General features: G+C 40.9%; 1 protein-coding gene across 3 annotated transcripts; it reads right to left on the bottom strand.

Moving 5' to 3' along the window:
* Positions 1-731: 731 nt before the first annotated feature.
* Positions 732-23,407, bottom strand: YBX3 (Y-box binding protein 3). 3 transcript variants are annotated; one of them, XM_037164799.2, is made up of 10 exons: positions 22,928-23,407; positions 19,111-19,174; positions 18,133-18,166; positions 15,591-15,680; positions 13,854-13,976; positions 10,361-10,576; positions 5,125-5,213; positions 3,335-3,506; positions 2,584-2,683; positions 732-1,299 (listed from the first exon to the last, which is right to left on the bottom strand). In XM_037164799.2, the coding sequence occupies exons 1-9, from the start codon at positions 23,175-23,177 to the stop codon at positions 2,618-2,620; spliced, it is 1,104 nt and encodes a 367-aa protein (XP_037020694.2). In that variant the 5' UTR covers positions 23,178-23,407; the 3' UTR covers positions 732-1,299; positions 2,584-2,617. The 3 variants fall into 3 exon arrangements, with proteins under 3 accessions (XP_037020694.2, XP_037020693.2, XP_037020696.2); XM_037164798.2 differs by having other exon boundaries at positions 5,116-5,213; positions 22,928-23,406; XM_037164801.2 differs by lacking the exon at positions 10,361-10,576 and having other exon boundaries at positions 5,116-5,213; positions 22,928-23,405.
* Between the last annotated feature and the right edge of the window lie 48,682 nt (positions 23,408-72,089).

Here is a 72,089-nt window from a genome sequence, read left to right on the forward strand (position 1 = left end):
AAATAAACATGCCACCCCAAATTACGCCTATTTCTATCCCTTTACCATGCTTATTTTCCTTTATATCATGTATTGCCATCTGAAATTCAATGCCACACTTGTTTACGTATTTGTTTGTTCTCTACATTCACGTACTGAAATAGCTCATTGGGACTAGAGTCTTTGGTTCCGTTGTTCCTCCTAGCCATTAGCAGGGTGCCTGGCACGGACCTAGGCTTATACGTACTTGAGTCAAGTATAAGTCATTTGAAAGGTGCGGTGGGTCTGAGAAGTTACCTACACAGCACTGACGTAGGCCGTGGTTTCTCGACTTGGGGAACCGTCTGCTTTCTGGGGGAAGAAACCTGTAATATTGTTTCAAAGAGCCTCCCTTCCTCTTTCTGAAAGATAAACATACAATGTGACCTCTGGCTGGAAGTTCAAGGAAGTTAGAACTATGGACTCTTTCATTAATCAAAAGGGAGCTGTTTAGCGTAAATGCCAGCCAGTCACCTCAATGGAGATTACTCAAAAGGTACAGAGGACGGAGCAGGCCCACTGCTGGGCTCAGACACAAACTTGTTCATCCCGATGTGCACCTCCCCGGAGGAATCCCATCTTCTACCATCTCAGACTCACACGTCTACATTTATTAAATAGCACTAATGCACCTTGACATTTGGCTTTCAGTTTACTAGTAAGTCAAGTGAATAAAGTGGGGGAAAAGACAAAGACAGAAAAACACACTCCAGTTATACATTTTCCTTTCAAGGGTAAAAATTTTATTTTCGATGAACTTCATGCTGCACATTTTCAAAGAGAGTCACATAAGAAAGCAAAAAATGTTATCCTCCCCTCATCCTAGAAATAAATAAGCAGGGCATAAAATTCCTTTTTTAATCACGAGACTTGAAAGTTTAGCACCAGCATCCAAAATGAACAGAAAAGGGAAAAAAAGCATTTACTATATATATTTCAGATTTCTTTGGGGGTTTTCCCCATGTGGTATTAATATTTCTTCTTTCAATTCATATCACCAAAACAGTAAAACCAGGAAAAAAATATAAACCTAGTGGGTGCTGAAACTGGGGAGGTGCTCGCTTATCCTCTGTGCAGGCATTCCCAGAAAAACCACTGGAAACACGGCTGACATTCTCCTTTTGTGCTTATTTGGTTTGTCAAGAATAATTGTAAACATTCCAATGTCCACATTCGGGGTATTAGTCTTCCACTTTATTGCTTGGATGTTTCTTTGGTGTTGGTAAGGTCGTGGTCTGCTTTTGTTTTAACTTTTGAATGATCATTAATTCTTTAGGTCACCTGGAAAAAATTAAAATCAAACTTAGAAAGAGTGACGGAATAACCAGGGGTTAAAGAATACAAAGGCAAAAATGCTATTTTTCATGTATTTCAAAATACACTATTTTAAAAACTCTAAACAAAATCTGCACGTGCATCATTCTCATTATGCACTGACTTTTTTCATTTTTAAAAAACGTATTTTGATTATGCCATTACTTTTGTTCTATTCCCCCTTCATTCCTTTCCACCCTGCCCCCCTCCCCCACCATTCCCCCTTTAGTTTATGACCACATGTCTCAAGTTCTTTAGATTCTATATTTCCCATACTATTCTTACCCTCCCCCTATCTATTTTCTACCTACCGTCTATGCTACTTATTTTCTGTACCTTCTCCCCCCTTTTCCTTCTCCCACTCCCCTGTTGCTAACCCTCCATGTGATTTTCATTTCTATGGTTCTGCTCCTGATCTAGCTGTTCTTTTGTTTTGGGTGTGGTTCTTAATAACTGTGAGTATGCACTGACTTAACAGAAGCTGTTTTGCATGAACCAGAACAGTCAGAACATAAAAGTGAAACCACAATGAAGGTAACAAGCTAACCTGTATAAAGAGGTTATTCTTTACCGCTCCCTGTTTAACAGTTTCACAGGTGAGGTGTTATCTCACTAAACATTTGCGAAGACCTCCGTGGCTCAGGCCAGCGAGTGTTCACCCTCCACCCTCAGCAGCCATCACTGAGGCAGAGGGCAAATAAAAGAACTGCTCAAGGTGGCCTGGCAAACGAGCCGCAGACCCTGCACTGAGGACTCGGACCTGCTGGCCCGTGCACGCTGGACTGCGCTGCCTCCAAATCCATGTTCCTCGTCAAAGGGAAAAGGGGACAAGAAAACCACTCCAGTTTTTCCACAGGCCAGTCTCCCGTTACTAAAATAAGGCCTGGTCAGGCACTTTTAAATGATCAAATTGGCCACTAGGTGTCACAAAAGTTAAACTTTCAAGTGTTCTTACCTGGGATTACCTTGTTAATACTATAATAATTAAAAACTGTCTAGAAAAAAGAATTAGACTCTCATTAATTGTCTGAATGTTTATGCACCCAAAGCCTAGCTAAATAAACAAACAACAAAAAAGGCAATCTCGGAGATATTTGAACATGAAAACCGCTTTCTTCAAAATCCCAATGGAGGTGAGGGATGGTCCAGGTGAATCACAGAGCTCCTGTGGACTGATTTGGGCTGCTGTTGAGAAATCACGGACATTCGACAGAAAACATCAGCTGCAGCCTGGGCGGCCCACGCTCTTACCTGCCGATGGTGAAGGTGCCGGAGGAGCCTGGTGTTACTCAGCACTGCTCTGCTCGGTGGCTGGAGCAGGGTTCTCAGATGGCACTTCACCCGCCTTGGTCTAAAACACAAAACAGAGCCACACACCAGAGATGAACCAATTCAGGTGACACTGGAAAGTTCAAGACTGAAAGCCCTCACGAGAAGGATAGAATCTTCTTGCCTCTGAAGGCAAATCACTGATCAAAACTTCATTTATTCTCAAATAAAAGTCAAAAATCAGTACCACAGAAGGATGGCTTCCAAGTAGCAACTCAACACCACCCCTCTCCACAACAAAAAGCCTATGACATGTGATTACTTTCTGCACTTAGAAGCAGGTTCCTCTCTGTGAAAGCTGTCCTTGGTTTGGACAGCCCTAAAGGTATCAGCTCTGAATCCCCACAATGTAGATGATTCTTCCGGAGAATCTGATTTAGTGAAATTCATACATTTGGTTTGTATTAAGTACAGGGCATACTCTCTCTATATACATACAGGCCTTAAGTATAATGTTAATATATATATATAAATGTATATAAAATGTGAATATACCCTATATTGCTTATAATTATATATGGTACTTATAAATAACATTTTCCACAAGCTATTCTATATAAATATGTATAGTTGTGTCAGCCATTAGACTATAAACCACTCTTGGAACACAGCACTAAAGTTTGGCATGATGAAGGCTGATCTGGCGTGGCCCCCGCCCGCTGCCTGGATTTACCTCTTTGCCATCCTGGGAAGGAGCATTGGGAGGGCGGGGGCGACGCCGATAGTTGTACGGGCGCCGGTACCCACGGCGAGCAGATGGCTGGTTTGGACCAGTGGCCGCTTGTTGATTTTCTTTGTCTTCAGCCTCTCCCACGGCTGGGGCAGGTCGCGGGCGAGGGGGGCCCCTAGAACAGAGCACAGGACACAGAGAGGGAAGTGCAGTGTGGCAGCCGTCCTCGAAAACACGGGTTTTAGTCATTTTCTCAAGATGAAAAAGCCAAGCGATCGGGCACTTATTGTCAGAATTATGCACAGGCTAATGCAGCAAATGGAACACAGTTTGAGTGGAGAAAAAAAACTTTTCCCATCATTTTCTCCCTTCCTCTGAATGCCTATTTTTGTGAATAAACATGTACTGAGCACCTACTATATTCCTGCCAGTCACCCTGATGGGCACTGAGGACAGGAAAGTAAAGTGGTCTGGCATCTGCCCTCCGTGAACAGAGTTTTGTGGAGAATAAGATTAAACACCAGAGCCTGTGATGGGGGGGGGTTTCATGTTAAATCACTTAATGTCAATACCTAGATTTATAGTGAGAAATCCAAGTGGTTCGGAGAAAATAAGTACTGTTTGAGACATATAGGATTGCTGGTTTTCTAGGTCAAAAAAGGTCCAGGACACCTTTGCCAGGATGTCACAGCTCGGGATCGAAAGGGCTGGGCCCCACATGCTGTCCTGTGTCCTCGATTTTTATTACGACATTTCTATGAAGTCACTTTTATTTGACAGCCCTTAGTAATTAATCATTAGAGTGATTACGTCTAAAACTGGAGTGAACCTTGGGAGGAAAAAGGATACAAAAGGTGTACAAATCCTTGCCCTAAATGATACACTTACACGCCCTTCGATGAACTCACATCCCCAAACTTCAAGGTGTTCTGCATGGCATTCAGGAATGAAGCTGGTTTTTTCTTTTTCTTTTTTTTTTCTTTTACTTACCCTCAAGGATAGGATATATAAACAGTAAGGCTCAATATAAAAAGCTGAAAAAGGATCTTAGGGGGGGTCTAGTCAATTTGCAATTTTCACAGGGATAAAGAATCAAATAACCCACTCCATTAATACTAACATCAGAGATAGTATAATATTTAACATTTACTCACTCAGTAGATATTTAACACTTATTGAGTGATTACTATACCAGGCACGTTACCAATTATCTTAAATGCATTATACATTTAAACCTAGTGACAACTGTAGAACATTCCTTAATGTCCACTTACAGACCTGGTGACTGGCTTTAAGAATCCGCAAACTTGCTGAAGGAGTTACAGCTACTAACTGCAGGGCAGGAATTTAAATAGACGGTCTGATCTATATCCTGATACAGATCTGATATAACCTTCCTACCAGACTGGCTCAGTCGACAGACTATGCAGAGTCCCAAGCATCTCTGGCACTCTACGAGTTCTTCCTCTACAAGTAGCTCTACGATGGAATTACCCATCCATTAATTTCTGCTCATTTCATTAAAAATAAAAAAAATAATAATTTATGTCATGAGAAAGTTATCGAATACAAATGATGCTGTGGTAGAATGAAACCCTAAACATTCTAACTGTCTAAGTAGGGGGTGGGAAATGTCACAAGGCATCTGAAAACATGCACGGCAGAGCCCCACCCGAACTTGGCCATACCAGAATCCACAAAACAAGACCCACAATACCCCGTCCCTGCTGCCACCCCTCACCGGGCCTTCAGCTGGTCGTCAGTTAGAGGAAGGTGCCACACACCTGCGGTACCTGGGGCGGTAAGTTGGATTTCGGTGAACCGGGCCCTGTAGCTGCACTCCCTCCGGGACGCCGTCCTTCATCTCCCCGATCTCGCCGGCCTAGGAGAAGGGAACAGGGCTGGGGATGAGTGCCGTGCTACCAGATGCAGGAGGCGCAGAGCACGCAGCTGCATTCAGGGTTTTGGTGAAAAGTAAAAGATAAAAAAAGGCTTCTGTACAGAGCTGGGAACTCTCAGTCAACAGGGAACTGTTGACTGACTGGATCTTTGTGAATGATGGAAAAGTAAGAAAAACTCCCTCCCACTAGATAAGTCTTCCGCCTTATTCCCGAGTAACTAATTTTTTCACAATGCTAATTTAACATTTTGAAGTGTTCCATGTATCTTTTGAAAGAAAACCTACAGTATGGAAGGAAATGCACTCTTAGGCTCCATTTGAGCAATGAAACTCCTTTGCAAAGTCAGACCCACTAACTCTACAGACTGGGTGTCCCTTCAGTATTTAATCATTTCTACATTCACAGCACCTCCCACACCTCTTAACTATGCCTCCACCTCCAATTCCTCCCTTTCACAATTTCTTCCTTGTATCTATTTGCACTATGTATTTAAGCATAACATTTTAAAAAGCAAAATACACTTTCTTAATGATAAATTTATTTTAAGCTGTGGGAATATAGTAATTTTATTGTAGAACTTCCAGGGGAAGAAAGACTAACTACAGACAAAAACAAAAAACAAAAAGCCCACCGGCAACCTCTCAGAATCACTACATTATAGCCACAGTCTCAACCTTCTTTCCCCCACTCAAAACTAACATCCCTTCCTCCTCCATATTTCACTAAGAAAAGAGCAGTCAGAAAATATTTTCTACAGGTTACCAAGCCACCCACACTTGTATTAATTGTCTTCTCTCTCATGACACTGGATGAGCGGTCGAAGCTCGTATCCAGAGCCAACCCGTCTCTCTTGCCTCCCAGAGGGGCTCACTCTTTATTCCCCCTTCACTGTGCATTTCCTGCCCTTTCTACTCCACCACTTCCATCCAGACACATAAACGTGCTGAGGTAACAGCCACCGTTTTCAATTATTTTATTTTGAAATAATCTCACACAGAAAAGTTGGAGGTATAGAATCTAATCCTCAGACCCCATTCACGTCTCACCAATAATGCCCTTTACAGCAAAAACCACTTAGAACCATGCATTGAATTTAGTTGTCTCTCTTTTTGACACAGTCCTTCTATCTCTGGTTGGTTTCCATGACCATGACACTATTAAAGATACAGACTACTCCCTCCACTGGGGGGTGGAGGGGTGGGGTGGGGAGGGGAGATATTATAGGCCACATATTTTAAAATACCCCCCCCCCCGTGCGGCTGCTTGGTGTCTCTCATGCTTTAGTTTCCGCGTGCGTGGCAGGGAAGCCATAGAAGTGACACGGGGCTCTCCTCACTGCACCCTGGCAGGGCGAGTTCAGCTGCACACCCCCACTGACAGCGCCGGCACAGAGCAGGAGTTAAAGTGGTTTGCTCTTTTCCCCTTGTAATTCAGAAGGATTCTGAAGATGCACTTTCAAAGTCTGTAAATATTTGGTTTCTCATCAAATTCTCAGTATACCCATTCATTCGTGTGTATCTGTACAGACTCATGGTTTTCTATTTTATTCAGTGAGTTATAATCTGCTACTGCCATTACTGGCCAACAGGAACCCATTCAAGTGGGCTCATGTCCTTTTGACCTGCCTCCAACATTCTTTGCGTACTTCCTTGCTTTCTGGCACAACAAGATGTTCCAAGTTCATATTGTACTTTCTCTGGTCCAGATCTGAAATCAGCCATTTCTCCAAAGGAGCTTCCTTTTAGTGGAGAATGGTATTCAGAAAGCCCAATGCTATCAAGGTGTCGCTGACTTCGGGCCAATTCGGTGAACACAAATAAGGAACACGCCGCACACAATGTGTACACACACACACACACACACACACACATAAATGATTGTATGTTGCAGGGGGTGGGGGGTGCATTAGATCTGCCCATCTAATGACATCATGAGCAAGTTGTTGGCAAGGCAGGGGATTAGGGAAACCAGCACAGAGCTCACTCAGTGTAAAAACAGAATCAGACCAGGCCCACGCCTTGCCCTAACCTCATTCTCCCCCAGACACTGCTGCACATCACTGGGCTCCTTCGCAGACACACAGGCCGAAGGAAACCCGTCGCCATCGCCACAGAAACAACCCCAAGGGGAAGAACCTAGTCTTCCTCCTCCACCTCGGCGCTCTCTTGACCCATCCAAATCGTACCTTTATCCTCACCATATCGCCAACCTCCAGGTGACCAAACCCGGCAATCAGTTCTCAACCTAACGCCCTCTCCTTTTTGGCAGCATTTAACACAGCATTTCCTTCTCAAAACGTACTTTTTTCTACTTGTCCCTTTGCATCGCCATTTGTCAGGCTCTTGTCTTCCTAGTCTTTCGTGGCTGGTGTGCCCCAGAACTCAGTCCCAGGGTCAGTGCTCTGCCTCACGCACTTTATAGCCAGTCCCACCCCCACTGCGCCCTTCACCATGTCTCCACGGCTCCGAGGTTCTGGCTACAATCTCGTCTGTCCCGGTCAGGCGCCCTCTTCGGCCTCTGTACTTGCCAATCCCTCCGCCATGCGTGCAGTTCCCGGGACCCGAATAACTCGCCCCCTCGCTTCCTTAGGTCTCTTCTCAAATACAGCACCAAAGACTTTGCCAGCCACCTCATCTAAAGTGACACCTGCTTAACTCATGCCACCCTCTACCTCTTGACTCTGCTTTGTTTTATTTATTAATTTACTATTATTTTTTTTTTTGCCTACCTGGCATCTCCACTTGGATGCAAAATGTAATATGGGGGAAAGGCCTCCAAATAATTTTAACCTTCCTCCTAAACTCAATCTTTCTTCAGTCTTCCTTTGTTTAAATTAAAAAATAAAACAAAACCAAACAAACAAAAAGAGGTGTCCTTTACTCCTCCCGTCGCACATTCACTCCAGTACCAAATGCTGTCACTCTGATGTTGAAAACACTCCCGGAATCGGACCACTTATCATACCTCCACTGCCAGCACTCTGACCCAGGCCAGGTCACAGTCATCTCTCCGCTGGGCGATTACGGTTAACTCGTCTCCCTACTTGTTGCCTCCTGTGGTCCTGCCTCTAAAAACGGCCCAGTGATCTCTTAAATGTTTCTTCCCTGTACAGATTCCTTTGCTCCTTTTTATCACATTTAGAGTCTGTCAACGGTCCCTATTACGGTCTTGCCAGGCATGTCTGGTCTGCTCCAAGGTATCACCCTCGTCCCACCTGCTAGCCCTCTCCTCTCCGCTCATTCCACCCCAACCACACCGGCCTCCCTGTAGTTGTCTGAACAAGCAAACCTGCTTCTTTCTCAGGAACTTTAATTAGGAACGAAAAAAGAAAAGGACAGAAAGAACAATGAACTTGACTGGAGGATGAGAGTTTACCAGAATGACAGAATGGGAGAAGGAGAATGAAGCTCCAGCACTTCTTGCCCACGTAACCTCAGGTAATAAAAGTTGTTAACTTCCCCAAACATCCAAATCTCTTCGTGTGCAGCGACAGCATGGAACGCACTGTCACCTTCACAGAGCCGTAGGGACGCTGAAGGAGAACTGTGTTCAGATGTCGATCACGTGGCAGATGCCAGACAACGCTGCCCCCTTTCCTCTATCACAGATTTCTTTTCTCAAGGACTATGAATAGTTGGTATTAGCCCAGTAGCCAATTCTACTTAATTTCAAACACAGAGAATTATTTTCTCTAAAAAGTGGAGGTCGTTTGGTCACTGACCATGCTGTACTGTGTCCTTTGTGCATAAGAGAAATACTGTTGGCCTGCATATCGCTTTTTTTCCCACTGTCGTGTCCAATGAATTTCAAAGTTTTGAACAGAGTAGAAAATGTTGGAAAGACTTTTCTATTTGACCTCAATAATCTTTACTATCTAGAGAGCTCTCTCTATAATTTAAAGTCATTACACTGACATCCTGGAAGTTACGTGGAAGTTTTAGGAATCTCCACTTGATGATACTGGTTAGCTTAGGCCAACCTCTGACTCCGTCAACATGCTCTCAAGTCCTAAGGTGGAATATACTTTACTTCAAACAATATGAAAAAGAATCGTCGTGTCCTCAAAAAATGACACGTGTGTGTGCTAAATATCACAAATGATTATTTCGGGAAGGTACTCCTAACACTCTAAAAATAACCGTGCATTACAAGCTCACTGCCTCTTCCTGCCCTCATTTCCTAGAAGCCCGAAGTGCCGCCCCGAAGGAACCTACCATGCCCCGTGTACCCAGTCTCTCCAAATGTGTGAGTCTACCTGTTATTTTTAGCACACTGGTCAGGGACAGCTGCTAAAGAGTGGAAGGACAAAAACAAGAAGTGGTGTAGCAAGAACACCGTCATGCATGATGGGAGAGGAGAAGGGTAGCAAAGAACAGACTGAACATAATGTTCAGACAAAACACTTGGTGGCAAAACAACCCAAGGACACCAAGAGGAAAGATTTGCAGCTGGTGAGAGTAAAAGTGATGTCCTAGCCTAAGGTTTCCAAAGTTTCTGGAGAGCAAAAAGTTGGTAGAAGGCTTGTTAAATTACAGGCCAAGTTCACAACAGCTGTATCAATCAATACTTTGTAGTAAAAAAAGGAGAATCAGTCAACAATCTCCACTTCCTGGTAGGGTTTCTAAACAGTCAACACCACCCCATCTAAATTAAGGACTTTAGAGACACTAGCTATCCTATTTAGAGGCACTGTGCTCAAGTCTTTACCTATGATTTAATCACCATAAACCCCATAGTAGAGGTATGTTATTAAAGCCATTTAATGGATGAACAAGTGAATCTCTTTAAAGCTTGGTTTTCTCAAAAGCTCACAGACAGTAAGTAGCAGAGACAAGATTCAAATCCAGGCCTGTCTGACTGACTTCAGAGTTTAAGCTCTTAAGCATATTGTCTCTCTACTTTTCTTCCATAAACTAGAGTTGGCAAGGCATGGCTCAGGTGGTGGTGCTCTTAGAAATGTTACTAGAATGAAAGACTCCAGGCCTTGCCCTCAGCTTTTGTAGCACAAAGAAGCCACAAGCAAGGTTTTGTTTCCCGCAGCTGGTGTTGGAGGAGGAGGAGGAAGAGGAGGCAGAGGAAGGACGGAGGGGTGAGGACTGCTGAAGAGAAGTCCCAGGTGCAATTTTACCTGCATTCTGTTGGGATGGGGAAAGACCCGTGAGCGGCGGTCAAAGGTCTGTCCCACGTGGTAAGGCGGGAACCGCCGCAGGTACTGAGGGCGGTACTGAGGGCGGTACTGGGGGCGGCGCAGCCGACTCCGGGCCCCAGAGAACTGCCCGTCAGTGGCAGGGGGGTCAAATCCTTCACTGCTGCCGCTCCCTGCCTCCTCCTCCTCCCCAGCGTACTAGCGAAGCAAAGAAACAGAGGTTCAGAAGAAGTTTCAGCAAGGAAAGAACCAAAGAATACCATTTAGGACGAATATCACCAAAAGAAAAAAAATATTTCCTCCTCAAAAGGAATAATGATCCTTTTTTTATACAGACAAAATGCATTTAACCCAGATCATCATGTGATTACCCGGGATAAACTACATTAAGATTAAAGGAGATCTATGCAGATAAAATACCAAGAAGCAGAAAAGCAAAAGCAACCAGTCTACTTAATTTTAACAGTCATCTAATCGACCACCCAAACAGCATTTACAATGTTTATAATATTTAGCCCAGCCATGGGTGGGTTTCCCAACATCTGCCACCCACTGGGACAAAGTCAGGGAAGTCAAGAAAAACATATTTCATGGTGGTATCAACAGTTCACATAGTCTGCTTCCTGCAGCTGCCCTTAAAGTGTGGACGGGGTCTCCGGAACCCTTTGTGGGCAGGGGTCATGAATGTGGAACTGCTCTCATGGTTCCATGGAGATGCTATTTGCCTGAATCTCATCTCATGGGTGTGTGGTGGGGTCTCACGGGGTGACAGGGACCTCTCCCCAGACCAAATGCTGGGGATCAGAGGGTCCACCTGTCTTCCATTAAACCAAACATAAGAGATGTGCAAATATGTCAAGCAATGCCACTCTCCTCAATCAATTTAAAAATATATAGTTCTCATTAAAATGTTACTTACATTTACATGTAATGAGTTTGTTTTACATCAACTGAATATTTTTAAACTTCTGCTTTAATTTCTAATATAATAAATTTTAATAAATAAAGACTCTGGGATCCTCAATAATATTTAAGCATACAAATGGGTCCAAAAACCAAAAAGTTCGAGAACCACTCACTTATGGTGTGATTATATTTGTTTAGTAATACAGTTTTCTTTGCATTTTATCAGGTAGTAAGTAATATATACAGGTAGTTTCTAAATATAGGCCTTACTAACAAAAGGAATTACTGACTCATTTCATACTTTTTTCTGTAGTTAAATTACCATATAATATAGTAGTACTTTATACTTAAAAAATAAAAGCAAACAGCCAAACATCCCTCAAAGAATTTGTTTCAAATATTACTTTAAAAGAGGATGTGCAAATGCCAAACATGGTCTTAAGGTAAGTAAATACAGTTAAAAAAAATAAACAAATTAGCCCTGGCCGGGTAGCTCAGTTGGTTAGAGCATCACCCTGATACGCCAGGGTTGAGGGTTTGATCCCCAGTCAGGGCACACAGAAGAGTCTCCACCTAAATCAATGGAACAAAAGAGCGATGTTTCTCTCTCCCTATCTCTCATTCAAAATTAACAAAAGCATAGCCCATTTCTTTTGGAGAGGGAGGATATTTAATATTCAAAACCCTCCAGATCAAGCCTACACTGGCAACCACATTCCCCCATAGGAAAAGCTTCAACAGAAGGCTGAGCTAGTCAACTTTCAGTCAACTCAAGCCATTCCACTCTTCGTAAAACCTGTTTCAGATCTGACCCCCAGTTACATAAAGACATATAGAAAATGTTCACCAAAATAGTAAGTGTGAGACTTCATAAGCTGTTTTTCTTTTTAGTCTTTTCTTATCTTTTTGAGCTGTAGACAAGCAAATCTTCCATTTTTACAAAATAAAACTAATGGCAGCACCATGGGCAAACATACTTTTGAGCTGTGAGGCCTTAAAAACATTAGGACAGAAAACCTTTATGTACACTTTCAGAACTGACATTTCTAAATACCCTTTACATGCATGCTTTCACAATTTCCAGCCAAGCTGAAAAGTCTTTTAAAGGGAAATTTTTCACTAAAGGTTTTCTATCACTTTACTTCTGAATTAATGCAGGAATCAACATACTCGCAACTGGAGCTCCATGAATCCAATGGACTTAAGTTAATCTGAAAGAGTAAATGCTGTAGGAGCTCATTCCCATCTCCATCCCCTGCACAGCTTCTTATTAAAAATCAAACAGGATAAGCAAATCAGGGAGTAAGAAAAATACAGAAACAGAAAACAAGAGGACATCAACAATATGATAAAAATCAATCTGGGCAGGGTGTGAAGACGAGAGAATGAAGAGGGAAGACATTCTGCTATGCACAAAGATGTAAATCTATCAAAAGCATGGAGATACATCACTCTCAACTTGCAGGTATTGAACTGTGGTGAGACTTTTCAAGTTTTCCTTGGATGACGGACACAGCCCCAATCCTGTGCTTACAAAGCACCTTGGATTTATTCTGTGGTGCCAATCCTAGGCACTAATTCTAGAAACATCAAAAATAGACTCAAATCTGTAGAATCCTCATAACCACCGATGAACAGAATTCTATTTGGGTGCTTTGACAATATTTATATTGAACCTATTAAAAGAGCTCTAGCTAGACTTGGTTATAAACCCTTTCACCTGGATTGGGAGAAACCTAAAGAACAGAAAATCCAGCACTGGCTGGTGTGGCTCAGTTGGTTGGGCACAGGCCTGCAAAACAGAAGGTCACTGGTTTGATTCCTGGTTGGGGCATGTGCCTGGGTTACAGGACCAATCCCCAGTCAAGGTGCATGTGAGAGGCAACTGATCAATGTTTCTCTCCCCTTCTCTCCCTTCCTTCCCCTCTCTCTAAAACAAATAAACGAATAAATACATGCATACAGAAATATTTTTTAAAAACTAAAAATCCAGAGAATTACTTACTACTCTACTTTAAAATAAAATAAATGTTATGCTAAATAAAACACCCACTTACTCGAGGTAAATGTAGTATTTGCTGTGGCTAGCACTGTTTATTGCCTATTCCCAAGCTATTCCCCATTCTTCCTGGCCAACCAAATGCTGATTTTCTCAGAGGTCAACAATACCAGTGCCAAGGGATGAACAACAGGTTTGAGCCCATCGTGGACATCCCATTCCCCTTTACTAGTGAATACCCTAAGACTAGGTTCTGGCCCAGTGAGGAGACTGCCTTTTTGACTACCTTGGCACCGCCTGCCTAAATTAAGCTTTCTTGTTACAAGATAACAAAATGTCTGTTACTTGCAGGCAAGTACATACAAACTGACACAACGTTTCAATGGCAAGTTTCTAGTGAGACCAGGAGCTATGCATAAATTCTAGGCACTAAAAGTTTCCCATCAAGTAAAAAGAAACCGCTTTGTGTCTCCAGGAGAAGATGCAGTATATATGAGCTCTAAGTATGGACACTTAATTCTAGATGTGAACATTTTCTCAATCACTGATTCGGAAGAGAGAGCCACATACGTTGCGGGGAGGTCCACGGCGTCTGCCATAGTAGCCTCGTCTGTAACGGCGCCGATCCGCAGCATAGCGGCTCCCTTCTACAGGAACTCCGTCTGGGCCGGTCACGTTGGCTGCTTCAGCACCCTGACACCGAAAAGAAGAACAGCCTCAAAATTTAAGAGACACTAAACCCCCCCAAAAAACAGCCACTGGCAGCCAGAGTGCTCAAGACTGGCAATTCCCATTGTTAGACCTCAAAAACACACCCACATTTTAATGATGTGAGCGAGGTATTTGATGTCGTGATTGAAATGTGCACACAGCTTGTTGGTTCATGCAGCCTAAGCTCTGCCTCCTTGTTTGGGCTTACTGAGTCCAAAAGCAATACATCCCTCTCTGAAGCACGTAAAGTGGTCAGTACATACAACTAAAAAGAAGGAATGGAAGACCAAGAAGGATATTCCTTGGTGGAAAATAACTGAGATGATGGTATCTTCCACATTCTTCTCACCGGCACCGAGGGAAGCCCTATTCACAGGCTCACGGGGCTCTGTCCAGAAGGACCGAGAGTGAAACTTGGCGGCAACGGGAGCGAAGGGCCCTGGACTTAGTACTGCAGAGCTTCCACACACGCCGTCCCCTTTTAGTCCTTCCTCTTATCCTTGAACCAGACCTGGCATTCTTATTCTCATATGAGCCAATGAACACAATGCTTCAGACATACAAAGAAATTCAAGATGACTCAAAAGAGTGTGTTTCACACCCTGTATCACTTTGTAAAACCTCGAGTTCTGAAAACACAGAGGTGAATGACACAGTGGAACAGAGGTCAAATTCACCCGAAAAAACAAGATACTAGAGATCATTACAGGCCAGCATTTGAATCTCCAAGATACCCTTGGGATCCCATCGGTACAGGCATCATTTACATTAGTATATTAAATGAAATAAAGCATTTTTCTTTTAAAACAGTACAGCTTGGGAGTGACTAAGAATATGGACTATCGAATGGTAGAGGGGTGTGTGTGTATCAGGCACATGCATGAGAATTAACCACTCACTTGCTTAGTTTATAACTCAGCGGCCACAGCTAACTGCCACAGTGGCTGCACCATATATGGTTTAAAAATGTTTGCTTACTGCTATGTGGCTTTATTGCCATCTGTAGTCCACTGCTGACTAAAACCAAAACATTAGGGATGTTGCTAATATTGGAATTAAATATATAACAGCATTAAAAACAATCCTGACATACATTCCAGTGATCGAGTAACTTCATGTGAACAAAGCTGTTACACAGTAACCATTAAGAAGCCTAAGAAGCCTTTGGCTTTCCAAAATCCAAGCCAAAAACACAGTTATTATATTCTATTTGAATCTTCTTTTACTGAGATTGAAACATTCTCCACTGTGTATTACGGATATTATTAAAAATCACAGCCTGAAAGTTTTATTTATACATAACAAGTTAAATTTTAATCTACTTAAAATGAAATGTCACTTTAAATCTTGAAAAATTAGTTCTTCCTTCCATAAATAGGAGTTATCATTTATTAAACGAGACATTACATTGTCTTTCATAATCTGTATCCAAAATATTTATGACATCCAATCTCAAGAATATTTCTCCTTAAAAGCCACTTCTTCCTGTCATACAAAGTCATGTGAATTCCTGAGGGGCTGACAGACCACTTTCCTGACTCTGTAAGAAAGCGAAGTGCCAGCCCACTCTGACGCCCGGCCACAACCTGCTCTCACCTTCTCTCCTTCAACCACATCAAACTCTACAGTTTCTCCATCTCCCACACTGCGCAGGTACTTCCGCGGATTGTTCTTCTTGATGGCGGTCTGCAAAGAGAAGAGAAGATACAAACTGAAGTTGGTCTCAGTACCGGTAACCTTCCATCGCTTTCCAGTTTACTGGGGATACTGAAGAGGCTGTTGACCTATTGTTATTCGTACTTTTTAAAATTTATCATTCTCCTACTAACATGAATCTCTGAAACAGAACAAGGAAAACACGGTATAAAAGCTGTTCCACGTGACTTTCGTGTTTGACGTCATCCTTCAACATCCATCTGGGCAGGCGTGTTAAACGGAATGTGCGGTCGCACTTCCATTCACAGCCTGGCCACCCAGTCCCGACACGGTTTACTTAGTGCCCTTGGACATTCAGACTGCAGCTCCATCGGTGGGGGGAAGTCCTGGTGAACTCTTATACACACACGCACGCGTATGTTAGGTACAAAGGTTTCTGCAGACCACAGAAAGTGCTTCCCTCAAGGTATTAAAGAGTTGTGTGAAGGGGAGGAGGGATGATGAAAAGAAAAAGGAATTAGGAAATGCCAAGGGGTAAGTATTTCGGAGAGAATATACAAAACTACCTCAGGAATCAGAACCTTACTTATAATCTGGCTTATCTCCCACCCGAGCCACCCATTTTATGGATGAGGAAGCATGAGGCTGATAAGTGATGTGTATCTGAGGCCACATTAAAGATGTTGGCGGTGGGGGAGGGAATTCATCCCCCTGTACTGAGTCCATATATTTATTCAGTATTTTCCCCACCACACCATGCTTTGTCTCGGACAACACATTAAAAGGTTAATGCAGATGTTCTCCTGCATTAAACATCTGCATCTAAATATCTGCCTACACTTTGACCTTTCTTCTTCAGCCCGCAGCAGAGCGGGGTGGCATCATCCCTGCGATGAACTTCCACTTCTCTTTAGCTGGTATCTCTAAATAGTTAAAGGGGCTCTGAGTGTCTGTGGAATTAGGTCAACCTTATTTTATAAAGCGACTAGGCATGTGTAAGCTAGCCCTTCCCTTACTCTGAGTAGGAGGAAGGAAAAAAAAGTAAAAGAATGAGCCAATAGAGCCGAGACTTCACCCACAGAGGAAAAAGGCAGTTCGGGACAGGATATACGCGCACACAGCTTGAGCATTCAGCCATTCCAAAGCCGGCCCCTCCCTGCCGGCTCCTTGGCTTTTTCCTGTTAAACTGGGCAGGCCTCGACACAGTGCGGTGACTCACCCCACAGCCACACGGGGACTGGAGGAATCAGGTCACACACTCGCTCGCAGGCTCACAAAGCCGGCCACCAGCGCAGGCACTTGCGAGGCCCTTTTACTCCTGCCACCACCAAACGTGCAGTTCTTACCCCAACTCGTCTGCCAACCCCTTGGTATTTATTATAAGCAACACTTCCTGTCAGTCTGTTACGACTTCAGAAGTTAACCTACGCAAATTATCTACATACAACTGAAACACATCCACTCAAGCCGGAATATAAACAATAGGAACCACAAATAGGGTTTATTCTTAGCTGTCACTATTGCCAGTCACCCCACCCCAACACACACACACACACACACACACACACACACACACACACACAGTGTCTCTCTCTCTCTCCCCCCCCCCCCCCAACAAAAGGCAGCAAAACACTGAAAACCAAATGCTTGGCAGAGCCCTGCAGGTCAATCTGCTGGCAACAGAACCTTCCTCTGTGCTCCCTGCTGTTATATACTCAGAACTACACAGACCTTTGAGACAACTCATTGAAAACAACATACAAAGAAGAACAACAAGGATAGGTGTTCTTTTTCTTTTAATGTATTTTGTAAAGTAAGTCCAGGATACATGGTAATAAAATAAACAACATCCTAGGCCAATAACGTAAAGAAAGGCTGATATCCTGTAGCAGAGAAGCCCCTATTTTCCACATTTTACCCATTTTCTACTTTTGCTTTAAATTTAAGGCAGCGTGGGCCTTTGGACCCGGCCACGTGCCCACTGTGCCTGCCTCTGACGGGAGTGAGGACCGTCCTGGGAACAGGCAGGTTTCTCTGTCTTACAGACACACCCCAAACATCTGACTGCAAGTTAGAGGAGCTCTAGCCAGTCTCCGCCCAGGCCAAAAACCAGGTGCGTTCCCACCAGGCTCTGGGGGAACTGGCTCTGGGGGAACTGCGGAGTCAGGGGAGCACGGCATCAGCAGGAAACCGGTTTTTTGCTAAGGATTCAAGGGCTTTAAAACTTAAAAAGTGGTCGAACTGCATATTACTTCCTGCCACTCAAAAATAAAAACCATTTGAAAACAATGCCTGTGATGGGACAGAGTGCTCACCTGCCAATCTTAAAATGTGCAATTGAGCTCCCTCGCCAAAATAAAGTCACAGGGAGAGTTTGGGGTGGAACAGTGATGTACAGGACTACATTCGGGAATGGGACGACAGCACATTACTGACACCTCTCTCTTCACAGATACAATGTAACATTTATTACCCATCTTACCTGATGTACAAATACATCTTCTTTGGTGTCATTTCTGTTGGAAGACAAAAAAAAAAACTGAAGTTTATCCCAAGGCTTTAAAACACATCAAAAAAATGTTTGTTTATCCTCTAAACTCAATTGAGATGCCTGGACTCAGTCCTCAGAACTTCTAACCCCTCGAGACATCCACCTTGCTACTCCCCAGTAGCACAGTGCTCAGATCCAAGTGTACAGATTCAACACACAAACGTCCCTTCCTTCTCAGCTCTAAGTCACATGGTGTGTAATCAGAGCCCCAGATTTCCCTCCCAGCGAAAGCACAGCAAGCCGGTTAAAAGGACAGGGCGCAGCTGTGAACTAGGCTCTCCTTACACTGAAACCAAAAACAGTCCCTACCACCACCACCACTCCAGCCTAACTCACCCCCCCCACCCTCAGCAAAACAGACAAGGAAGAAACTGGAGGAATATTTTAAGAAAGGGGTTGGGGTAGGAGAGCAAAGAAAACTGTAATATCATATAAATACATAATACTCCTAAGAGCTTGCACTTATATTCTCATTCCTATATGGCTAGAAGTTACCGTGGTTTAAAGAAAACACTAGTTCCTACACAGGACTTGGAACTATCGTGCCCGTGCAGTTACGCACCAGTTGAAGTGACCTTGGGAAAGCTGCTTAGCCAGTCTCCATGTCTCCATCTCTGACATTATGGGCATGGGCTCAGTTATCTCAGGCCCTTCCTATTTCTGAATTATTCCCCCATTTTTTCCCCTTTTAATGGCTAGATTTTATAAAATAAGTTTCTTGTTTAATGTTCTGGAAATGTGTTTTAATTAACATTTAATGGCAAGTAGCTGAGCAACGAGAATATTTACAGTGCTTACACACCTTAAAACTTATATAAGTCATTAAGAAAGCATGGTAGAGAATTTATTACTACTGGCACCACAACAGAAGTATGCATTTAAGACATGCAGAGATGCGAGCACACATACCGGTTAATAAACCCGTATCCATTTCTGACGTTGAACCATTTGACGGTGCCAAGGACTTTGGTGGCTAAAATAGGATTAAGCAGATAAATTAATTGCTGATGTACAATGAGATAAAACTCATATCATTTAAGATCTTGACAGCATTATGTAAAGCCTAAACATACCGGAAGAAACCATTACAAGCTTAATTCCAAAACATGTTAGGAAAAGAAAATGGAACAAGTAAAGACATTATAGGGAAACACTTTTCAGAAGACTAAACCTTTTTCCCCTGTTAAACTTTCTGGTAAAGTCCTTAAATAAGGAGTGGCCATAAGTCTATGCAATCCTGCCATAATTAAAACAGAAACAGCGTTTAAGGAAAAACAAGGAAAAAAGTTCTTTAAACACCAAAAAATGTTACAAGTGCAAAAGAAGGGTCGCAGTGAAAGAGAATACAGATCAGCAAACAAGGAAAATACAAATGACCTTAACCCATCACTCTCACACTTTGGAACGCTGGCAAACTTTACTACGTGAAACAGTAGCTCCTTGTTGATAGTCTACAAAGATATAACATAAAGTGACTCGTCTCGTTGCCACATGGTGGTCTATCAGAGGAGTCATGAGTAATAATAGAACTGATGCTGCCTCGATCCAGCTCTGGGCTCAGCACCCTGAGACATGATGTAACAGGACTTTTCAAACCGCAGTGATGCACCTGGACTTCTGTGTCACTGTTTACCCCGCTCCCTGCAGTTGGCAGGAACCAAACTCAGCATTTTCTATACGGTCCCCCTCTTAAACTTCATTAAGGTCTCTACTGTCCATCATGAGCAGGACCATTTCTGTACACCAGATTTTAACATAAAACAAAGAGTATGGTTCTATAACTTGTCCTTCATAGATTCATAATGATTTCAGCCATCAAGTAAGATCTGAGGTGACTCCTTTAAACCAATTGTGAATGCCAAATTCCGTACCTTTAAGAAATGCCTATGTCTAAATTCAGGAAGTGCAGAGAGCAATTATCAAGACTCAGTGAAACAGGAAATCTGACAATAGAGTACCTTAAAAAGAAAACTTAGTAGAGAATGAAAGTAACAATTAACATTAATCCATGCTGCCTCTCTGAGATACAAAATTTATAATTTCCAAGGATAAACAATAAGGATTCAGTTTTTAAACTCAAGACTAAAACATTAATTAAAACTTGTTTTGTTGTGAGCAGGGTTAATTCTGAGTGTTGCTAGACTGACATGCTTGAGGCAATTCTTTTTCTTACTAAAAAGAAAAAAAATACTCCTTTATGCTCTCAAGTCATTTAGCTTACTATTGCCTCAGTGACCTCCAACTCTCTGACACCAAGTAACGAAGACTTCTCCAATGAAGAGGTTAAACCACTGGAATCTTCAGTTTTAGGCTTTTCTACTTTTACAGCATTAGGGCAAAGAAGAAAAAAAATATGTTTTATACCCAAATGTACACAAACGTACACTATTTTTGATAAATCATATGCTTTTAGGTCACACATTATTTCAAATGATTTACCTTTTGTGACTCTTGTCATTTACCCTAATGAATGTCCTGGAACTGTTTGTGACTTATTTTCATGTAAGTTAATGTCTACCACTGTCAAAGGAATAACCCTGACTAGAAAGGCAACATGATAATAGGGGAAAAGATAAAGAATGATTGTCAAGGTTAACTTCAACCAAACTGGAAACTTATTTTTACTCCCCCAGTGTAATTAAAAATTTTTTTCCCAGTCTCACACCTATTTCCAATCATGTCATGTGGCCAAACACGTTGACCCACCCTTTTTGCTTTAAAAGCATAAACTCAGTTCACATATACAAAGGGAGAAGGGGAGACAAAGGAAGCCACGTGGTTTCCGTCAGGTTCATCAGAAGTGTTGTTTCAGTCAGGTAAACGGCTTTTCCTGGCCTAGTAGGACGGCTGTATTCACCACACTGAAGGCAAAAGACCGTTTGTAAAAACTAAAATGGGAGAATCCAAAACCTGAATTCCATTCCAGCCAGCACTGGGCCTGGCACAGCTTGGGCACCCACGTGCTTGCTTGGCAAAGGAGAGGAGAGGGCAGGACAGGGAGGGCAGAGGCAGCCAGTGCCCAGACGTCCCGCAGCCGGCTGCCCTTCGCTCTGAAGAGCCGGAGTTGCAGGGGAAAGATAAACCAGGTCCAGGATCATCACCAGGATGTGGACGAGGCTTAACAGCAGTTGGTGATTGACAAAAACTAACTTTATGTTTCCTTCGTCTTTGCCAATACCTGCTTTAAAATCCAGAAGTAAATACTTTAGATCCAAAAGGGTAGAAGGATTAAGTGAAAAACTGCAAAATTCCCTTTACACAAAAGAAGTTTTTAAAAGGATATATCCAAACACCACTCTGGACAACTCAAGGCTGTCTGTCTCAGACATGCTGCATGAGGCGTTCCAAGAAACAGTTGCTGGAAATATCCCAGTTCAATATGGACTAGACTTAAGCAACTTTAAGTCCAGCAAAATACCAGCTATTTCATTTCTTAACCTACACAGGCTACATTTAGCATGTTGTTGGCATTAACTGAATAAAACCCCTGGGGTGTGGAAGGGGGCAGGGGAGGCAGGAGACAGGCCCTCTCAAAGTAAGGGACATGGAATCATATTACTTTCTTCACATTAACCTCTTATTTTTCTTCCTAGAAAACTGGAAAGGCTCTGAGAGGTCAAACACACCCTACCCAAAATGCCGAAAATTTCTTTGAAGCATCCCACACCATCTCTTAACTTTCCTGTTTAAACGGCAGTGAATGATACAGGCACACACCCATGAGAAAGCTTATGCACCACCCACGAGCTTTGTAAGCCTGTTTAAGGTCTCGCACGGGGACACAGGGCGTTACTTGAGAGAAGGCTGCAGTACGTGACAAAACCAACAACGACCACAGAGACCTTTTCTGACGCTCTGTGCCCCCCCGCCCCCCAATACACACACACACAAAAAAAAACCCAAAAAACAAAAAAACCCTGAACGGCTTATCGCCTATTTCCGAAGTTTCAACTCGCTAAGATAACGATGGGGCGAACAAACGTCATACCCACACTTCCTAAGTTTTTCCAGCTGCTGCACCAAGTGCGTTCCCACAGCCCAGGAAGAAGAAAACGTGTAGCGATTAGTAAACAGTGAAACAGGTTCTGCGCGGCAGTGGGCACAGGGAAGGAGGAGGACGGGGGACCAAGACCCAAGAGGATTGCAACACCCCTTTCCTTGCCTGTGGCCGACAGAAGCGTGGCGCCTTTACGTGCCAATGTGGGAAGGGCGTCAGGGACAGACACCTGAGCCTCCCCCCGAAAGAAGCCTTTTCACCTTTCCTTTCCCGTCTCCCACGAGCGCCTCATTCTTCCCCAAAGGAAATCCTGTCGCCACCCAGATCCTACGCAGTGACTCCAAAGTCGCCATCCCACGTGTCTGTTCCTCCCCTACATCCACCTCCATCCCCACCCTGGGTCCTATTTCAGACTGCCGCTCCTTTGCTCTTTGGACCAAATAAAGGGGAACATGCGACAGTGACCAAAGTAAGACCCAACTTGCTGGCCCAGGACCAGGAGAAAAGCGCACCGGACGGCGAGGAGCGCAGGGCGCCACGCGCTCACCTGGGAGCGCCTGCAGGACCAGCGCGCTGCAGCCCCTGGTGCTGGGCACCGACGCCCTTGGAGACCCCACAAGGTGCTCCCCACACCAGGGGGGAAAGCAACTGGCGATGCCCACACGTGCTCGGCTTCTGGCTGCAGCCCGCCCCGCCCGGGGCAGCCCCTAAACTCCGGGACTGACTCACCGAGAACTTTTTTCTCCGCGTCTTCACTGCTGGCGGGGGCTGAAGAGGCCGGGGCTGCGGGGCCCGTGGGGGTCGCGTCCCCACCCGGGTTTCCTGCGACGAGGGCAGCGGGCGCCGTGGCAGCGGCCTGGGGCGCACCGCCGCCCGCCGGGCTCTTGGGCGCGGAGTCCTGGGGGACCGCGGCGGCCGCCTCCGCCGGAGCCTGCGGGAGGGCGGCGGCGGTGGTGGTGGTGCTGGTGGCCTCGCTCATGCCGCCTCCTTTGCTCTCTCTCGGGCACCTCGGTGGCGGTTGGTCGGCGGTTAGCGCGGCTGGTGGTCGCGACGGCCGGGCTCGCTCTCGGGAGGCCGGTGCGGATCTCGCGGCGCGGAGGCGGCGGCGGCCGGGGTGGGGTCTCGCGGCGGAGGCGGCTCGAGCTCTCGGGCTGCGCGCTTGCTCTTGGGCTCCTCGCTGGATCTTACTGCCCCAAAAATGGCCCCGCACAAGTTTTTCTAGGCGGCGCACGGGCCGGGGAGGGAAGGGCGGGCGAGGGAAGAGGGTGGGGAAAGTTGGCTTCGGAGTTGGGCATCGACTCTATTAGCATTTAAAGGAGCCTGGTGCCCTTTCTAACCCACGCATCCACCCGAGACTGGACCGCAGGGGCCGAGGTGGGGATCAGAGAAAGCGAGGATAAGTTTGAAGTTTGCGTTGCACTCTGGAGCGCTCTGAGGAGTCCACTCTACTGTCCCTTTGTTGGAGAGGAACAGAGGGATCGCGTCCCTCACAGTCTCGAGGACACCTGAAACTGACCTTTAGCAGAGGAAAATAGGGCATCCAAATTACGCTGCGCTTCTCTCCCCCCAACACTTGTTTTTATGCAACATCTATCAAGCAGCAGAAACCATTTAATACAGCAGTTAAGAATTGAAATGATAGAATCTTAAGACCATCTGGCAACTTACTCTTGAAAGATAATTTGTGGGTAATTTCATCTATAACCCACAGCTGAGGAAATTGGAGTCCAACCCTCAGAGAATTATTGTATCCGAGTTTACACCCATTTAACAGAACAAATAATGGGTTGTTAATGTGTTTTTTAATACTTTAGTTGAAATAAATCCACCTCCTACCTTTTGCTCCAATTGCCTAGACCATCTGGTGAAAGATTAAGCAATGGAGCCCTCTTAACCTCGTGGATGACAGATACAGTAAGACATCGCCCAATAAACGTTATTCCCAGCCGAAGGAGCCCACGTGGCCTTTAGAGAAAGAACTGGGTTATGGTAAACACATACCAGAAAGAGTGCGACTTGTACCCAAGTCCTGTCGGGAATACAGAACTATTTGGTCTCCAGTGCAAACGTAGGTGTAAATTTCTAGTGCTGCTGTTTCCTAACCGAGTTCACCGAGTTCCCACAGGCAGTGCGGCAGAGCCAGCTCCCTCTTTGGGGAGAGTTTCATAAAGGCGTCATGGAAAGTAGAGATTATCATATGTAACTCCAGTGTCTGGTATCACAAAAGCTCCTTTTTTTTTTTGTCATTCCCTATTTCCCCAAACCATTTACCTATTTATTTTTTCCTGGAGTTATGTTATGGGTCTGTGTGCTCTACATCAGGAGGGTGACTTTCCAGTGTAAGTCACTCTATTTCCACTGGTTAGCAAAGCACCGAGTATAGAGTTGGCATTTGGTAAATGTTTACTAAATGAAAACAAAAAGAACAAAATTTTCCCATCTTAATTACTTATCAATACCTTCATTATCAGTAATTATGAAACCATCCTGCATTAGTACTTTCTCATGAAGTGAGAAAATTACTAATTAAATGAAATTAATTAGGTCTTAGAAAAAATATCAAAATACAGGATTTTTTACTTTTCCATGTATTTCATCAATATTTTTAAAAATTACATACTCTTAAATGTTAGCCATATTTCACTTTGAGTACTATATAGAGCATACAGTAATGTTACATATGAGGTCTGTCCAGAAGGTATCCAGCTATGTTGTGTGAAAAGTAGAGACATTTACTGAGGAACATACAAGATACAAGAAACGTACATAGAACAATGATGCCTCAGTCCCCTTCAAAGAAGGCGCTTTGGGACCTCACACAGTTCTCCCAAACACCATCAGCTGCCCTGTAGTATTTTCCTGAATCTCATCAACGGTCAGAAATCTCTTCCCTTCCAAAGGTGATTTTAGTTTGGGGAAAAGCCAGAAGTCACAGAGTGCCACATCTGGGCTGCAAGGGACTGAATCACCTGGGAAATTTGATGTTTTGCCAAAAAACTCTGCGCAAAACGTGATGCATGAGCAGGTGCATTGTGATGATGAAGCTGCCAGTCTCCAGTTGCCCACAGCTGTGGTCTTCTGAATCATCTGAATAGTTTCCACGGAGGAAGAAGGTTCAAGCTTAATGCAAAATTTGATGCAGATTCATTGCTCTACTCCCTCAGTTTTTTTGATGCCATAGCCACACAATATGCATGGCACTCATGGTGTCTCCCCACCCCCATTGACTAGTACAGGTTAATTTTCATCGTTCATGCATGAGCATTCCAGTCCACTCTCCTGGGCTGCCAGGTTGCATCAATGTCAAACAAACCATTCTCATTATATTAACAATGACTGGACTTTTTCTAGACAGACCTCTTATATGTGAATAGTTAAGAAAAATATTGGTCTACCCCTCATCAGTGTGGCTCAGTTGGTTGGGTGTCACCCTGCAAGGTGAAGCATCAATGGTTCGATTCTCAGTCCGGGCACGTGCCTGGGTTGCATGTTTGGTCCCTGGTCAGGACACGTACATCCAAGAGGCAACTGATCAATTGTTTCTCTCCTTCTCTCCCTTTCTTCCCCTCTCTCTAAAAATAAATAAATAAAATATTTTTAAAATGCTAGTCTAAAATTTGTTTTAAATAAAAAACACTGGTCTCATTATAAACATGTTTAAATAATTTCTTGATTTTTTTTTAAAGATTAGAGTTGTAAAATTAAATTAGAAGCATGATTTACTCTGGCGAGGACTTGCCACTGACTTTCCTATCCAACAAAGTGATTATCATTGCTATGTACTGTGCAAAATTGGATTGCAAGAAAAAACAGCTTGAATTATTTAAACTCTGGTCCAATATTCAAGCCCTTTGAATGTATGTGTGTGTATATATATATATATAAAATATATATATATTGGTATATATATACCAATATTCCCCCTTGAAAGATAAGTCATAACTAACATGTGTAGCCTCCAACCTCTGGACGGCCCTAAAGTAATTACAGATGCATCCTGGAATTTCCTAGAATTTGTCCTGGAATGGCTCCCGAATCTACTTATTTTCATCCAAAAAAAGCAGTGAGCAGCTGGGAGTTCTTGATACTGTGCTAAATAAATCTAGAGAGAATTAGTTAGAACAAACATAATCTCTATTGTTTTAATAATCATAAGTAGGGAACAACATGGATACATGTTACAAATACTCATAAAGTCATCCATCCCTTCACTCACTAACTCATGCACATGCTCATTAGCACATGTTCACGAAGGACATGCCATGTGCCAGACAGAGCAGTGCACGGTGAGTGTCCAATGTTGATCAAGATGAAGCTTCGTCTAAGGCTTTTTTTCACGTGGTGTTTTTCTATCATTTCCAGTGTAAAGAAATGTTATTTATTAAATTGGAGATTCAGTGGAACAAAAGAAGAATCATGATATAATAAACGACAATAGCCATTTTTATTGTATATTGATTATGCTATTACAGCTTTCCTGATTTTTCCCCCTTTGTCCCCCTCTACCTGGTAGCCCCCCACTCCCTCAGGCCACCATGGTTCATGTCCATGGGTCATGCATATAAGTTCTTTGGCTACTCCTTTTCCTATATTGTACTTTACATCGCCATGGCTACTCCATAACTACCATTTTAATACTTGTTAATCCCCTCACCTCTTCACCCATTCTCCCCCTCTCCCTCCCATCTGGTAACTTTTTAAAAAATAACTTCTTTTCTCTTGCTTTTAAGAGTCTCTCTTTGTCTTTAACCTTTGGGCTTTTTAATAATGATGTGTCTTGAAGTGGGTCTCTTGGCATCCATCATAACTGGGACTCTCTGTGCTTTCTGGACTTGCACATCTATTTCCCTCACCAAATTAGGGAAGTTTTCTTTCACTATTTTTTCAGATGGATTTCCAATTACTTGCTTTTGTTCTTCTCCTTCTGGCATCCCTGTGAGGTGATTTTTGGACCTCTTAAAGTTGACTCAGAGGCTGTTTATACTATCCTAATTTGGGGGGGGGTTCTCCTTGTTATGTGGGGTTCTTTTTCACTTCCTTATGTTCCAAACCATTGATTTGATTCTGGCACATTGATTTGAGTAGAGTAGCTTCATCCACTCTACTGTTGTTTCCCTGTAATTGATTCTTATTTCAATTAGTGTAGCCTTTGTTTTTGACTGGGTCTTTTTTATGTTTGCTGAGGTCCTAAGTTCCTTGAACATCCTTATAATCAGTGTTTTGAACTCTGCATCTGAGAGATTACTTATCTCCATTTCATTCAGCTCTTTTTCTGAAGTTTTGATCTGTTGTTTCATTTGGGCCATGTTTCTTTGTCTCCTCATTTTGGCAGCCTCCTTGTGTTTGTTTCTATGTATTAGGCAGAGGTTCTTTCACTCTGTGTCTTGGTAGTGTGGGCTAATGTACTTGGTGTCCTGTAGAGTCTAGTGGCACAGCCTCCCCTATCACCCAAGCTGGGTACTTGAGTTGCTCCCTTTGTGTGGGCTACATACACCCTCCTCTTGTAGTTAAGCCCTGGTTACTGTTGGTATTTCAATGGGAGGGATTTACCCAGGCCAGTCAGTTACAAGGATTGACTGTGACCACTGGCCATCAATCCCACCCTCCATTGAGGATCAGCTGTGCAGGGGCAGGGTGGTGGTACTCTCACAGGTCTGTAGCTGTCCACTGGGTATGTTGGTCCTGGGGTTTCCTGGGTGGTGCAAGCCAAGGTCAGTCCTGACCTGTGTTTTGCCTGGGGCACCCTCCCTGAGCTATAAAGCAATCTGAGATGGCTGCTACTTGTGCTGGGCTTGGAGATTCCCAAAAAAAGCCAAGCTGTGACTCTTATCTGGCTGCCTCCAGAGCTCACTGAAACCAGCTGTTGCTTGTTTGATAGGATTTAGAAGCCAAGGCCAGCCATTCCTATGGAAAGGCAGCTTGGGTGGACCCTTAAGTTGGTGGGGTAGAATCTCTGTGAATCTCCACAGTATTAGCCAGGTTGATGGAGTCTCAGATGTGATACATTGAACCCACTAGTACTGTGAGGGGAGGGCTCAGCAAAAGGACAATGGCCTCTCCTTGCTCTGATGCCAGACACTTCAGTACCACTGGTACCCTTCAAGCTGCTACCCTGCTGCTGGAGCTCAGAGGGAGCAAGTCCAAGAAGGTGAGTCCAGGTGTGGGTTCCCCAGGAGGAACTGCTTAGGGGTCCACCAGCCTCCTCCACCAACTCAATCCCCGCTGGTTTTCACAGAAGTTGTGGGGACTTATCTTCCTGGCACTGGAAATCTGGGTTGGGGGCTGGTGGGTCTGTGACTCCTTGCTCCTGAGATATCCTTCCCAAAATTATACCCACAAGGGTGTGAGGCCAGCCCATTGTGCCTCCATGCCCCTCCTACCAGTCTGGATGGTGGATGAATTCTTTAATTCTGTAGTTGTCAGACTTCCACTCAACTCAATTTCTGATGGTTCTATATTTTAGTTGTGATTTTGATGTGTTTATGCAAAGAAGTTAGCCATGTCTGCTTATGTCACCATCTTGACTGGAAGTACTAAACCCCAGCTTTAGTTTTTCATTTACAGGAAAAAATATATATCTTTTCTAGTTTGGATATAGTACCTAGCAGTGAGTTTCAAAGAGAGGACTGTATTTAGTCTAACTTAAAATCAAAATGCTATTTACAAGCATCAAAGAAATTTGAAAAAATTCAAAATACAAAAAAGGTTCATCAAACTTGGCTTCCAATGTATTAGACTATGTGTGGATTTGTAACTGCATCATTTAAACTATATTACATGGAATCAGATTCAGCATTGCACTGGAGAAAGAATCCTACACTTTTTTGGAGTGGTCTTCCCGAACTAAAGTGTGGCATCACCATAATCTTCCATGGCAGGTTTCACACAAAACACAGAGGGCTAAGGACTGACTCACTCAGTCTGCTCAAGCGCTCTACATGTGGGCTGTGTAGTGAACTGAAACGTTGCCTCTAAGCGCCAACTCATCTTATTCTCCGTATCTTCCTCTGTGTTGTGCTATCACTCATGGCTACATTCCTATAGATAACAGGTTTTTGAGTAATGATTGTATCTGTATCTGCAGCTACTCAGACTCACCCCCTCTGAGCTCCAGCACTGGGGTAGCAGCTGGAAAGGCACCAGTGGTAGCACAGCAGTCATTTTAAGCAATGACTGAAATGCTCGTGTAGACAAAAGCCACTCAGTTTCTAGTGGCTGTTCGAGTTAGAACTTCCACAGCTGCTGGGAAGGGCAGGCAGGGGAAAAGAAAGTCAGAGGCTCCACTGAAGATTTCTAACTCCAGACCCAAAGCCGGTAGCTCTCAGGAGCACCTTCAATCCACTAGAGTCAGATCTCTGGAAGGCTCTTAACCATTCTGGACTAGAGCCAAGTTTTGTGAACCTTATAGCTTATACAATTTAGACAGCTCCCTTTAACAAGAAATGAGTACAATTCATTTATATAAAAACCACTTCCAGAATCCTAGAAAGTATCCATGCAAGAAAGGAGCTCTCACGTTTAAACTTTATTAGCTTCACTGTGAGTCCACCCACATCAGCAGTCTCAGTCAGCGACATAAATACAGAAGTTCTTTAAGAAATTTATCTGGAAGCAGTGTTGAACCTTCATCTATACACACATCTTCCTGTAACTGACTCTGGAAAACAATGGTCTCCTTCTCTTTTGTTTTCTAACTCTTAAACAAGTGCCTCTCATTTATAGACTCAAGCCCAGAACCATAGAGGGAAGGCGATTCTAGGAAATGTAGTTTTTGCCTTTGAGAAGGCTAAGGTTGGTGCTGAGTTGAAAAAGGACTACCCAGCATATCTCTCTAAGGAAAAAAATGCAATTAGTAGACCAACAAGACTGAGGTGACTTTAATTCATTCAAGGGACTAGAGCTTAAAGTATGGAAGCACTGCTCTATTAGCACATCTGAAACTGGAAAACAGAGAAGTATTTAATCTAAACCTTCTTGATGCTAAAACAACACAGATAGGAAATGATCAGTTGGAAATACTAAAGTAGAGGACTAAGAAAGCCAAAGCAACAAACAATGCTGCTTTTTTTAAAGATTTTATTTATTTATCTTTAGAGGGGAAAGAGAGAGGGAGAGAAACATCAATGTATGGTTGCCTCTAGTGCGTCCCCTGCTGAGAACTGGCCCCTGCTGGGAACTGGCCTGCAACTGAGGCATGTGCCCTGACTGGGAATTGAACCACCATCCTCTGGTTCACAGACCTGTGCTCAATCCACTGAGCTACACCAGCCAGGGCCAATGCTGCTTTTTTTAATTACAAAATCATATGCATGAAATTCTGTAATATAACAATATCACACTTAATCACATCATATGACATTTTGGTAAAATGTTCAAATTAAAACTATAAATTATTACATCCATACTGTTACCCCTAGCAACCACACTCATGCAGGCTTCACTTCTGCCAGACCCTGTATGTATAATGCTATACCAAATTGCAGATATAATGGCTTTTCTTTATTTTCATTAAGAAAACTGAGAGTAAGGTAGGGGATTGCCTGTGACTTAACCATCTTCTATGGAAAGCTGGATTTAGGATTTGGAAAGTGTTGCACCTCTACATCTGAGACTGTTCAGAGGAGACAGCAATTACTGGGGAGTTTTTAAAATGCACAGAAGATTGAGTGCAGGCCTGTGAACCAGAGTATCGCGGTTCGATTCCCAGTCAGGGCGCATGCCTGGGTTGCAGGCCAGTTCCCAACAGGGGATGCATGAGAGGCAACCATACATTGATATTTCTCCCTCTCTCCTTCCCTTCCCCTCTAAAGATAAATAAATAAAAATATAAAATAAAATAAAATAAGATGCACAGATTTTTAAAAACCTGATTATTTCAATATATGTTGACTTTTATATAAAAGTTTCTGCTTCTGAAAGACTTTGTTATTCTTGCTTCCATTGTTTTTATCTAAACTATCTAGATAAATTCTTGATGTTTCTTTAAAGACTAGCAGACTGGCTTACTTTTGGTTGAAGAACTTGATAAATTGTATCACAGATAAATAAGGACTGGAAAGAAACCTTAGAAAGTATCCATTTCAACCCTATTCATTTTACAAATGAGAATCAGGAAAGTCTCCAGCTTTCTCAAACTAATGCATCAATTCATTGGCAAAGCTAGAACCAAACCTGAGTCTCCTTACACTCTCAGTCCAGCCCTCCTTGTACTGCACAATTCTGTTCGAAAACATTCCCATGCTCTGGCATCAAGTCTTGTGGATTTTGAACTCTCCTCTTTAATTAAGTATATAACTGGAAGTTGGTAAAATGTAAAAAACATGCAGAGAAATTTGTAAACACTCTGAACTCACCTCAGAAATAAGTCAATTGAGCAAGGCTCTCTGGCCACTGTAAGATATTGACATCTTTCCAATTAGGACCCTTGGGAAAGAAGCCAAGCAGCTGTGTGAAATTTTGTTTTGTAGCACTTTGGAACTAACGCTCTGAAACAATGAATAAAATACACTCTCTTCTTCCTGAAAAAGCATTCTTCTGTCTCTCTCTGCACAGATTATGTCTCTTTTTCTCCCTGTTTTAATTCACTTTCTCCACTTATGTTCTCTCTCTTTATTACTTCCTTTTATGTCCTCACTTGTTTAGGAAAATCCCATGCAGTATATAATCTGAATTCTTGTGTAGAAGATCTAATGTCTGATTTTGGGGGTAGATATGATAATTCTGGAAAATAGATCCTCAACAACAACAGAAAAGACTAAAGGGAAAGCATCCAATAGATTTCTTGTTCAGTTCTTTTTCTCTTCAAAAATTCTCCTCTAGAGAGGAGGTGGGCAGGGGAGAGCAATAGGGTGAAAATGGGGACAACCATAATTGAACAACAATTTTAAATTTTAATTAAATAATAAAATAAATAAATATCCTTGTCTTTAGTTTGAATTCTGCCTCTTAGTCAGACTTTCACTTGATCACTATTAGCATCCCTAATTGTTCACTGTAATAATCTATTCAGGACTCATTTTAAGGAGATACCTGTCTAATTTGATTTCGATGGTTTCCTAATGTGGAAACTTTGGAGTAGAAATTGAGAATGGAAAAGTTCGGGAGGGCGAGGAAGACCTCGCTCCTAATGAAACTGCAAGAAAGATCAATCAAGTGCCATCAGAGTTTTGACTTCTAGATGGTATGGTCACAATGTTGAAGAAAAAATATAGGTGTATATACAAAAAGTATCATAAAGTAGCACCATTTTCCAGGGTAAATCTGAGTGTGTATTTATTTTGATATTCAAACTAAATTAGAACAAGGAGCAATAGCTACCTCTTCCAAGTGTTTAGAACTCTAGAAATCTTCCTGCAGTGTGAGCAAAGTATTGCTAGTCCTCTTCCTTTTATTCTGCCTTTACCTGAATCCCATGCATTTATCACTATTGATGTTGGTCCTTTAATAAGAATAAATTTGGGGGGATAGAGTTTGAGCAAAAGTAAATTTTACGATAGGATAACTTGTATCCTTGAGGTAATAATTTACAATTACAGATTGTAAATTTCCAAATACATATCCACCTACTAATGCTTTGCTTTGGGGCATGAAATATATTTTCAAAAATTGCTTTAGTAAGATCCTTATTTCTTTAGTTGTATTTCTGTTTAGGAAACTTTTAGTAATTTTCAACATCTTGACTTTCAAGCCAGTTTTTTCTTCTCTTCGGCTTTTCAGGCCACTTAAGGTAAAAGCAGTAATAAAAGAATAGTTTGATAAATATGGAAGAATTTTAGAATTTTTAAAGGAGAAAGCAAAGGCTTTAGAGTCTAAAACTATATCCCATAGTAAAAGTTTCTATAGAAAATGAAAAGCTTTAGAGTTGTGAAATGTTAACAGGAAAATTTTGAACTAAGAAAGGCTAACTTTAAAAAACAAGATTGCAAGAATCAAGTGGAATGCCTTGATTTGTTTTGAGGCAGTTACTTTGTTTTGGTGGTTGTGGGGGATGAATTTTGTGTGTGTATGTATGTATGTATATACATGTTATACTATTATTATTAAATCCCACAAGACTGAAAACATGTCTTCAGGATGATGGACAATGTAAAGATGTATGTTACAGCAGAAGAAACGAAGAAGAGAAATATGAGATGTACTGACTCCATAAAGGAAGCTACAGGCGTGAGTCGACAGCAGCGCGCAGGGCTGTGGAGGACGGGATGTTGTAGACGTCACTCGCTCGTAGGGCTGCCGCAGCCGGAGCCAACTCGGTAACACATAACACACACACATGATAGTAGAGAAAATCTCACTGTTTGACTGTGGCCCCTCCTATTCTCCTGTATCTCAATTTCATGAGTTTCTATTCAGATTCAAAGTTTATAATCTATAAATATAGTGAAATGAAATATTGTCCTAAAGTTAAAGTATGGAATCTGATATTTAAAGGGACCTAGAAGGCACGTCAGGGTCCAAGAAAGAAGGAGGCTCTTTTATTTGAATTTCAGTGATGTAGAATAATGCTGGCCAGCTATTTTGTTATCTCGAGCAAGAGTAAATGAAAAGAACACAAGTTGTATAAAAAAAAGGATCTCTGTGAGATGGTGAGAACTTCCTGTGGCAAAATGACTTCGATGTGTCCCCGTTTGAGAAGGTTCTGAAGACAATTTTGTGGGCAAGATGTTGGTAGTTGGATGTGGTCTTGACTTAAAATAAAAGCCCACAGTGATGTGCTTAATTGGAGTTTCATTACCCAGATCCAGCAGGAGCAGGAATCAGCTCTGGAGAGAGATACACACTTCAGCGTCACTCAACCCTCTTTCATAGCTTAGGAAATAAGATTCACCTTGGCCACTCAACAGGTATAACTGGGCACACCTTAGCCCTAGTATCTTATCTCAATGTATTCAGGTCCTTCAAGATTAGTTGGCACTTTCCTGACCTCTATTATGACTGAAACTCTTAAGCAAGCTGTACCTACCTACAGAAATAGGCCAGAGTGCTGTTTGAAATGGAAGTCTGTCAAGAAAATGCTGGATTGGAACTACTGACACCTTTTCCTCCAGAAGGGGACCACACTCATATTGAGAGTACATTGTGTAATCAGAGGACCTCTCTCATCCCCCTCTCAAACAAAAAATGGCAAAGAGATAAAAACATCTCCAACATCAAGACTATTCTGTTCAGTTGACCCATTTCTTTTGTGCGTTTATTATTTCATTTGTTCTCAACCCTAGTCCGGTTCATTTCTGAATCCATCAGATTCTCAGATCTTTCTGTCATGTGTTGTTTTCCGTATTACTGAGGGTGGCACCACTGCTTGAACACTACCAGGAGGCATTGTTGATCTGGTATCTCTCGTGATCTAGGTACTAAACAGGGGCCTGACATTTATCATTCCTAATCCTTACACAGGTCTGCAAGAGTGATGTTGTTATCCTAATTTTACAGAGGAGATAATAGAGTAGTTACGGTCTTTCAAGGTCCAAGCCGGGACCATCTATTCAACTCTGCAATGACGCTTCCAATGGCTCTTATTCATATAGATTATGGGAGGATACCAGCTCTGGAAAGTAACCTAGCATTTATTCAGAGAGGCAGGCTTGTCTGAAAACTGTAGATGAAAACATATCATGGTATAGTTATCTCCCTCCTCCTCTCAGGTCCCTCCATTTCTGTCAAACTTTTTTTTAAGCTGCCTTCACGTTAGTGTCAATGGTTATTTTTATTGGTAGTGACTGAACAGTGTTTTTGCAATTTGTGGAACAGTATGTTGTGTTTTGTAAAAAGATTTCATGAAATGGTAGGTCCTTGGAAAACCTTCCTTTCTCTTTTGCCCCACCTCTGCTCTCTCAGCTCTCCTCTGGCTCAGAAAACACCACGCTCAGAAGTCCTCAGGTGGAGGTGGTGCTGTGGTGAGGAAGGATGCTGAGAACGCTGCAACTTTGCCTCCTCTTGTGGGCTGTTATTCATGAGATGAGGAAGGCCATTCTGGTCCAAGCTCTGGTGCTGGGAAACTTGGAATGTGACGCGATTGGGCCACATGCCCCCAACCCTGTTTTCCAAGGCAGGATTCCTAGCACCGGAAGCCCACAGTAAAGAATGACTGAGTGCATTAAAACAGAGGGGTTCGTGTAGATAATAGTCAGGTACCCAGAGCATGGATGCCTCAAGGTAGAGGACAGGGGATTCCTCCAACAGTTAAAGCCAAGCTGGAGGAAGGACTGGGACAAACACGTGAGGCAGCCACAGGGACCCTACTGGTGGAGGTCTTTAATGTGCCCGGAGGGGATGCTCCATTGTTGGATCTTGCTGTAGCACAAACTCTATACAGGACCTGCCGCTTCTGTGCCAGCTAGAGAAGTATAAGTGGAGCAGCTGCCAAGGAGAACAGAGGGTTGTCTTGTGGGCGATGGGCTTCTCAGCGTTGGTGCTGGGTCTGTTCGGCCTTGCTGGTAGTGAGCTCTCCTGGGTGTAGATAAAGAAGGGAGGGGAAAGAAAATACTTTAGAGCCTCTCTTCCTCCCAACTCACATTTCTGATAAGCAAACCAGGAGATTCAAGCAGCCTTCAAAAGAAAGTTTCTAGTCGTCAAAACCACTTCACTGTCTTCACTGTTTTGTTGCTCCTTTCTTCACCCCCGACACCATCCTTCTTACCCAGGATTCCCTCATTTTTCTTTTAGTTTAGTCCCTAATTGTTTTATGAAAATAATGTTCAGACACATGCAAGGAAAAGTGAGGAAGGGAAAAAGATATATGTGGAGTATAATAAGTGATGAGTCTATTGTTATTTTTCTGTCTTTTTATATACCAATTTTCATATAAATATATAAATACATATAAATATATAAATATATATATATATATATATAAAACTGTTTCTGTCTTGCATGCTAGGATTAATCTCAATTTCCCCCCTCTGCTATAGTAACCTAATACCATATAAATTTTTAATTTGATGTAGGCAAATTAAATTACATGTTATTTACATTGCAATAGAAGAATAAGAGACCGTTCTGAATTTGTTTCTGTAATTTTCTTTTTTTCTTATTCCAAAAAGGAAGCCAAGATATTGGCATGTGGTAGTCTATGGGACTGAAGGCCAAAACTGACTCAAGAAGACCCCTCTTTATGCTGGGAAAATGCAAGCCCACTTTATGCTGTGAAAGTCTGCAGAATTGAGTGAAGAAAAAGCAGAAAGCCTGAATAGACGTAACAGCTGTACTGTTCCCAATTGATTTCCTTTCATCTTAACCACACCTTTTAAGGAATTTCTTTGTTAAATCCTTCTCAATTAATTACTTTTTATTATGCCATTTCTGTCTTACCAGGACCTTGACTAATAATGCATTATATGGATTTTTTTTCACACCAAGGATGGTAAGCCAGGGCGTTTGAAGTGGCAGGGGAGAAGAGCTGGTGGCTTTGTAAGGAGACCCGCAAAAGCAGAAGCCAAGTCGAGAAGATTCTCGAACCTAGGAAATGGACCAGTGCTTACTGTGAGTAACTGGGTCTGTCGTCTGCTCCCCGTAGTGGCTCCTGGAAGGACGTCGTGCTGTGGGGGATGTCTGCGTAGTGTATCTGGGTAGCATCAGTGTTCCTGACTCTGGTAAAAGCTCCACGAAGGCCATGGCACAACCGCCAGACATGGGTGTTCTTGTAACCTTGGACAATGCCCATCTCAGCAGCAAGTGTGAATATAGGGTAGAAAACAGTTTGCTCTGGAACAAGGGTCTCGTATGGGATGGACGTGGGTGAGGAAGGGAGGCAGAGTTCTTACAGCTTCGGTGGGACAGGTTCTCCAAGTGGAATTAATTTTAAGTTTAAAAGAATAACATAAACTGACTTTTTGTGTTTGTCTCTTAGGTCCATTCTCCAGTTTTTCTTCTCTGCTCTGTGCCCCCAGGGGCTCACCTTTTTGGATGGCTGCTACAGACATCTCTGCTTTCTGGATTCCAGTTGTGTTCAGCCATTGGGAGGCACTGGCAGGAGATCAGAGGAAGAGAGGAGAATAAATTGGGATGTTTATTTCTAAGGGTCCCTCCCTACGGGTTGCCTGGGTCCTTCTACTGAATGCAGCAGATCCTGTCCCGTGGCCCTCCCTTGTAGTTACTCTCTCCCGCTGGGTTCTGTTAACCGTTCCCTCTCCTGCCCTCCCAAATGTAAATTTCCCCATTGTTAGTTTTGGGTGGGAGTGAGGGAGCTGTACTGTTCCTAATTGATTTCCTTTCATCTTAACCACACCTTTTAAGGAATTTCTTTGTTAAATCCTCCTCAATTAATTACTTTTTATTATGCCATCTTTGTCTTACCAGGACCTTGACTAATAATGCATTATATAGATTTTTTTTCACACCAAAGTTTATGGATTCATAACCCCCCCATACGTACCATTTCCCCCCCTTGGAATTACCAAAACTCCTTGTGCAGCCCAAGTCAGGGGCTATAAGTAGATTAGAACTCCTAGCACTGAAGCCAAATCGTTTTGAGATTTTAGCACTGAAAGTCCCACAGTCCTGGGAAATGCCTCTGTCCCAGGCAAATAGAATGATTGATCAACCTAGTTATAACGCTGGTGTAGAGTTGGGTGGGTATACAAAAAAAAAAGCCCTACTGACTTCATCCAGTGGAGTATGATGAGACAGAGTTTGAAAATAATCTACTACATATGGGATTGTCCAGAAGGAGATGAAGGAAATTCGGATAAATGCAACCCTGCTGAATAATTGTTTCAAAATACTTTTTAGTGGGGCATGGATGTGAGACCCTCGTTTCAGAATGAACTGTTAAAAATTAAAGCCCTGCTTGAAGATGGAGGAGCAGTGGTGTCAGAATCCTGGGCACAAGGTGAAAATTGTTCCTCATGCCCAGACCTGACATCAGAGGCCTGGCTCAACACGTTGAAACAGATGACCAAGCTAGGAAAAGTTCACTTAGCTGGAGATGGAGATGGTTACCAGAAACTGAGAGTGTTTTTAGGGGATACAATTTCCATCCCAAGAGAAAAGACAGTTCTATATTGGATAAGGCTAATTAGAGATGGCAGGGAGCTGAGGAAAAGAGCGTGCTCTATGGAATGTGTGAAGAAGTCAGCCTGAAGAGGCCACTAGTGACCCCAAGTACAGCATTCCCGTGGCCATGGTGGGAGGGACTGGGGGGCTGGTTCCAGGAGCTTAGATGAGAGAATATGGTAGGTAGGACTCCCAAGTGTTGCCAAAGTTAGGAAAAGCTGACTGTACAGTCATCTTCTATTACCTGCCATTTTGCTTTCTACACTCAGTTACCCTGCAGTTAATTGCAGTCTGAAATCATTAAATGAAAGATTCCAGAAATAAATAATTTGTAAGTATACATTGCATGATGTTCTGAGCAGCATGTTGAAATTTTGCAACAACCCACTTTGTCCCACCCAGAATGTGAATCATCTCTTTGTCCAGCATATCCTGTTTATCAGAGAAAGAGAGAAACCACATCCACATAACTTTTATTGTAGTACATATTGTTATAATTGTTCTATTTTTATCATTAGTTATTATTCTTAATCACTTATTGTGCCTGATAAACTTTATCATAGGTATGTGCACATAGGAAAAACATAGCCTGTATAGCATTTGGTACTGTCTGCGGTTAGGGCAATCACTGGTGGTCTTGGAACATATCCCCACAGATAAGGAGAACTACTGTATGACAGTAAGGTTAGAGACTTTGTTACAAAGAACCTGCCCTCAGATCCCGGAGAAGAGTACAGCTGACTCACTTAGCACATGTGTGAGCAGCAGCAAGGATCAGCATCTTTCCCTGTGAAAACCTTAACTGACTAAATTCAACTCCTTTCAACTTTCTCCCAAATAGTGAAGCTGGTGAAAAGGAAGAAGCTGTTTCCTTCAATGGCAGGGAGGCGAAGTTCAGAAACATGGGTCCTTTTCAGTCAGTTGGCCCACACTCTCCAACAGAATAAGTCAATTTCCTTGCTTTGCTTTCACATCTTCCCTGAAAATATCTTCCTTTCAGAGGTGTCCAACCTGTGGCCATGGGCCGCGCCATGGCCTAGGATGGCTATGAATTTGGCCCAACACAAAATTATAAATTTACTTAATGCCTTTTTTCTCATCAGTTTTCTTCAGTGTGTGTGTATTGTGTGACTCGAGACAACTCTTCTTCTTCCAGTGTGGCCCAGAGATGCCGAAAGGTTGGACACCCCTTCTTAGCTCCTGTCAGTGTAGCACTTCGAACCCCTTCTGGTTTGGCTTACCTGATTCAAACGGACTTTTGCTCAAATAAACTCTCAAATTCTTTTAATACTCCTCAGTTTATCTTTTAACACCCCACACAGCTGCCTTATTATCCAATACTTCAAGCTATCTGAGGCTAATACAGACTCTCACCCAGCTCTGTCACCGTGAAGATTTGGAGCTATGCTGAGAGGAAGACATTTTTCCAAGAGGGTCCAGCTCCTGAAAGGGACAGGCAGGAAATGTCCCCTGTGCTTAGCTAATATATTTAGCTGTTGGAGAAAATATTGCTGTGATATTATCAGTTATAATTATAAATATATATTTGGTTTTCCTCCCCATTCCTGGTACACAGCTCCTAAAACTTTTGTAACTTTCTAAGTGATAAGAGCAATAAAGCTGTCTTTTGCTCTTCATAACAAGCCCCTTCTACCACATCAAAGTTTATGTTAATGAGGTGACTTTTGAAAAGCTCATTGGTAACCTAAGGAGGTGGCCTGGTTGCCAGTGAATCCTGTCATGTTATTATAGTGTTGAATCATTCAGTCCCACTCTTTTTTTCAACTGTTATTCAATTATAGTTGTCCCACTTTTTCCCCATTGCTCTTCCCTACCCCATCCACCCCGCCCCAACTCCCACCATCAATCCCTATTCTATTGTTCATGCCCATGGGTCCTTTATACATGTTCCCTAACTTGTGTCTTCCCCTTCTTTTCCCCTATCCCCCTTCCCCTTCCTTCTGGTTACTGTCAGTTTGTACTTTATGTCCATGTCTCTGGTTCTATTTTGCACATCTGATTGTTTTGTTGATTAGGTTCCACATATAGGTGAGATTATATGGTATTTGTCTTTCTTCATCTGGCTTATTTCACTTAGCACAATGCTCTCCAGTTCCATCCATGTTGTCTCAAAGGGTATGAGCTCCTTCTTTCTTTGAGCTGCATAGTATTCCATTGTGTAAATGTGCCACAGTTTTTTGATCCACTCATTTACTGATTGGGCACTTAGGCTGTTTCCAGTATTTGACTATTGTAAATAATACTACTATGAATACTGGGGTGCACAGGTTCTTTAAAATTGGTGTTTCAGGTTCTTAGGGTATATTTCCAGTAGTGTAATCCCTGGATCAAAAGGAAGTTCTATCTTTAATTTTTTGAGGAAATTCCAGTGTTTTCCACAGTGGCTGCACCAGCAGTCTGCATTCCACCAACAGTGTACTAGGGTTCAGTTTTCTCCACAGCCTTGCCAGCACTTATTTGTTGATCTGTTAATGATGGCCATTCTGACCAGTGAAATTGTATCTCATTGTGATTTTAATTTGCATCTCTCTGAAGGCTAATGATCCTTTCATATGACTATGGGCCTTTTGTATGTCCTCCTTGGAGAAGTGTCTGTTCAGGTTTTTGCCCATTTTTTTTAACTGGGTTGTCTGTCTTCCTGGTGTTGAGTTGTATAAGTTCTTTATATATTTTGGAGATCAAACCCTTGTCTGAGGTATTATTGGCTACTATGTTTTCCCATCTTGTCAGTTCCCTTTTCATTTTCATGATGTTTTTTTTAGCTGTGCAGAAGCTTTTTAATTTAATGTAATCTCATTAGTTTATTTTTTTCTTATATTCCTTGCCTTATGGGGTGTATCCATAAAAATATTACTGTGCTGTGCAGGATATCTAAAATTTTCCTGCCTATGATCTCCTCTAGGGCTTTTATGGTATTACAACTTATATTTAAGTCTTTTATCCATTTGAGTTTATTTTGGTGTATGCTATAAGTTGTTAGTTGAGTTTCATTTTTTTTGCATATAGCTGTCCAGATCTTCCAACACCATCTGTTGAAGAGGCTATTTTTACTTCATTTTATACTCCTGCCCACTTTGTTAAATATTAATTAACCATACAGGCATGGGTTTATTTCTGGGCTCTCTATTCTATTCCATTGGTCTATGTGTCTGTTCTTGTGCCAATACAAGACTGTTTTTATCATAGTGGCATTGTAATATGGTTTGATATCAGGTTGTTATGATCCCTCCTACATCATTCTTCTTTGTCAGAGTTGCTGAGGCTATTCAGGGTCATTTATAGTTCCATATGATTTTTGAAATATTTATTCTATGTAAAATATGTCATTGGTATTTTGATAGGGATTGTGTTGAATCTATAGATTGCCTTGGTTTGCATGGACATCCTAATGATGTTAATTCTTCTAGTCCATGAACATGGTATATGCTTCCGCTTATTTGTGTCTTCCTTAACTTCTTTCTTCGGTGTCCTGTAGTTTTCTGAGTACAAGTTTTTTTTACCTCCTTAGTTAAGTTTATTCATAGGTATTTTAGTTTTCTTGTTATTATAGTAAATGGGGTTTTTCCCAACTTCTGTTTCTAATATTTCATTGTCAGTGTACAAAAATGCCTTTAATTTCTGAATATTGACTTTGTATCCTGCAGTTTTGCCAAATTTACTCATTAGGTAATTTTTGATGTATGGTGGAGTCTATAGGGTTTTCTATGTATACTATCTTGTCATCTGCAAACAATTACAGTTTTACTTCCTCCTTTCCAATTTGGATGCCTTTATTTTCTTTTGTTGTATCATTGCTGTGGTTAGAAATTCCAATAATAAATTGAATAGAAGTGGTGGAAGCAGAAACACTTGTCTTGTTCCTGATCTTAAAGCAAAAGCTTTTAGTTTTTGCCCATTGAGTATGATGTTGGCTGTAAGTTTCTCGTATATGGCCTTTATTATGCTGAGGTATGTTCCCTCTACTCCAACTTTGCTGAGCATTTTTATCATAAATGGGTATGATCATGTGGTTTTGTCTTTCATTTTGTCTATGTGATGTATGACATTTATTTATTTACATATACTGTACCATCCTTGCATCCCTGGAATGAATCCTACTTGTCATGCTATATGCAGTTTTTAATGTGTTACTGGATCTGGTTTGCCAATATTTTGTTGAGAATTTTAGCATCTGTATTCATCAGCGATATTGGCCTGTTCATTGTCTTTCTTTGTTGTGCCTTTATCTGGTTTAAGGATTAGGATAATGCTGGCCTCATAAAAAGATTTTGGAAGTCTCTCCTCTTTTTGAATAGTTTGATAAGGATGGGGGTTAGATCTTCCCTAAATGTTTGGTAAAATTCTCCTGTGAATCTGTCCAGTCCATGGCTTTTGTGTACCTGGGTTTTTTTAAATTACTGCTTTAATTTCATTAACTGTTATGGTCTATTCAGGCTTTCTGCTTCTTCTTCACTCAGTTCCACAGGAATTATATTTATCTAGATTTGTTCGTTCCACCCAGGTTTCAAATTTCTTGGCATATAGTTGTCAGTAGTAATATCTTACAAACCTTTGTATTTCTGTGTATCAGTTGTAATTACTCCTCTTCCATTTCTGATTCTATTTATTTGGGTCCTCTCTCTCTTTTTTCTTGATAAGTCTGGTTAAAGGCTTGTTAATTTTGTTATCTTTTTGAAGATCCTGCTCCTGGATTTATTGGTTCTTTGAATTGTTCTTTTAGTCTCTATGTTGTTTTATTCTGTTCTGATCTTGATTGTTTCCTTCCTTGTACTTGCACTGGGCTTTTTTGTTGTTATTTCTCTAGTTCTTGTAGATGTAGCATTAGATTGTTTATTTGAAAATTTTCTATTTTATTATCTTTTTAATTTAGGCCTGTATTGGTATGAACTTCCCCATAGAACTGCCTTCACGGTGTCCCATAGGTTCTTGGTTGTTGTGTGTTCATTTTCATTTGTTTCCAGAAACATTTTGATTTCTTCCTTGACCTCATTTTTAACTCATTCATTGTTTAATAACATGTTATTCTGTTATGGATATGATTGTTTTTGAGTTTTTCCTTGAGGTTGGTTTCAATCTGAGAAAATGCTTGATATGATTTAAACGTTCCCAAATTTGTTGAGGCTTGCTTTGTGACCTATCATGTAGTATATCTTTGAAAATGTTCCAGGAGCATTTAAAAGGGTTCTGTATATATCAGTTAAGTCCATTCAATATAGCATGTTGTTCAATGCCACAACATTCTTGTTGATTCTTTATTTGAAAGATCTATCCTTGTTGACAGTGGGGCACTAAAATCCTCTACTATAAGTGTGTTATGTCTATCTCTTCCTTGAAGTCCACCAAGATTTTCCTTATATACTTGGGTGCTCCTTTGTTAGGTGCATATATATTTATGTTTATGTCTTCTTGATGAATTCCACTTTTTAGTATTACAAAATGTTTTTCTGTCTCTTTCTTATGGCCTTTATTTTGAAATCTATTGTTTCTGATATAAATATTGCTATCCTGGCTTTTTTTTTCCTGTCCACTTATTTGCTTTCCAACTCTTCACTTTCAGTGTGTGTAAGTCTTTTGTTCTGAGGTGGGTTTCTTGTAGACAACAGATATGTGGGCCATGTTTTCTTACCCATTCGACTACCTTATGTCTTTTGATTGGAGCTACATTTAAGGTTATTATTGATAGGTACTCATTCATTGCCATTTTTCTACTTTGTAGCTGTGTTCCTCTCTCTCTCTCTCACTCTATACCTTTATCTTTTTAAAGCAGTCCCTTTAGCATCTCGTGCAGTGCTGGTTTGGTGGAGGTATATTCTTGTAGTCTTCTTTTGTCTGGGAAACTCCTTATTTCACCTTCCATGTTAATTGAGTACCTTGCTGGGTACAATAGTCTTGTTTGCAGGCCTTTACTTTTCATTACTTGGATTATTTCTTGCCATTCCCTTCTGGCTTGCATGTTTCTGTTGAGAAATCAGCTGCTAACCTTATCAGAGCTCTCTTGTATGTCTCTTTCTGTTTTTCCCTTGGTGCCTTTCAGATTCTCTCTTTGTCTTTAAGATTTGGCATTTTAATTTTGATGTGTCCTGGAGTGAGTCACTTTGGGTTCTTCTTCATTGGAACCCTCTGTGCTTCCTGAACTTGAGTAATTTTTTCCCCTCACCAAGTTAGGGAAGTTTTCTGTCATTATTTTCTCAAACAGGTTTTCTATCCCTTGCTCTTTTTCTTCTGCTTCTGATATTCCTATGATGCAAATGTTTTTACATTTCATGTTGTCCTGATGTTCCCTTAAACTATCCTGGTATTTTTGAGTCTCTTTTTGTTTTATTGCTCTGCCTGGTTATTTCTTTCTACCTTGTCTTCCGGCTTGCTGATTTGGTCCTCTGCTTCATCCAACTGGCTTGTAATTCCTTCTAGTGCATTTGTAATTTCAGATAATGTATTCTTCATTCCCTCCTGGTTCTTGTTCATAGTTTCTACTTTATTTCTTTGGGCTGCTGTAGCTCCCGCTCAGTTCCTTATAGTTGTCACTGAGTTCCTTGAGCTTCCTTAAAACCGTTTTTTTTTAATTCTATGTCTCATAGATTGATCGCCTCAATTTCATTTGACTCTTGTTCTGGGGTTTCCTCTATTCCTTTTGATTGGGGGTTCTTTCTTTGTCTCCTTATTTTAGAAGACTCTTTTTTTGTTTCTGTGTCTCAGGATGCTCTGCTTTGCCTGTATGAGTTTGTGGGGTGGACTTCTGTGGTGGGAGTTCTGTGGGACTCAGTGGTGCTGCCTCTTTGATCTCCTGATCCGGATGCTCTAGGGTTGCCCTTTCTTCTGTTTGTGTGGGCTCTCTTATCGTATTTGGGCTTTGCTTGTTGGTGGCTCCTTCATTGGTGGGTTCTCCCCTCCAGCTGGCTGACTGATATTTACAACTCCTGCTGCATCTTGCATGCTCCTGACTTCTTTCTGAACCCATCTCTGTTTTTTTATCAGCTCAAGGCCCCAGAGTGGGTAGTCCAACTTCTGGCAACACCATCTGTATCTCCTTCACCTGTCTCTAGATGGAGCTTTGATCACTGGCTGTGAAGGTAGGTGAGGAGGAGGCTGTCAGCAGGGTCTGGAGAGATGGAGAAGGATTAATATTTTCCTATTGCTTTTTTTCTGTATATGTACTTGTTGTATATTAAAAGAGGAGGGACAAATTAAACAATTTTAGTAACTTTAAATAAAGAATCCTCTCTCCAAACCTCACAGAGACAGAGTTTGGGGGTTAGCCTGGGTCAAGCTTATGCTGCCCACTGCTCCCCTGTTCAGAAGTCTCAGCAAGTTATAGGAGAGGGGGAAATAGAGAATGTTCCCACATGGGCCACTAAAATGTTAGGGTGGTTGGTGACTCAGGGTGTGAAATAATTCACAGAGAGAATAAAGTGTAGTCAGTCCCACTCTTGACCTCTGGAAAAGAAAGAGGAGAAATTGAGTTCAGTCACCAATTGGCCAATGATTTAATCAATCATATCTATGTAATGACACCTCCACAAAACCTCCCAAAAATGGGGTGTGGAAAGTTTCTCGTTTGGTGAGCAAAAATGCTGGAAAGTGGTGCACCCCAAACTCCAAGGGAACAGATGCTTCTGTGCTGGGGACTCCTCCAGACTTTGCTCTATGTGTCTCTTCATCTGGCTGTTCATCATATCCCTTAATATCCTTTGTAATAAACTGGCAACCTAGTATGAAAACTGTTTTCCTGAGTGCTTTAATCTGCTGTTGCAAAGTAATCAAACCCAAGGAGGGGGTCATGGAAACCTTAGATCTATATTTTTTGAAAAAATTAGTGGTGATACTTACTAGTGGAGAATGAAGAACACCTTGACCAAGTGATCAGAATTAATATCATCTGCAAGAGGCAGGGGGCTACCTTATGTCTCTAGACAAGCTACTCTGTGAACAAAACAGCATCACCTGGATAATATTCTAGCTGCAAATGCCTAATCTGAATGTAATAATAAGAAAATATCAGGCAAACCCAAAATAAGGAATGCCATATTAAAAAGAGGAGAGACACTATTTTTTAAAAGTGTCAATGTTATAAGAGGCAAAAAAAGGCTGTGGAGATATTCCAGATTGAAAGAGGCTAAAAAGACATGACAACTAAATGCAGTCAGTACCAGACTGGATATTTGTGCTGGAGGAGAAAAAAATAAATGCTATAAAAACATTGTTGGCTTAATTCACAAAATTGGAATTCAGAAAGGTGAGATAAAATTATTGTATCAATGTTAAATGTATTGAAGTTGTTAACTGTACTAGGGGTATATAAGAGATTATCATGATCCTTAAGAAATATACACTGAAAATTTTAGACTATGATTTAAGTAACTTGCCCTCATATAGTTCAGGCAAAAAGAGAATAACAAAGCAATGGGGTAAAATGTTCACAAGTGCCAACCTTAGACCAGCAGCACCAGTGCCATCTGGGAACTTGTTAGACATGCGAATTGCAGTTTATTAGACCCCAACCAGACCTACAGAATCAGAAACCTGAGCATGGGGCAGGCATCAGTTTGTGTGTTTTAACAAGTCCTCCAGGCAATTCTGAAGTGCACTAGAGTTCGAAAATCACTGATGGAGGGCTTAAGTGCATGTAACTCAGGCTTTTGATAGAGCTTACATTTATAATATGGTGGTAACATTTACATTCCTTTTTTGCTAAACAGAATAAGTGCTCATTATAACCATTGAAGAATGCCACTAAACAAATTCACTGACTTGGTTCTAATCAGGATATTAAACATCCTTTGCTGGACCTGCTTTATTATTCAACAGCTGATTTCTGGGAGAGAAGCGTCCACTGCCAACAATAACCTGTTTCAGTAACCCCAGCATCAGTCAGCGGTCAAATTTAAATTAGTATCTTGTTATCTAATTTTTAATTGAATTTATTGGGTTGACATTGGTTAAAATTATATAGGTTTTGGGTGTCCAGTTTTGTGGTACCTCATCCTGTATAGTATTGTGGGTTCATGACCAATTTTTTGTGATTTTAGGTGTGTTGCTGCTTGACCTGTCATTAAGGCAGATTTTTATTTGTATAATTTATATTAAAATGAATAAGCTGACATATAGGTCTTATAAATATAAACTCAAAATTTTCTAATTTTGGCCTAACTTTGTTCTGAAAAAATTATCAAAATCTTTGTCCCAAATTACTGTTTGACAGTTCTCACGAGCAACATAGGGGGAAATGTGGATTTGCCCAGTGGTTTAGAATTTCATCCTGATGGCCTTTCTAAGGTCTTGTCTAATTTCCCAGAAAGGTATTAGCCAGTCATAACATATGTTCTCTGGGTTGTCTACTGGCTCAGAACGTCCTTCTTTGAAAATTGCCACCCTTGTTTGTGCTTAGTTACTCTTAAAACCCCTCATGGCTGTAGCCAGACCAAGGGGGATTCTTTGTCTCAGAGGTTAGGAATCTGAATGTGAAGGTGTGAGCCAGTCTCCGCTAGTCTCTGCAGCAGGAGATGTTGTATTCAGGAGCTGTGGGGTCCAGCGAAGAAAACCAGTTATTGGAAGAGGCAAGAGCCCAGACATACCAAGAAAACCCTGCACTAGAGAACATACAGACAAAGGGAGAATAAGTATGAGCAATTGCCATAATTCCTAGTGGTTTCCCAGCTCTTTATTCTAATTTTATGCATCACCCAAAAGAACTTCTTGTCTTTGGGTTCTTCAAAATGAATTTTTATTTCACCGAAAAACCATCCTTTTTTTTTCTTCAACCAAGTTTGAATGAAATTATGTTATTTCATTAAAAATAAAGTGCCTTGATTAAGATGACAACCAATGAAGAAATGTTCTTGCTTCATTTAAGTGTCAGGAAAGAAATGAGTGTCCCTGCAATAAATCTTAAAATTGACATTGCTACTAGTGACCAAACCACTGTTTAACAGTGTCTGGGACAGTTATTTATATTGTCCTGTGCTGAAAATGAATCAAACCTTTAAACACCCCTTCAGTTAAAAAGAAAATAGCAAACGTCTGCTTTCTGTATCAATGAGGGGGGAGGTTAGGAAGGAAGGTCACTTTGTGTTAATTAAATAGGTTTTCTTCCTAGTTCCTAGCAAATGTGGTGAGAAGAGAGAGGACACTGACCAGGGGCACTAAGTTTTGAATTCTGGCGCTATTGCTTACTGCTTCTTTTACCATGGAGAACTTACTTGATTTCTGTGTTCTTAGTTTCTTCCATAACATGAGAATGAGGATGGTGACGTCTCCTTTGCATGACTGTGAGGATTGCAAAGGGTCTAGACCACAGTTGGTGCTCGGGCCAGGGAGGGGGGTGTCTTCACCCACCGTGCACAGCCTGTGGTTCTTCCAGCTACTCTGGCCTCAGTGACCTCATAAAAGCAGGGGAAGGAAAACTTGTGATCATTACTCATTGAAGGAGTCTGTTTCTTGGAATCCAACTCAGAATTTACTTTTACTTCATAGTTATTGCCACCTTGTGGGTTTCTTGGGGAATGAAACTCAGCCTGAGACATTCAGAGAGGGCTTACCGTTTCTTCAGAAAGTTTCAGTGGTCTTTGTGAGCACCCTCTTCTCAGCATTGGTTTGTAAAGTTTGAGTGCCCTGCTGAGAGCTGAGAGCTGAGAGCATGAATAAGAGCACCACTTCATCCATCCACCCTGCTTCACAGACCTCCCTCCTACCCAGTTTTCAAATATAAAAACTGAATCCCACAGAATATGAATTTAGGTTTCCTGCCTTCCAATTAAATATACTGCCTACTTACACAATGAATTGGATAATAGACAGTTGTATTTACAATGAACTGATAGTTATTTTTCATTATGTACTTATTTTATAGGCATAGTTAATTGATCGATTAATTTGCTTTATCGCACTGTATTTATATGGGATCCTACTCTCTTGTAGTTTATTTTTTGGGTGCTGCCAATTTTCTTCCTTTAGAAGCATTTTCTAGTCATTCTTTTTTTTGTGGAAGTGCTGGGTGACAGTTCAGTAGCCTGTCCCTATTTGCTGAAGATTTCTTGGGAATTCCTACCCTCATGTATCCCTCCTGCCTCCTAAACTGTCCCTCCACTTCTCTAATCTTATGCAAAATACTCTTTCTTTTAAGCAAACTGACGTTCCACTACTTCTGAGTCTTTCAAGCCACAGTGGCTCATGGTATCTCTTTTGGGGCTCATATCACTGACTCCTGTGAGTTACTCTAATGTGCATGTCCTTGTTGCTTTAGCTAGACTGTGACCTCTCTGAAAGCAAAGGCTGTGTCTAAAGAGCACTGGAACCCCCACTATGTGCGTACATGATTAATATGTATTTCACGATCCACTATGGGTGTCCCCACTTTTACTTCCTTTTTCTGTCATCTTCCCATTTTTCTCAGCAAGCAGAAGCAACAACCAAACAAAAGGATGGCCATTTACATAGTAGCAGAAGATTGCTACTATTTACATAGTAGCAGAAGATTGCCTTTTGTTTCTACTGGTTTTTACTCATGACAAACCTGTTTTCTAATTCGTGCCCACGTGTGCCTGCTGAGTGTGCGTGTGGTTTTTCCCATAACTTCCAGTTCCTAGCCACTTACCTATGGGTATTCCTGGGCATCTGTGTTCAAGTTGCTTTCTTTTACTAAAGTTTCCTTTGTTACTTTGTAGGAGCAAGTGATGGCATGGCTTTAAGACAAATTCTCAGGTTGAGACTTTGGAGATTAAATGTTGCAAACATGTTTGAAGTTTGGTTTGTAGTTATAAACTCTCAGCAGAGATCATTTTCCCTCTCTCTTTCCAGGGTTGAAATATTTTCTTCTATTTTCCAAGGAGAGGTCTTCATTTTTTCTTTTTCAAATTTGTTGGTAGTTCACCCTGACAATGAGAGGATAGCCTTGTTGGATTCCAGGCACATCTGCGTGTGTGTGTGTGTGGGGGGGGGGGTGGAGATTTCCATGAATTAGCCTCCACCCTCACTGATGACTCCTTCCTAGTGAACGTGAGGGGATGCTCGTTTTTGTGTCTGCCCATTTTCCTCGTGGGCTGCAAAACAAAAGCTCAAGATTATCCTGGTTCAGCAGATTCCCTTAGGGAAGGCCCCAGTTTCAAGCTTTACTTTCCTCCCTGGATTTTTGGGTTTACTTTATTTTGTTAAGTCTCTAAACACATTCTTTGGTTTTTGCTAGTTCAGCCATGCACTGAATAGTATTTTTTCCAAGTTGTGTCCAGAATTCTCAGTCATTTGAATTGGGATGGCTGTCCTTGATGGGCTCAATGGTCACTTACTCAACTCTTTAGATACAATTTAGAATCAATCTGTGAATTGCACAAGACAACTTTGTTATGATTTTGGTTTTTGGATTTCATCTAACAATTTAGGAAAACCTAATACCCTTACTTAAAATTTATCCTTCTCTTGCTTAAACATGGTTTATCGTTCCATTTATTGACATCTTGGTTATGTCCGTCAGTAACATTTATGTTTTTCTTTCAAAGCTCTTACATGGAGGGCTTGTAAACTTTTTTTAACTTTCATTTTGTACCTCTTGTTGCTGTGTAAATAGCTAAGACTTACATAGTACTTATTACGTGCCAGGCGGTATTTTAATTTTTTTAGTATAAACTTGTTTGTTAATTTGCATAGTTTGTCACTTAACTTTAGTATAAACTTGTTTGTTAATTTGCATAGTTTGTCACTTAACTTATTTTGCAAGTTCTAAGCTCTTTAAATGTAATCTTCTGTACAGTCTTTGAGGGCAGTGCTATAATTAATAACATTGTGCAGATGAGAAACTAAGGGATAGGACAATTAAATAATTTTCAAAAATAACACAACTAGCTTCTCGTCTATCCTTGTTTTCTTAACATTTGTGCCTTTTATTGTTTATTTATTTTTTCTTATTGCTATTTTATTTGGTGCCTCTCTTTAATGAATGTTTTTTCTTTGTATATTTTATTAGTCTTGAGTGCAGGCTTATGCTTGCACTTGAGAATTCCTCTTTCCCTGACTGTGGACACTTTTTCTAAGTTTACTGTTGGAGTGGGAGCAGTTTACAGAGTCTTACTGTCGTTCTCATGATGATTTTCCACTCCTTGTGGGTGGTGCCAACCCCCTGGAACATTGCATTGCCCCTGTGAGCCAGTTATTATTCATGCCGACTTCTCTGGTCTGGAAGCAGGTGTTGGAGTGTTTACTGCTTGACTCTGTGAGTGTGTGTGTGTGTGTGTGTGTGAGAGAGAGAGAGAGAGAGAGAGAGAGAGAGAGAGAGAGAGAGAGAATGTTTGTGTTTCTCTAAGTGTGCAGGCAGGTCCAGCCTGCCTGACTGCTTTACATTCCACTCTGAGCAGTCACCCTAATGATTGTTCTTGGCTCCCTATACCTCTTCATTTTCATTCATTATGAGTCAGAGAGTCTTAAGAACTAATCTCACATTTTGTGTGATGTCTATCTTTCAGACAAATGTCCTCTCTCAAGTTAATCCTGTCACATTTCTGTCTTTAAGACATATATAAACATTTTCTCTATTCTAATGATATTTTTTCTTTTTTTTCCAGTATGGTTCAGGTTTTATTCCTTATTTTTATTTTTTAAATTATATTTAATGAATTATGCTACTAGAGTTATCCCAATTTTTCCCTCTTCCCTTCCTCCACCCAGCACCCCTACCCCCATCCACATCCATGATTCTGTCTCTGTTCTTCTTGTTTGCTTAGTTTGTTTTTTAGATTGAGTTAATAATAGATATTTATATAGGTATAAAATAGGTATTTTATTGCCATTTTATTGTTCATAGTCTTGATGTTTTTCTTTTTCTTAAATAAGTCTGTTTAACATTTCATATAATAATGGTTTGGTGAGGATGAACTCCTTCAGTTTTCTCTGGTCTGGGAAGCTCTTTATCTGCCTTTAGATTCTAAATAATAGCTTTGCTGGGTAGAGCAATGTTTATCTGTAGGTCCCTGCTTGTCATGACTGAATATTTCTTTTTTAAGTATATTTTATTGATTATGCTATTCCAGTTGTCCCATTTTTATTCCCTTGTTTACCCCCCTCTTCCGGCCAGGTACCCCCATTCCCTCCAGCATTCCCCACCCTAGTTCATGTCCATGGGTCACACATATAAGTTCTTTGGCTTCTCCATTTCCTATACTATTCTTAACCTCCCCATGTCTATTTTCTACTTGCCATTTATGCTTCTTATTCCCTGTACCTTGTCCCCCATTCTCCCCATCTCCCTCCCCGCTGCTAACCCTCCATGTGATCTCCATTTCTGTGACTCTGTTCCTGTTCTATTGTTTGCTTAGTTTGTTTTTGATTTTGGTTTTTGGGGGATTTTTTAGGTTTAATTGTTGATAGTTGTGAGTTTGGTGTCATTTTACTTTTCATAGTTTTGATCTTTTTCCTTAGATAAATCCCTTTAACATTTCATATAAAAAGGGCTTGGTGCTCATGAGTTCCTTTACCTTTCCTTATCTGGGAAGCACTTTATCTGCCCTTTCATTCTAAATAATAGCTTAGCTGGATAGAGTAATCTTGAATGTAGGTCCTTGCCTTTCATGACTTTGAATACTTCTTTCCATCTCCTTCTCACCTGCAAAGTTTCTTTTGAGAAATCAGCTGATAGTCTTATGAGAACTCTCCTGTAGGTAACTTTCTTCTTTTCTCTTACTGCTTCTAATATTCTCTCTTTATTTTTAATCTGTGATGTTTTATTTATAATGTGTCTTAGAGTGGATCTCTTGGCATCCATCATAACTAAGTCTTTCTGTCCTTCCTAGACTTGCATGTCCATTTTCTTCACCAAATTAGGGAAGTTTTATTTCATTATTTTTTTCAAATAGATTTCCAATTTCTTACTCTTTCTCTTCTCCTTCTGGCATCCCTATAATACAAATGTTAGACCACTTGAAGTTGTCCCAGAGGCTACTTATACTGTCCTTGTTTTTTTTTAATTCTCTTTTCTTTTCGTTGTTTTGATTGGTTGTTATTTGCTTCCTTATGTTCCGAATCATTGATTTGATTCTTGGCTTCATCCACTCTACTGTTGTTTCCCTGTAAATTGTTCTTTATCTCAATTAGTGTATCCTTCTTTTATGTCTGGATCATTTTATGCTGTTGAAGTCCTCACTAAGTTTCTTGGGCATCCTTACATAACCAGTGTTTTAAACCCTGCATCTGACAGATGCTTATCTCCATTTCATTTAGCTGTTTTTCTGGAATTTTTGCTCTGTTCTTTCATTTGGGCCATGTTCCTTTGTCTCCTTGTTTTAACTGCTTCCCTGCATTTGTTTCTATGTATTAGGTAGAAGTGCTTTGACTCCATGACTTAGTAGAGTGGCCTAATATTGTAGATGTCTTGTAGGGTCCAGTGGCACAGCCTCCCCTATCACCCAAGCTGGGTACTCAAGGTGCTTTCTTCTTGTGGGTTGAGCACACTTTCTTTTTATAGTTGAGCCTTGATTGCTATTGGCAGGGCAATGGGGAGGGGGGGGATTTACCCAAGCCAGTCAGCTACAAGGACTAACTGTGACCACCTACCACCAACCTTGGCCCTCCATGAGGATCAGCTGTGCAGGGGCAGGGTGATGGTACGCTGATGTGGTCTGTCACTGTCCACTGGGTGCACAGGCTCTGGTGTTTCCCAAGTAGTGCTGGCCAAGTTCAGCTCTGACATGTGTTTTGCCTGAGGCCACCTAGCCTGAACTATAAAGCAATCTGAGATGGCTGCTACTTGCATCTGCACCCCTCCTACTAGTCTAGATGGATGTGGTTTCTTTAATTCTGTAGCTGTCAGACTTCCCATTCAACTCAATTTCTGGTGGTTCTGAGTGATGGTTGTTCTATACCTTACTTGTAATTTTGATGTGATTTTGTAAGGAGGTGAGCCATACACCGCCATCTTAACCTGAAGTCTTTATCCCTTATTTTTAAATTCATCTTCGAGGAGTTGTTGTGAGTTAAGTTTGTGTAATTTTCCCATTCTGTTACTAATACCCACTTATTAATGATCAATGCCCATGTATTAATCATTTCCTTATATATATATTTTTTATTATTGGTTCAATTTCCAATAAAACATATATCAACAATATATTTTTTATGAAATATTTATATTTGGCATTCTCTGATTAATAAATTGATCAGACAATGTATTGAATTCAATATAAATTGAATCAATTGTATTGAATCAATACATTGATTAGACAATTCTATTTGAATTAAATAAAAATTGTCATTCTGCCCTGGCTGGTGTAGCTCAGTAGACTGAGCATGGGCCTGCAAACCAAAGGATCGTGGTTCAATTCCCAGTCAGAGCACATGCCTGGGTTGCGAGCCAGTTTCCAGCTGGGGACACTCAAGAGGCAACCATACATTGATATTCCTCTCCTTCTCTCCTTCCCTTCTTCTCTAATGATAAATATATAAAATCTTTTTAAAAATTGCCATCCTAAGCGTACCTAAATTAATATCATCTTGCATTCCCCAAAACATTCATAAATTATACCACCAAATTTTCTCCATAGTCTGAGATCATTATAATTTCAAGTTGAGAAAACATGTCCAAGGATTAATAAGTTTCACATTATTAGCGTGCAACAGAGAAATACTCAATGCCCTGACTCTAGCATTGCTGTAAGAAGCACAAAATCACAGCCAGTCAATCTAGGTTCAAAGTTACCTCAATTACCAACTGGTGTGTCACTTTTGAAAATTATTTAATTACCCCATCTCTTAGTTTCTCACCAGGACAATGTTATTCATTATAGTACTACCCTCAAAATATTATAGTCAAGATTAGATCTAAAGAGCTTAGAACATAATATGCACAAAATTAATAGTAGTTGTCATATTATTATCATTGATAAATCTGAATTCATATCCAACATCTTTTACCACAATATATTATTGTATGTATGGCCAATTTTAAAGGTCCTTGGAATTTAGAGATAAGGTTATGGGTAAAAAACAATAGAACCCAACAGAAGTTTAAATACACACAACACACACGTACTCGTACATAAAAGTATTATCTAGCCATTTTCACTGGTAGCTAAACCTGGTGCCTCCTAGGTTCTAGACAACACAAAATACAGGGCAGGACAAAGTAGGTTTACCATTGTAAGTACATGAAACAGAGTTTATTCTTATATTATTTGTTAATTATTATATTAATTTCCATATGAACAATTGCAAACTACTTATGCCCCACCCTGTGTGTCAGGAAAATGGTGTTGAATAGGAAAGATACTTCTATCTCCCTTTAAGCTTACCTGCCAGAAGAAGAGATAGATATTAAAGAAATGATTATTGTACTAAGGGCTTTAAAGCAAGAAATAATTTGGTAATGTACTACTCAAAAGACTTAAAATACGCTCAATTATGATAACCAGAATTTCATCTCCCCGCAGGCATGTCTGAAAAACAATGGCTTCTTAAAATGTTATGGCAGAATTAACATGGCTTCTATCCAAATAATTGAAAACAAAGCTTTATTATTTTTGTCTTTTACTATTTAAGTGAGGGAAACAAAGTATCCAACAGGTAGAATCATTTAGGTCTTTGGAGACAGGTGCTTCATTGTGAGTAGGGCAGGTTTACTGTTGTTTTTGCTGTTGGTGATGGTGATGTTGTTGCAAGGTCCCAGGGGAAATGACTAAAGTGGAAAATATGCATCAGTGAGTTCATGGTTTGTAAGCTGTATACTATGGATTGAGTGTGCTCCCCCCACCCTGCATCAAGTTCATATGTTGAAATCCTAATGCCGAAGACAATGGTTATAGTAGGTGGGACCTTTGAGAGGTGCTCAACTCAGGGGAGGAGCCTTTATGAATATAATTAGTGTTCTTATTAAAGAGACATCACAGAGATCCCTGGACTATTCCACCGTGTAAGGACACAGCAAGAAACTAGTGCTCCACTATCCTAAAGAGGGCCCTTGCCAAACTGTGCAAGCACACACCCTGAACTTGAACTTCGAGCCTCCAGCACTATGAGAAATAAATTTGTTGTCTGTGTTACCCAGTCTACAGTATTTTGTTATAGCAGCCCAAATGGACTAAGACACACCAAAGTAAAAACTTTATATGTGTTTATCAGGGATTGCTGAATGCAAAAATTCTTTCATCACAGGTAGCATTAGTCTATGTTTTACTTGCAGTTGAGTCAATAAGAAATAGTCTTCTGTTTCTCCACTATATGCTGACTGCCTACCATGTCCTAGGCACATTTCTAAGCATTTGGGCCACGTTCATGAGCAAAAGAGATAGCGATCTCTGACCTCAAGGTACTTTTACAGTAACTCGACAGAAAATATCAACCATTCTCCACATAGCCTGTCTTTGTGGAGAGAGACGGAAGAGGAGCATCATTCTGCTTTGATTACAGAGCCAGGGGAAAATTAAGCAAGCTCCAATCAAGAGAAAGGACAGCAGAGATGTTCTTCTTGCTTGTTGACCTGACATATCTTCACAGTTCACCCTTAACAAGCAGCTATCCTTGTGAGCTCAAGTATAACTTGCAGCCAGATATATTGTTCAGGCAGTCACTAACCATCCCAAGCATCACAAGCCATCTGTCCAGGCAGAACTGCCAGGGCTTGTGGAAAGAAAGGGTGCATTTTCCAGAGTAATGTTATGGAGTCATGGGAGTTGAAGCCAGTATAATAGATGGAGAAAGGAAAGTTTGTTAAGGGAGTACTATTGGAAGACAGGGTGAGATTTTTCTGGCTTTAAACAATAAAAATGGTCACCTACGATCCTGCCACTCAGATTTTTGCTTCAGAGTTCTTGACTAAGGAGCTTATATGAAAAGAACAGTGGACAAAAACAAAACAATACACTGCAGTGGAGATACATCTCATACAAAGTTAATTAAGAACCAAAGTCAGAACAAAAGGTGGAAAATTGAGTACTGACGGAATTACCCATGAAAATCCTGCAATTGCCTCCAAGTTAAAGTACTCGGCACCTGTTCTTGTTTTTATAACTATATAGCATGTCTGGTAACCTTTTGTTAGTCACTGTGTTTTGTGCCCTTAGTTAATTCCTCAATCTCTCAAGAATATTGACAAGTAAGTCATGACTCACATGTCAAGCCACATGAACCATTCATTTCTCTTCTTCTTCTTCTTCTTCTTCTTCTTCTTCTTCTTCTTCTTCTTCTTCTTCTTCTTCTTCTTCTTCTCCTTCTCCTCCTCCTCCTCCTCCTTCTCCTCCTCCTTCTCCTTCTCCTCCTTCTCCTCCTCCTCCTTCTCCTTCTTCTCCTCCTCCTCCTCCTCCTCCTCCTTCTTCTTCTTCTTCTTCTCCTCCTTCTTCTTCTTCTTCTTCTTCTTCTTCTTCTTCTTCTTCTTCTTGTTTTAATCTCAAAAATTCTTTGAATCAATTGCATATTATTTCCTTAGATTTACTAGTAATACATATTGACTCTTTTCAGCTTGATTGTATATGATCAATGTATACACAGTATTTCAATAAGTTAAATGTGTGTATAGGAAGTGTTCTTTATAATACTTGAAATTATCTGAGTAAGCACTGGATAATGCAGGACTACCTGGTATAAACTGGAGGTCTAAGGGAGGCCTCTAAGAGGGACCTTTGCCTACATATTGACTTGGCCAAATGATGGGCAGAGGAGAGAGTCATCAGTATGCCTCAAGGCAGTAAGCTTGAAGGAAGCTACGATTTGCTCCAAGAAATAGAAAGGGAGTTTTCTCTCAGGAAGTAGATGAACAAGAGAGTGTACTCTTGTGATTCTGAAAAAAGCAAACCTCTCCCTAAATATTGCCCAGTTAATAATCCTATTATTCTTGATTCTGAACAGGCAGATTAGCAAATACTCCTCTCCTGGGAGGGAGAAGAAAAAGAGGTGGGTGGAGAGGAAAAAGAATGGGATAAAGGACTGGAAACATGGGAAGAAGGACGACAGTATATGGAGAAAGGTAGACAAGCCCCTCTCCCCAGAAGTCCCCCACCGTAAACCCATGGTCCCTTAGTTACAGAATGAACCCGAAGTTTACAGTGAAAAGCACCACCAAAAGAAATATGCCTTCTATAGTTACATTTTCAAAGACATTTTCATGCCTTATAAATTAAAATTTAAAAAACACTAAATTTCAAAATACTCTCTAATTTCATCTTCAACTCATATTATCCAAGCCATAAAGTTATCTGGTTAGATTCTATTTTCCTTTCACTGTAACTAAACTTTGGCCATCTTTCACTTGGGTAATATAAGTCCTTGAATCTCCAACATTAAAAATTATCCAGTTGCTTTCTACCCAGTATCTTATGTGTCCAAATTTCCAAAGAACAAAGAGGATAATTATGTGTAAAAGAATATTACAAAAAAAAGATTTCTATACTTAAGTTTGGAAGATTTACCTTGAATAATACCATTTAATGAACAAAAACAACATTCCCTCAATACTATTAGCCAGAAAGGTAGAATAATAAGGGGAAAAAGGAAAAATTGCTTTTGACTTAAATGATCAATAAATTTCTAGCAGATGTCCATGGACCACAAATTGTGAGCTAAAACACAACTAGAAGAAACATGACCTTCAAGAAGCTAATTGTGAGTATATGTCTTACCTCCATCAGAAAATGGAATGTGAAACTCTGTCTTCTTTCAATTTTTATTTTTTTTAGGTTTTATTTATTTTTTAGAAAAAGGGTAAGGGAGGGAGAAAGAGAGGGACAGAAACATTGATGTGCTCAAGAAACATCGATCAGTTGCCTCTTGCACATTCCTGGTTGGGGACCTGGCCTGCAACTGAGGCACGGACTTGGAATAGGAATTGAACCAGTGACCTTTCAGTTCACAGGCCAGCGCTCAACCCAGTGTAGCACACCAGCCAGGTCTTCTTTAAGTTTTTATAAACACTGGCTGTAGTTCACTCAAGGAATTCTCCCTATTAGCTTATGAGAAACCTCTGAAGTTTTATTTTCTTTTTGAATCTCATATTCCTAGCAACACAATATTAAATAGAGTATTCTATTTCACAGTATTCTTTTAAAGCAGGGCACCCTTATTTGTAGGAGGGAAGTAGAAGCAACCTTAACCTTCAGTCAAGCCTTCTGCTTGAGAAGAACAGGTCTGTGTCCCCAGCAGGAGCCCCAAACCTTTCATGCCCTTTACCTCCTATGGTGAAGTTCTTCATGCCTACGAATCCTATCCCTCAAAAGAAACTTTTCTTCTTGCCCTCAAGATCACTTCAGCTGGAAAATCACTCTTCTGTGATGCTTTTAATTATTTATTTATTGAAGCTAATTTGCATACAGTACAGTGTACAGATGGCAATTCTATAGCTGGTAAAATTTTATATATGAATATACTGTGGAACTACCTCCCAGATCAAGATAAAGAACAGTTTTGTCAGCTTACTCTTTTTTCTTAATCTTTATTTTATTGATTATGCCATTACAGTTGTTCTATTCCCCCCTTCATTCCCCTCCACCCTGCATCCCCCCACCCCACCATTCCCCCCCTTTAGTTTATGACCATGTGTCTCAAGTTCTTTAGATTCTATATTTCCCATACTATTCTTGCCCTCCCCCTATCTATTTTCTACCTACCATCTGTGCTACTTATTTTCTGTACCTTCTACCCACTTCTCCTCCTCCCACTCCCCTGTTGCTAACCCTCCATGAGAACTTCATTTTCTGCTCCTGATCTAGCTGTCCTTTTAGTTTGCTTTTGTTTTAGATGTGGTTGTTAATAAGTGTGAGTTTGCTGTCCTTTCACTGTTTATATTTTAATCTTCTTTTTCTTAGGTAAGTCCCTTTAACATTTCATATAATAAGGGCTTGGTGATGATGAACTCCTTGAATTTGATCTTATCTGAGAAGCACTTTATCTGCCCTTTCATTCTAAAGGAAAGTTGTGCTGGATAGAGTAATCTTGGTTGTAGGTCTTTGGATTTTATGACTTGGAATACCTCTTTCCAGTCTCTTCTTGCCTGGAAGGTCTCTTTTGAGAAATCCACTGACAGTCTGATGGGAACTCCTTTGTAGGTGATGGTCCCCTTATCTCTTGCTGCTTCTAGGATTCTCTCCTTCATTTAATCTTGGCTAATGTAATGATGATGTGCCTTGGTATGTTTCTTCTTGAATCCAACTTCTTTGGGACTCTCTGAGCTTCCTGGACTTCCTGGAAGTCTATTTCCTTTGCCAGATTGGAGAAATTCTCCTTTATTATTTGTTCAAATAAGTGTTCCACTCGTGGCTGTTCCTCTTCCCCTTCTGGTGCCCCTATAATTCAGATGTTGGAGCATTTAAAGATGTTCTGGAGGTTCCTAAGCCTCTCCTCATTTTTTTTGAATTCTTGTTTCTTCATATTTTCCTGTTTGGTCATTTTTTTCTTCCTTCTGGTTCACTCCCTTGATTTGAGTCCCAGTTTCCTTTTCATCACTATTGATTTCCTGTGCATTTCCCTTCATTTCTATTAGTTTAGCCTTCATATATTCCTCTAATTTGTGGCTAAAATCAGTTCTGTGAGCACTCTGATCACCAGTGTTTTGAACTGTGCATCTGAAAGTTTGGCTATTTCTTTGTCACTTAGAGTTATGGGCTCTGGGGCTTTGAGATCTTCTTGAGCCATTTTTTGGTCTGTCCTCGCCAGTTAAATATGAGGAATAGAGCCTTAGGGGCGGGACGGGGCCACCAGGGTGGGGTTGCTGGTTTGTGATGCTGACTGGTAAGAGGGGCAAAACCAGCAGCTGGCAAAGCAGGGTTGCACAGGAAAGCTTGGTCAAACGGAGTCAGGCGCGCAGATCCCAGGCGTGGGGTTGCAAAGGGCGGACCCAGTGAGCCACTGGAGGACCCAGCGAGGGCGCAGGGCAGCGGGTTGACTGTGGTGGCGCATTCCCGGGGCAGATAGACCGGTGAGGGAGTGGGCAGTGAGAGGTGACGAGCAGGCCCCAGCTGGGTAGTCAGCAGAGAGAGGGCTGCCATTTCCCTGCTCTGACCCCGCCCCCACATACAGCATCACAAAGCAACGACTCAGCTTACTCTTGAATTGAGCTCTTGATGTTTCAGAAGTGAAGCCAGTGCCCCCAGGTGCTGGGGAGGAGCAGTTTTTCCTTCTGTAAACTTTTCCCAAGCGTACTGTCTTCTGGTGTCTGAACTTTTCAGGCTGCAAGTACATTGCACGACCTCAAGAGAAACAGAAGTGTCTCTGTAGTCCAGCTCCTGTTCTGACACACTGAATTAGGCCTCTACTGTTCTGTTTTGTTTTTTAAAGGTAGCCTCTATTTTTTTCCTCCAGCATATCTAATTTGTTCTAATTGCATTTCCATAATGACCACATGAGGTTGAGCATCGTTTCTGGATTTACTGTTTTGTGAATGCCTATTCAAATGCTTTATCTATTATTGTGGAGGTTTATCTATTAATTTGAGAGAGCTCTTTCTAATTTTTGGATACAAGCCCTCCTCCAAGTCATGTGATGCATGTATCTTCATTTTTTAAATTTTATGGTTAGCACTTTTGGTGTGCTTTCAAGTGCTGACTTTAGAATTTCCTATCATACTTTCAGAGGCCACTTTTCAATAATTTCTGAAACCAGCTACTACTGACAAAATGATTCTACTTTGTGGAATCTTTTCATTCATTCTCTATTAAATAAATCTTGGGCTATCAACAATTAAGTCTTTCTTATTTTCAAGTCCAATATTTAAAAGCCAGTAGATATAGGTATGAAGCTCCTTTTCTCTTCCATATTTGTTCAGTCTTGTTTCTAAGTTCTTAAATTTTTTTCTAATTTAAGGACTTTTTAATTCTTGGTTTTATTCTGCAACAAATTTCAAATCTTGGTGTCTCAAGAGAAGAAGTTTTCTTTTTTGTCTGTTTACCCCTCTCCTCACCCCCACCCCTGCCCCTCCTCTCAATAGAAGGCCCACTGTGAGTCTGAATGCCTCTTTGCCTTCTATGCAGTTACCCTGAGATTCTGGCTTCTTTGATCTAATGGCTCTATAAATGGAACACAAGGACTTCACATATGCCTGATGAATCATGGAGGCCTTTCTTTTGCTTTGCCTGAAACCAACAAAGGTGCATGTCACTTCTGCTCACACTCATTGCCTAGAATTGGTTGCATGCTCTTGCCTGCAAGGACTGGCTAGACAAAAGGACTGGAAAGTACAGTTTTCCTTGTAGCTAGGGAGCAAAAGGGGAGAGGGATTGGGTGAACTCTTGGCATTAGTAGGGCAGCCTCCTTCTTTTCACTTCTTACTTTTTTAAGTTTTTGAGCAAACTTGATTCTTAGAGCCAAGATATTCCAGATAACATTTTTTTCATTTCCCTTTTGCCCTAGTTTTTTAATTATTCTGTTGAATAACCAATAATTCACTCTCACATCAGGCTCTCCTTCACCATACATAAAGGGTCACTGCTATTAGGTCAGATAAACTGATTCAGGTATCACAGTGAAAAATAAAAAATGAAAAATAAAACAAAAAATCCCTTGGCTATCAAAGTAAGCCACGTTCTGCTCAAAATGTAATATGTGAATGGTATACACAATTTTTAAAATTAAACCTCATAATGGCATTATAAAGAATTGACAATAGATAAATAATCTGAGAATTGTGCCATAATGAAGGTTGTTCATTCCAGAATACAAAAAAGTGAGAAAGCCATGTATGTGTGTGTCATAACACTGAATTAATGTGTCTGAGTCAGCATGCAGGAATATAACCACTGCGAAGCAAGACAATAGTCCACAAGGCTCTCTTGCATTGTTCTTTCATATCTTTGAAGCTAAGTGTTTTTTATTCAAAGAAGAACTGTAACGTCCTAGGAATAAGACTCTTGGACCTTTAGATTAAGTAGTTGTTGTAAAAAAACAACAACAAAAACTGGGAACACATATTAGGGAGCTCAACGTATCTAATTTAAATGGATATTGACCTAAATAAAGAGAATTGCATTTGCTCTCAAAATTCTAACCTTTTTTAGCAGCACATTTTGTTAACCAGCAAAAATAATGACAGCCCCTTTGCTTTCTGTTTACTTGATGGAGGAATATGGTGCTTGGCTTTGAACACACTTGCAGAAGCTCTGTGCAGTCTAAGCATGAAATGATGAAAAACAAGGTGAACTGGGCTAATCTACTCTTTTATGGAGGAACAGAAACCTAACGCAACCTCAGCTCAGTAAAATTTGAACAATACTGTGTTTTTTTAGAACACTCCTCACTGAATTAAGAATATCAGATAGCTGAGAGACTGTTAGTGCTTCTCTCGCTGCTCCACCTGGTGTTACTGCTTCTTGTACTTTCACGTTTCCTGACAGAGCTCTCTCTGCAGCCAATCTCAACAACCTAGGGAAATTGGGATGAGAAGCCTTTTTTAAATCCTGAGTTGGAAAACCTTCATAATGAGGAAGCATTGCACATCACTGAGAATGAGGCTAACGATCAATGGTGAATAATCTGACAGTAAAATAATAGGAACGATGGTGCTGTGACTTTATCTCTTCACTCTCATGTTTTTGGACTCAGTTCAGTGTCCAGAAATAGATAACAGTTCACTGATTGTTTCTATACACACACCAGTTCCCAGAGGACTGGGATGGAGACTTAGCATTTTTAAGTGAAAGTCAGATCAAAGGTATAAGCCTTTAAGTTCAAGAAAGCACTCAGGAAGGGCAAAAGACCTCCAAAGTCATCTGTAGTAACACCTGTGTCACACTGTCATACACAGCGTGACACAGGAGAAAAAGCAATCTTGGCAGTTGAGACCCAAGTTTTAGTTCTAATTCTTTTCCCATGTTGAGTAATATGAACGTGAAAATGTCATTAAAACATGTAGGGTTTCCTTCATTTTCTTCACCTTAAAGTTAAAAGTGTGGGGATCCTATTCTCTGATACTATTTTAGCTTCATCATTTCAAGATCAAATGTAGATGCATAAAGTTGACTAGTAAATGTCTAGGTTTTAAATGAGAAAATGAAAGAACAGCATCTAGTGGGAGACAACTGGTTTTAATCATGTCCAAGGTATATGTATTATGAGCATCAGACACTATTGATACTGTTTTGTAAGCATAACACAAATGGTAGCAGTAAGTCTGTAAGACACATACACGTTTGATTATCCATGGACAAAACCTTCTGGCCTTTCTCAAATGTGCACCCTTAGATGAAGACCTTGAAAAGTAGTAGCATTTTAGGAGTTGGAACTCTGGGGGTTCAGATTTGAAGTAGAAGACTCCAATCCCATAACAACCTATAGAAATTGGATCTCTTATAGTTAAAGGCACTTGCTAAAGTTTAACAAGCCATAGATAGCCTGGATGGTTTTTTTCTACTGCAGTGGATTACCACAATATAGCTTTGGTCGACTCTGAGGTTCAGTTGCCTCACCCATTAAATGAAAATTTCACCCAGCTTTCATGCTTTTAGCAATGATTAAATGAGATTGCAGTACCTTGTTTGTAACAACTACTTAACAAATGCCAATTTTCTTTCCTTGTCCCCTTCCCAGATTGCTTTTTTTTGTTTTGTATTTTAATATTTTATTTATTTATCTTTAGAGAGGAAGGGGAGAAGAGAAGGAGAGAAACATCAATGCATGGTTGCCTCTCATGAGTCCCCCACTGGGAAGTGGACTGCACCCCAGGCATGTGCCCTGAGTGGAAATCAAACCGCAATCATCTGGTTTGCAGGCCCGTGTGCAATCCACTGAGCTACACCAGCCAGGGTCCAGATTGTTTTATACCCATTGTTATGTAATTCAAATACCCATCATAATTAAAATATGAGCTAAGAAGTTGGGGATTTTGAAATCAGACTGCCTCATTTCAGGCTGCCTACTGATCCTTGGAGAAGTCTTTGTGGTTTCATTTGCAAAATGGGAATAATGATAATAATAATAATAATAGGTTTTTATGGGGATTGAATGAGATAGGCTTACAAAGTGTTTAGCACAGTTCATGCCCCATGTGAATGCTCAGTAAATGTTACCATTTAAAACAGTAAAAAATATGAAAACATTGAAATAGATATTTGGGTTAAGTGTTAAGATAGCTGCAGAAAGTCACCTGAAGGGCTACATCAATATGAGAATGCAGGATTTAACAGAAGCCTGTAGAGGAACCACAATGTGGAATTGGCCCACATTTGTAGTAACTGTTGCTCTGTTACCTGATAAGATTACTTTTGTGTCCCTTGTAAAGATACCAGCATGTTCAGCTGGCCACTGCTCCCTAAAGAGGCCTGCTCACCCCTGCAATGTGTCCCTCTCCCACCTAACACGTTAGTGCTCTCAACTCCCTTCTCCATGCAGACTACCCCATTTGTTTCCTAATGTCTGCCCTTAACTCGTATAAAAGATAGAAATAAAAAGACAGTTGGCTGAAACGTTACCTCTTCTCCATGTTAGTTCTGATTCTTCTCTGCCGATGCCTGGGCTACACAACAATTGTCCCCACTGCCTTGCCTTGCATCTCTTGTTTCAACTTTCTCCTTAGCTTTCTGACCTACTCGGCTCCTTCCTTTCCCACCCATCCCAACATACCTGTCAGTAGATGGCAGGTTACCCTCTTTCATCCAGCCTTAAACACCAGAAGGAAAGAATTTTCACATTCTAGAAACATCATTATTATCATCTTCCTCATTATTAATACTAGGTCTGTCCCCAAAGTATCCAACATGCATTATGAAAAATAGAGACATTTATTGAAGAAGATACAAGGTATAAGAAACATTGTACACAGGACAATGATGCCTCAGGCCCTTCAACGTAGGCACCTTGGGACCTCACACAGTTCTCCCAGTTGCCATTAGTTGCCCTGTTGTTATTTTCCTGAATCTCATCAATGATCTGAAATCTCTTCCCTTTCAAAGGTGATTTTAGTTTTGGGAAAAGTCAGAAGTCAGAGGGCACCAAATCTGGGTAGTAGGGGGGCTGAGTCACCTGAGTGATTTGATGTTTTGCCCAAAAACTCTACACAAGACATCATGCATGAGAGGGCATGTTGTTGTGATGAAGCTGCCCATCACCAGTTGCCCAGAGCTATGGCCATTTTCATCATGTTGTATATCTCAACCCACAAAGAACATTGAGGTAGTACTCTTCATTAATTGTTTGGCCTAGACGGGCATACTGGTGATGGACAACATCTTCCCAGTCAAAAATCACAGTTAACATGCTCTTGATCTCGCTGTGACTTTACTTTCTTCGGGTGTGGAGAACCAGGCAGCTTTCATTGGGATGACTGGGCCTTCATTTCCAGACCACAGCTGCAGACCCACTATTCATCTCCCGTCATGACCTTCTTGAAGAAATCTGGTTCATTGGTAGAGGTTTGAATCAAGTCAATAGCAACTGCAGCACAATGTTCCTTCTGCTGGTAGCAAAAACTATAGGACAAATTTTGCCACAACACGTTTCACGCCAGGATCCTGCATCAGAATATGGGACACAGTGGTTTTTGAAATCCCTGGATCAGCTCCTAGTTCATGCACTGTCAGTTGTTGGTCTCTGTTGAGATTTGCCTATACAAATTCAATATTCTCAGATGTTCTGCTTGTTGCAGGCCTTCCAGAATGTGGATCACTACTCACTAAGTCATTTTGAATGCGATGGCCACACAGTACACATGCTCACTCAACCACATCTACCACCCCCACTGACCAGTACAGTGAACTCATCATTATTCACACACGCACATTTCAATCCACTCTCCTTGGATATCATGTTACATCAGTGTTGCGCAAACTGTTCTCATTATATTAACGATGGCTGGACTTTTTCTGGACAGAGCTCATATTTATTGAACATATACAATACTCTAGGAAAAGCACTTTATTTGTGTCATATTTCTTAATTCTCACAAAATGTTATGAGTTAGTTAATATTCTTTCTCTTTTATAAGTAAAGAGAAGGAGGCCTAGAGAGGTTAATTAGTTTGCCCAAATTACACAACTCATAAGTGATGGAGACAGATATTAAACCACACCTGACTTCAGGGCACAAGCGCTGAATGCTTACATTCTTTTCTTTAGAACTCAAAAGAAAGTTTTCTTTATTAAGTCTGTTATTTCAATCAAACACTTTCCTACTACTTATAAGATAGCCTTTTTTGTTTTTTCACTTTTCATTAAAAAAATTAGTAAAATAGCAGTTTCTATCCTTACAAACTGTTTAGATTTTCAGCCTATAAGATAAACATGTTTCTAGAAAGCCTTTAGTTCAACTTTTTGATTGCCCAAGGTCAAAGAGATTATAAATGGAGAAGCCAAGTCATGAGTTCACAGAAATCATTAGATTTAACCCTTCGTGTTTGTGCAAGAAAGTTAACTTTTTAAAAAAACTCCTTAAGTTCCTTCCACTGAGGCCAGTTTTGTCTTAAATTTCCTCCCAAGTTCCTGTGAAAAGTGCCATCCCTCAGCAAGTGACCCTCTCCACAACTTCCAACTCTCCAATTCCAATATTTTTGCTAAGGGAATTTGATGTCATAAATCTTATCTTCCCTTCTTGCCAATTTTCTGTGGGCTAAATTAACCCTCGATTAGATATAGTAGATTAAAGTGCATCTTTCCTTTATAGACTCTTGCCCTGGCACTACTTAGTGATTCTTTTGGTTCTACAGGCCAATCGGAAAGTTCTTCCTAAATCCTCCCCCAGAGTAGTTCTTGGGTCATCAGGGAATTACTTTTGCATTTTCTTAATCTTTCATTCTTTATGATTCTCATCACAGTTAAGGAATACAGCAGAAGCCCTATTATCTCTCAACAACTTTAATAATAGGAACACAGTGAGATTGGTAATAAATCATATGAAGGAAATGTTCTGGTTGAAGTGACCGGTCAGAGGAAAGACACACTCTTCCTGTGTAGTAGCAAAGCATATTGTTCTTTATAAACTGTGTGAGAAATCTAAATTTCTCCAGAAGACAGGAGAATATAATCTGACCTAAGGATGCTTTCCCTGTTCTTTTAGTTACCCTGCCAACTTTGAGCATATCCTAGCAAAAGTTCCAACAAAGAGTGGTAAGTCCAATAGGATAAAAAGTATGGCAACATTTTGATGAGTGAACTATCCTCAGTCATTTTTTTGTGTTCTTTTTTTTTAAAAAACAGAGAACAAGAAGTGACAGAACTAGATTAATATATAAACACCGATTCCAAAAGAACAACTCACTACTAGCAATTTACTCAGCAGATAATTATTAAATCATTATTTCATTTCATATTTGTTCTTTAAGTCCCTTGACCCATCTATCAACTACTCAGCATGGCTAATTACCTCAATCACCACTACAGAATAACAAAAATTACAGAAGTTTCCCTTCCACTCTCCCAAGAGTTGCGCCCTACATGGCACTGACATTTTAGGGAGAAATTTGATTTAGTTTGAACAGTACTTCTAATAGGTAATCAAATTAATCAATCCAAGGCAATGCTTTTGTTGATATACTTTTCACTTTGGTTAGTAGGACTAAGTTTATACCACCTTAACTATTAATTTGATCAAACAGCTTTTATATAATTTTAGAAATACAGCCTTCTTCCATCTATTTAACTTTAAGTTAAAGATGTACTTATACAGAAGACACAGTAGAAATGTGCAATTGTCCTCAAGGAACAAGCTTCGTGGGAGAGCAAGGCATGACTGCATTTGGTGAGGTGGAGTGTAATTAGGAACCAAATCCCCCATTTCACTGCTGGGCTATGTGATATACAGACAAGTGGTACCCATCTCTGTGGCCCTGGATGGAGGGCTGAGGCAGTTATTATTCTTTCAAATCAAATACAAAAATATTAAAAGGGGCCGGGTGCAATGAGCAAGAATGGAATATATTTGATTGGCTAACTCCTCCATAGCTATATTTGAAATGATCGTAGTATGTGCACCATCAGAATGAGTAGTGAAAAAGAAGTGCTTTCAATGATATTAACAATAGCTAATGTATATTACTTGAATCTATCCTATGAATTTTATTATTTTAAAAGGTCATATACTTTTTTAAGCATAGACACAGTGTAACACAATTTAAAAGCCCACCTATGTACAAGTTTATGTCATTTGTCATTACAAAGTTTTCAACTAAATTTTAAAATCATGTACTTAGCTCTAGTAACCCACTTTTCGAGTCTTACTACTTCAGCCCAAGTCCTGTTGGTTTGCTGCATTATTTATTTGGCCTTACTTTTTTAATGTTATGTATTACTAAAAAGGAAGCTTAAAATAGGAAGCCGTGTTAGCTAAAAAATCAAGGGACCATGAAAATGGCTGTAATTTTTATCGAGAAATATAACCACATATAAAGGAGATAGTACAAAAGCTATACTAACAATGACCACAGTGTGGCACCCTAGTCTCATGCATGACATCATAAAACTACATCAAAATGCATAATCACATCATAAAATCTAGCTCAAATTATTGTATGTTCTTCTCCCACCCCCATCAAAGGAAGTCATCAAAAGAAACCAGGGAATTAGCCCTGGCTGGTGTGGCTCAGTGGACTGAGTACCAGCCTATGAACCAAAGGGTCTTGTGGGTCAGGTCCCCAGTAGGGGGCACATGAGAGGCAACCACACAATGATGTTTCTCTCCCTCTGTTTCTCCTTCCCTTCCCCTCTCTCTAAAAATAAATAAATAAAATCTTTTTTAAAAAAAGAAAAGAAACCACAGATTAAGTGTTATGTTATTTTATTTTTCCTGACTCAAATTTAGTCTTACACTTCCCTTGGCAACTGCCCTTTAACCCTTCCTGGGCAAACTTTCCCTTATCCAAAAGGAAACAAACAAAACAAGAAAAAAGGGGGAAAATGCTAACTCTGCTTTATCTTCAAACTAACTGTGTATTTGCTCACTAACTTCGTGAACAAATATTCTTCACCTGTGGAATCCACTTTGCTTCAAGCAATAGCAATCTGGTTTCCAGAGCCATCTGTTAAAACTCGCTTTCAGTAAGTCAAAATGAGTTTGTATTTGACACCATTATTCATTCCCTCCTTTCAGAAACTCTTTTCTGCTCTGGTTTGGTAATATCACTCTCCTAAATTTCTTCTCAGTGTTAGGCAGTATGTGCTTAGTCACTTTACTGGCTCTTCCTGAGCCAGTACTTGCATCCTCCAGAATTTTGCAGCTGAAAGGTCTGTCATCTAGGAAGTCTTATATACAAAAGCCCAGAGAACACACATACTCCAGCAATATTTTACTTCAAGTTCAGGGGACACAATCCAGCCAATAACAATTTTGTCAGTAATGGGGTTTGTGTCCCAGAGTTGAATCCACACAATTGAAGGTTTGGTTCCTGGTGCTCAGAGAACAGATGAGAGGGCAGAGGGCTCCTTCTGGATGCTCTCACTCAGGCCCATGCACAGCCCTCAGTGTTTTCAACTCCTTCACTGGCCCCCACTACCTCCTCCTATGTCTGGCGTCTGTAAGTGATTATTTTATTTATTTTTTTAATATATATATTTTTATTTTATTGATTATGCCATTACAGTTGTTCTGTTCCCCCCATTCTGCTCCACCCTGCACTACCCTCTCCCACCATCCCCCCCCTTTAGTTCATGAACACGTGTCTCAAGTTCTTTAGATTCTATATTTCCCCTACTATTCTTACCCTCCCCCTATCTATTTTCTATCTACTGTCTATGCTACTTATTCTCTGTATCTTCTCCCCTCTTCTCCTTCTCCCACTCCCCTGTTGCTAACCCTCCATGTGATCTTCATTTCTATGGTTCACTCCTGATCTAACTGTCCTTTTAGTTTGCTTTTGTTTTAGGTGTGGTTGTTAATAAGTGTGAGTTTGCTGTCCTTTCACTGTTCATATTTTAATCTTCTTTTTCTTAGATAAGTCCCTTTAACCTTTCATATAATAAGGGCTTGGTGATGATGAACTCCTTGAATTTGATCTTATCTGAGAAGCACTTTATCTGCCCTTCCATTCTAAATGAAAGCTTTGCTGGATAGAGCAATCTTGGATGTAGGTCTTTGCATTTCATGACTTGGAATACTTCTTTCTAGCCCCTTCTTGCCTGTAAGGTCTCTTTTGAGAAATCCACTGACAGTCTGATGGGAACTCCTTTGTAGGTGACTGTCCTCCTAGCTCTTGCTGCTTCTAGGATTCTCTCCTTCATTTTAATCTTGGCTAATATAATGATGATGTGCCTTGGTGTGTTTCTTCTTGGGTCCAACTTCTTTGGGACTCTCTGAGCTTCCTGGACTTCCTGGAAGTCTATTTCCTTTGCCAGATTGGGGAAGTTCTCCTTTATTATTTGTTCAAATAAGGTTTCCACTCGTGTTCCTCTTCCCCTTCTGGTACTCCTGTAATTTGGATGTTGGAGCATTTAAAGATGTCCTGGAGGTTCCTAAGCCTCTCCTCATTTTTTCAAATTCTTGTTTCTTCATATTTTCCTGTTTGGTCATTTTTTCCTTCCTTCTGGTCTGCTCCTTTGATTTGAGTCCCAGTTTCCTTTACATTTCTTTTGGTTTCCTGTGCATTTTCATTCATTTCAATTAGTTTAGCCTTCATATATTCCTCTAATTTGTGACTAAAATCAACCAGTTCTGTGAGCATCCTGATCACCAGTGTTTTGAACTGTGCATCTGAAAGTTTGGCTATTTCTTCATTGCTTAGATTTATTGGCTCTGGGGCTCTGAGTTGTTCTTGAGCCATGTTTTGATCTGTTTGTGCCTGTTACAAATGAGGAGAGGCACCTTAGGTGTTCACCAGGGTAGGGCTATCCAGGTCGCTGGTTGGTGATGCTGTAAGTGGGGGCGGGGTCAGAGAGGGAGCAGTGGCGGTCCTCTCCACTCACAAGGTCCGCCTCACCGCTCGCCCAGCCTGTTTCTACTAGTGCAAATGTGCGAGCCCGCTGCCCTGCACCAGGGCCTTCGTGGTCTGTCTCAATGCTCGTCTCCTCAC

This window comes from Artibeus jamaicensis, unplaced genomic scaffold (genome assembly GCF_021234435.1).
Source record: "Artibeus jamaicensis isolate MK-2021 breed Jamaican fruit bat unplaced genomic scaffold, CSHL_Jam_final contig_233, whole genome shotgun sequence".
Taxonomy (NCBI): domain Eukaryota; kingdom Metazoa; phylum Chordata; class Mammalia; order Chiroptera; family Phyllostomidae; genus Artibeus; species Artibeus jamaicensis.

Bases quoted from the DNA above. Each gene is read 5' to 3' on its own strand.
- YBX3 (XM_037164798.2), bottom strand. From the start codon at position 23,177: ATGAGCGAGGCCACCAGCACCACCACCACCGCCGCCGCCCTCCCGCAG. The intron at 18,167-19,110 runs GTATGTGTGCTC...GTCTTCCAACAG, and splicing joins GGATACGGGTTTATTAACCG to AAATGACACCAAAGAAGATG. The intron at 5,214-10,360 runs GTAAAATTGCAC...CCCTTCTCCTAG, and splicing joins CCCATCCCAACAGAATGCAG to GCCGGCGAGATCGGGGAGAT.